Source organism: Coregonus clupeaformis, chromosome 16, assembly GCF_020615455.1.
Source record: "Coregonus clupeaformis isolate EN_2021a chromosome 16, ASM2061545v1, whole genome shotgun sequence".
NCBI classification, from domain to species: Eukaryota; Metazoa; Chordata; class Actinopteri; order Salmoniformes; family Salmonidae; genus Coregonus; species Coregonus clupeaformis.
The window spans coordinates 9,230,175-9,291,122 of record NC_059207.1 but is presented as its reverse complement, the minus strand read 5'-3'; the positions used below and the strand labels follow the sequence as shown (position 1 = coordinate 9,291,122).

The 60,948-nt window shown below is 45.0% G+C and overlaps 1 protein-coding gene across 1 annotated transcript; it reads left to right on the top strand.

Moving 5' to 3' along the window:
• The first annotated feature begins 1,272 nt into the window (after window positions 1-1,272).
• LOC121584358 (protein HIRA) lies at window positions 1,273-43,486 on the top strand. The gene is made up of 25 exons (XM_041900190.1): window positions 1,273-1,509; window positions 2,059-2,121; window positions 2,344-2,454; window positions 2,742-2,832; window positions 3,126-3,220; window positions 3,352-3,447; window positions 3,527-3,687; window positions 4,289-4,456; window positions 6,014-6,127; window positions 6,992-7,062; window positions 7,393-7,498; window positions 7,913-8,122; window positions 11,396-11,481; window positions 17,439-17,597; window positions 17,715-17,897; window positions 18,641-18,899; window positions 23,715-23,816; window positions 23,972-24,120; window positions 26,568-26,729; window positions 34,824-34,882; window positions 35,114-35,219; window positions 39,643-39,765; window positions 40,829-40,992; window positions 41,694-41,782; window positions 42,570-43,486. The coding sequence occupies exons 1-25, from the start codon at window positions 1,473-1,475 to the stop codon at window positions 42,684-42,686; spliced, it is 3,081 nt and encodes a 1,026-aa protein (XP_041756124.1). The 5' UTR covers window positions 1,273-1,472; the 3' UTR covers window positions 42,687-43,486.
• The last annotated feature ends 17,462 nt before the right edge of the window (window positions 43,487-60,948 follow it).

The following is a 60,948-nucleotide window of genomic DNA, read 5'->3' as shown; positions in this document are numbered from 1 at the left end:
GTTAGACTGTAAACTCTCCTTCCAGACTCACATTAAGAATCTCCAATCCAAAGTTAAATCTAGAATCGGCTTCCTATTTCGCAACAAAGCCTCCTTCACTCATGCTGCCAAACATGCCCTCGTAAAACTGACTCTCCTACCGATCCTTGACTTCGGCGATGTCATTTACAAAATAGCCTCCAACACTCTACTCAGCAAATTGGATGTAGTCTATCACAGTGCCATCAGTTTTGTCTCCAAAGCCCCATACACTACCCACCACTGTGACCTGTACGCTCTTGTTGGCTGGTCCTCACTACATGTTCGTCGTCAAACCCACTGGCTCCAGGCCATCTATAAATCACTGCTAGGCAAATCCCCGCCTTATCTTAGCTCATTGGTCACCATAGCAGCACCCACCCGTAGTCTGCGCTCCAGCAGGTATATCTCACTGGTCATTCCCAAAGCCAACACCTCCTTTGGCCGCCTTTCCTTCCAGTTCTCTGCTGCCAATGACTGGAACGAATTGCAAAAATCTCTGAAGCTGGAGACTCTTATCTCCCTCACTAACTTTAAGCATCAGTTGTCAGAGCACCTTACCGATCACTGCACCTGTACACAGCCCATCTGAAATTAGCCCACCCAACTACCTCATCCCTATATTGTTATTTATTTTGCTCTTTTGCACCCCAGTATCTCTATTTGCACATAATCTCTTGCACATCTAGCGTTCCAGTGTTAATACTAATTGTAATTATTTTGCACTATAGCCTATTTATTGTCTTACCTCCATAACTTGCTACATATGCACACACTGTATATATATTTTCTGTTGTATTTTTGACTTTATGTTTTTTACCCCATATGTAACTCTGTGTTGTTGTTTTTATCGCACTACTATGCTTTATCTTGGCCAGGTCGCAGTTGTTCATGAGAACTTCTTCTCAACTGGCTTACCTGGTTAAATAAAGGTGAAATAAATAAAATAAAAATAAAAATATAGTCCCCACCTCACATTTACATCAGCACGAATAATCGTTTTTTTCTTTGTAAGACAATATGTAATGAATTTACAGTAATTTGCATTGGGGGCATTTATTTGACCTTGGAACATGTTTTAAAACCCAAATATGAACAAATATGAATCATTGTTAATGCTTAGATAAATCATTTTTCATACATCATGAATAAATACAGGTTAATTACACTTTTCTACTATTACGTGGGGGACTTTTATTTAGAAAATGTCCGTGACCCGGAAGTACTTTTTTAGTGTTGCTGATGAGACGCTGATCTGTTTCTGCTTGAAGATTGGGGAGTATGCGAGATGTGCAAGAGGGTAGCAAGAGAAATGGAGTTGAATTAAAGTAACGGACGGACTTTGACACAAAGGGAGGGGTACTTCAGATCCAAGGATATCTAACTAAACGCAAGAGACGGGGAGAAACCACGATTAGTTCAAAATATTTAAATTCAAAGCCAACGCACTTGAAATGAAGCTATTAAAACCAAGTTGGGTCAGTCACAATGGTAAGCATTTGAATCGCGGTTGTGCTGGAATGAATAATAATAGTTGACCGAATCTTGACCCAAGCCAAGTTGCGCTTCTGTTGTTGTTTGGGGGGGTTAGCTAGCTGACGTTACACATTCCTGCAAAGCACAATGCTCTCTTGAATGAGCCATGCGCTAAGATGCTAACAATAGCTAGGTAGTCATATGCTTTTATTTGTTAAGGTTAGCTAGTAAGCATATTCCACAAAGCAGTAAGTAGATGGCAGTTGTTGCAAAACACCCCGCTGCAGAATTCATTTTAGACCGTGTCTACAGCTGGGGTGTATTTATTACCCCGATTCTGTTGCAAAACGTTTCGTCTGTTGCAAAACGTTTCGTCTGTTGCAAAACGTTTCGTCTGTTGCAAAACGTTTCGTAACAGGAACAGTTTACTCCAGACGCTCTTCAATGTGCAACAGAATCTGCATAATGATTACCCCCCTGGTGTTCTGAATCTGGCATTTTAGCTAGCTACAGCATTTTGGTGACATGCTTGTTAATACAATTTAAATCACGTCTGCTTCTCAGGGAAACCAATATTTTCTGTTGACATCCATCCTGATGGAACAAAGTTTGCCACGGGTGGTCAGGGTAAGGTCCTTCATTACTAAGCATGATAGCGATAACGGTATAACTGTTAGGGTTACATTAAAACAATACACCTCACTAAACAGTACAAGCATAAAGTACAGTTTGAGCATTTTCTCAAGCATACAATAATAATCATTCCACTATGCAGTATATATATTTTATACACTTTAAATGAGATCAGTTGAATGGTACTGAGTTCTGTTTGGGTGCCATGTGTTGCAGGAGAGGACTCTGGGAAGGTTGTCATATGGAACATGGCCCCAGTGCTCAGAGAGGAGGATGAGAAGAAGGAGAACATCCCCAAGATGCTTTGCCAGATGGACAATCACTTAGGTGCTTATTTTCTCGCTGATGTTTGGTGTCTGCTGCTCAGATCTGACTGACATTAGAGAGACGAACCATATGCCTGCGTGTTTTGAATCTGACAAAAAAAAATCTGCATACAAGAGGTGCTGTGGGGTGAAGTTTCCCATCTCCCAATCCTAACCTTAACCCATTAGTGGGGGGAATGCAAAAACTGTCTCAAGATCAGTGTCTAGGGGCAAATTCACTCTACACCAGAAGCGGTGGATCACTTCTGTGTGAACTAAAACAGGTGTTGTGTTGATTTTATTTTTTAGCCTGTGTGAACTGTGTTCGCTGGTCAAACAACGGGCTTTACCTGGCCTCCGGAGGAGATGACAAGCTGGTCATGGTGTGGAAGAGAGCTGCGTACGTAACACACACACTCCCCCCCCCCCTAAACACATGCTGTGTTTGGTTGACATTTTCCTGTAATATTGTGCCATTGCAAATCACCATGTAAGTCACACGTGTCAAACTCATTCCCCGGAGGTCTGAGTGTCTGCAGGGTTTCACTCCTCCCTTGTACTTGTTTAATGAATTAAGGCACTAATTAGTAAGGAATTGAAAGGAAAAACCAGCAGTCACTAGGCCCTCCATGGAATGAGTTTGACACCCCTGATGTAAGTGATCTTTGATTTTCTCTGTGTTCACTTGAACAGCTTCATTGGACCGAGTACTGTATTTGGGTCGAGCAGTAAATTGGCCAACGTGGAGCAATGGCGCTGTGTGACTATACTGAGAAACCACACAGGGGGTAAGTTGCCTGCTCTATGTAAAGATGGTTAATTTGGTAAGATTTTTCTCATGCCTGGTCACAGCTCAGATAATGCTCTACATTACATTGACAGTCGTTTGCCTGTGGGCACGTCCCGTCTGTGTTTTCAGATGTCATGGATGTGGCGTGGTCCCCTCACGACGTGTGGTTAGCCTCCTGCAGTGTGGACAACACCATTGTGATCTGGAATGCCCGCAAATTCCCAGGTGCGAGCCGAACGAGAACCACCATTTAAAAAAAAAAATTTGTGAGGTATTTCTCACACGGCCTTCCTCTTCCCTCCAGAGATAGTGGCGTCGCTGAAGGGCCACACAGGCCTGGTGAAGGGGCTGACGTGGGACCCTGTAGGGAAGTACATCGCCTCCCAGGCTGACGACCACAGCCTGAAGGTGTGGAGGACCATGGACTGGCAGCAGGAGACCAACATCACCAAGCCCTTCAACGAGGTGAGCTCCACTCCGCCAAGCTGACAACCTTCCACACAACACAGTTGGGGTGTATTCATCAGTGCAAACCGTAGCAAAACACTTTTTGCAACGGTAAACGTTTTGCAACCAAAAACGAGATGTGCACACAGGCACACGACTGTCAACATAACGGTTGCTGTTAATAATGGCTGATCCCTGGCCGTGACTCCACTTTCCGAGGTTGTCTTGGGGGGCGTGTGATATGGAAAAAAAACACATGTCCAATTCATTTACATTTACAATTCACACATGTATAGTATAATATATATATATATATATATATATATATATATGTGTGTGTGTGTGTGTGTGTGTGTGTGTGTGTAATACACACTATACATGTGTGAAATTGGACAAATGAAAGCACCCATATTATTATTATAAAAAATACTATTAGACATATTCAGGTACGTCTCTTCCCGTTTCGGCCTGTTTGCTTCTATTTAGTTCCTAGTGAGTTCACCCCAGCTGTCACTCCCTGGGGCCTCCCTTTTGTCTCAGGATTGATGTTTGTAATTTCTGTTGCCCCACTCATTGACCACTAACGCCCTGTTCTCTGTTCCTCTGTGTTGTTGACCAGTGCGGGGGGACCACCCACGTGCTGCGCCTCAGCTGGTCTCCCGACGGACAGTACCTGGTGTCGGCCCACGCTATGAACAACTCGGGGCCAACCGCTCAGATCATTGAGAGGGACGGCTGGAAGACCAACATGGACTTTGTGGGCCACCGCAAGGCTGTCACTGTTGTGGTGAGGGCCAGTGATCAATCAATCAAATGTAATTTATAAGGTCCTTTTTACATTAGCACTTGTCACAAAGTGCTTTACAGATACCCAGCTTAAAACCTACCTTAAAACCCCAAACAGCAAGCAATGCAGAGCAGAAGCACAGTGGCTAGGAAAAACTCCCTAGAAGTAAGGAACCTAGGAAGAAACCTGTAGAGGAACCAGGCTCAAAGGAGTGGCCATAGGCAGGAACCCAGGAAGAAACCTAGAGAGGAACCAGGCTCAGAGGAGTGGCCAGAGGCAGTAACCTAGGAAGAAACCTAGAGAGGAACCAGGCTCAGAGGAGTGGCCAGAGGCACTAACCTAGGAAGAAACCTAGAGAGGAACCAGGCTCAGAGGAGTGGCCAGAGGCAGGAACCCAGGAAGAAACCTAGAGAGGAACCAGGCTCAGAGGAGTAGCCAGAGGCAGTAACCCAGGAAGAAACCTAGAGAGGAACCAGGCTCAGAGGAGTGGTCAGAGGCAGGAACCCAGGAAGAAACCTAGAGAGGAACCAGGCTCAGAGGAGTGGCCAGAGGCAGGAACCCAGGAAGAAACCTAGAGAGGAACCAGGCTCAGAGGAGTGGTCAGAGGCAGGAACCCAGGAAGAAACCTAGAGAGGAACCAGGCTCAGAGGAGTGGCCAGAGGCAGTAACCTAGGAAGAAACCTAGAGAGGAACCAGGCTCAGAGGAGTGGTCAGAGGCAGTAACCCAGGAAGAAACCTAGAGAGGAACCAGGCTCAGAGGAGTGGCCAGAGACAGTAACCTATGAAGAAACCTAGAGAGGAACCAGGCTCAGAGGAGTGGCCAGAGGCAGTAACCCAGGAAGAAACCTAGGGAGGAACCAGGCTCAGAGGAGTGGCCAATCCTGTTCTGTGGACTCTGAATGACATTAATGGATTCTTTTTTATTTTGGACTCCACCTGGAATCCATTTACATTTACATTTAAGTCATTTAGCAGACGCTCTTATCCAGAGCGACTTACAGTTAGTGAATACATATTTTTTTATACTGGCCCCCCGTGGGAATCAAACCCACAACCCTGGCGTTGCAAACGCCATGCTCTATCAACTGAGCTACATCCCTGCCGGCCATTCCCTCCCCTACCCTGGACGACGCTGGGCCAATTGTGCGCCGCCCATGAGTCTCCCGGTCGCGGCCGGCTGCGACAGAGCCTGGATTCGAACCAGGCCTTAGAAGATATGATTGATTTTGTATTTTTGTACATTGCCCTGAGAACTAGTCAGCTTACATGTTAGGCTTTCTGGTAAACACTCTTATTCTTGTAAGGGTGATAGTGGATGCACATTGAATAGGAATCTGAGTAATACAACTCCTGCTTCATGTGCAAAACACTTTCCAAAGCATGTTGTCACAGCAACATGCGATTATTAAACAAGTTTGGAGGGTGATCGTTCCACAAGCATGCAGACACTGACATACGTTTAGAGGGTAGAATTGGGATGGCATTTCAGCTCTAGAATCCCTCAGTCTCCCAATCACCTCACTCTGCTAATCTCTCTCTCTCACTCACCTTCTGCAGAAATTCAACCCCAAAATATTCAAAAAGAAACAGAGGAATGGGAGTTCTCCCAAACCCAGCTGTCCCTACTGCTGCTGTGCTGTGGGAAGCAAAGACCGCTCCCTCTCCGTTTGGGTAAGTACCGTCTGTCTGTGTCATAGACATTAAAACCAGTAGATAGTGATAGCGCTGACGTCATCCACGTATTCCTGTGGAAAACTCCCGATGGCGCATGGAGCCGGAAGTATTTGAATTTGAAGGGGTCCATATTGCTGAATGGGGCTGAATAGCACCAACAAATAAGGATCATGGTTGCCATAACTAGCAAAGGATCATGGTCGATGTAGTCATTTTCATCCTGCCTGAGAGAGTCAACCGGGATCCTCCTCGTAACCTGCCGGCCCGTGATTGGTCTGTGTCAGTACGTGGTCCTGTGCGATGACAAATGTAGTAGTCTGAATGGATCGCTATTTAATTAAATATCTTGATACGTAGCGAACTTTAAAATAATTCACAGTGGGGATCGAACTTGATCATAATCAATTAATTTTAGAGGCCAAAACGAGCGTCAATTTTTTTTCCTGTTTGGCCGTTCTTGCGATCATAATTTACGTAGGCTTTCTAGGGCAGACCAGACAGCTAGGTTGCTACGCAGTAGCCGACCAGCAGCGCTTGTGACTTCACGCTCCTGACCGGACACTGGGGGCTGGTCTGTGTACAGGATCTTTGTTTATCCTCTATACCTCATTCAAACTGACATATCCCCTAGCAAAAATCGTTTTTTCCTGTTTTTTGTTGTCTTGATTGTTTAATTGCATCCAATCTGTTCACACATTTTAGACAGATAATGAGACACACCCTCTATCAATGTGTCTTGACAGCTGTATGTGTACATATGGAGGTCTCTGTAGAATCCCCAACAACATATTTGACAGATCTATAATAAACTGTACCAACTCAGTCTTGTGTGTGTTTGTGGGCGTACCTCTCCGTTTCCAGCTGACGTCTCTGAAGCGCCCTCTAGTGGTCATCCACGACCTGTTTGATAAATCCATCATGGACATCTCATGGTGAGAGCCACCTCCTCCCACCACCTTCCCCCCTCACTGAATTAATCTACTTTGACATATAATACATGTTTTTAGAGACCGATAGTTTCTTAGCCTGGGTTCCAGTCTGTTTCTTAGCCTGGGCGCCAGTATGTTTCTAAGCCTGGGCTCCAGTCTGTTTCTGCTCGCGTGCCAACTCCTTGTGGAATTGTCAAGCCAATGGAGTAGGCAAGAGCCAAACAGAACTGGGACCAGGCTAGCAGTTTGATATTAGTTTTCTCAAAAGTGTATAGAGATACGGGTGCTGTTAGTTACAGTGTGCGGTGGCGTTTTGCTCCCTGCTCCGCTTAGGACCTTGAATGGGCTGGGTATCTTGGTGTGCTCCATGGACGGCACAGTGGCGTACCTCAACTTCTCTCAGGACGAGCTCGGGGACCCCCTCAACGAGGATGAGAAGGTCAGCCAACTGCTCATGTCCTTTGACGTGACCCCACCAGTGTTGGAGTCAATTCCACAACTTCAATTCCAATTCAATTCCCTCTCTCTGTACATTCTCTGTAAATATAAAGTTTCCCCCAAAAAAACTTTGCAGCGAAGGTAGCGCTTTAGTTTCCCCCATAAGCTTTGCAGCGAAGGTGGCATTTATATTTCTCACAACAACCCAGAACACTTGTAGAACAACCAAGTGCTTAGTTTAGCAAATTTCAGTTCACATATATATTTTCTCTCCCTGCTGTGGCACTGGGGCCGTCAAGTGTCACTTTAGCTTTCAAGAGACTCCCTCCAGGTCCAGAAGGTGTTTGTCTAGTGGACTAGGAGAGGCTCTTCTAGCTAGCTAACACTTATCCATCCGTCTCCCTCCTCCATCCAGAATGCCATCCACCAGAACATCTATGGTAAGAGCCTGGCCATCACCACGGAGGCCCAGCTCTCCACCACCATCATTGAGAACCCGGAGATGCTCAAATACCAGCAGGAGAGACAGCGTGCGGAGCAGGCCAACCACAGGATGGCCCACGAGGCCCAGGCCCACAAGCTCACCAGCGTGGTCAACGGAGAGTCCCTGGAGGACATCCGCAAGGTAGGACGGGCCAGCTAGTTTACCCTAGGTACAGATCTAGGGTCCGTTTTCCCTCTCAATTCCATTTCAATTCCAGACAATTCAAGAAGTACACTGAAATTCCAATTATTTTCAATGCTTTTAATGAGGGACATTTGGAATTGGAATTTGGTTTACATTTCGGAATTGACTGAAATTGAAATGGAATTGACCCCAACCCTGATAAGTTCAGATCTAGGATCAGCTTACCCTCCCCCAATCCTAACATTACCCATTAGTGGAGAATCTGCTAAATGGACCCAAGATCAGCATCTAGGGGCAACTTCACCCTACTCCGCACGGCAACAATGCACCCCAGCCAGGAAGCCCTACCTCAGAGCAAGACCAGTACAGCACTACAGTCTGATTAACACTATAAAGCCTAACCCAGCCAAGTCTGATCAACACTATAAAGCCTAACCCAGCTAAGACTGATTAACACTATAAAGCCTAACCCAGCTAAGACTGATTAACACTATAAAGCCTAACCCAGCTAAGACTGATTAACACTATAAAGCCTAACCCAGCTAAGACTGATTAACACTATAAAGCCTAACCCAGCCAAGTCTGATCAACACTATAAAGCCTAACCCAGCCAAGTCTGATTAACACTATAAAGCCTAACCCAGCTAAGACTGATTAACACTATAAAGCCTAACCCAGCTAAGACTGATTAACACTATAAAGCCTAACCCAGCCAAGTCTGATTAACACTATAAAGCCTAACCCAGCCAAGTCTGATTAACACTATAAAGCCTAACCCAGCCAAGTCTGATTAACACTATAAAGCCTAACCCAGCTAAGTCTGATTAACACTATAAAGCCTAACCCAGCCAAGTCTGATTAACACTATAAAGCCTAACCCAGCCAAGTCTGATTAACACTATAAAGCCTAACCCAGCTAAGACTGATTAACACTATAAAGCCTAACCCAGCCATGTCTGATTAACACTATAAAGCCTAACCCAGCTAAGACTGATTAACACTATAACGCCTAACCCAGCCAAGTCTGATTAACACTATAAAGCCCTAACCCAGCTAAGACTGATTAACACTAAAGCCTAACCCAGCTAAGACTGATTAACACTATAAAGCCTAACCCAGCCATGTCTGATTAACACTATAAAGCCTAACCCAGCTAAGACTGATTAACACTATAAAGCCTAACCCAGCCATGTCTGATTAACACTATAAAGCCTAACCCAGCTAAGACTGATTAACACTATAACGCCTAACCCAGCCAAGTCTGATTAACACTATAAAGCCTAACCCAGCTAAGACTGATTAACACTAAAGCCTAACCCAGCTAAGACTGATTAACACTATAAAGCCTAACCCAGCCAAGTCTGATTAACACTATAAAGCCTAACCCAGCTAAGTCTGATTAACACTATAAAGCCTAACCCAGCCAAGTCTGATTAACACTATAAAGCCTAACCCAGCCAAGTCTGATTAACACTATAAAGCCTAACCCAGCTAAGACTGATTAACACTATAAAGCCTAACCCAGCCATGTCTGATTAACACTATAAAGCCTAACCCAGCCAAGTCTGATTAACACTATAACGCCTAACCCAGCCAAGTCTGATTAACACTATAAAGCCTAACCCAGCTAAGACTGATTAACACTATAAAGCCTAACCCAGCCAAGTCTGATTAACACTATAAAGCCTAACCCAGCTAAGACTGATTAACACTATAAAGCCTAACCCAGCTAAGACTGATTAACACTATAAAGCCTAACCCAGCTAAGACTGATTAACACTATAAAGCCTAACCCAGCCAAGTCTGATTAACACTATAAAGCCTAACCCAGCCAAGTCTGATCAACACTATAAAGCCTAAACCAGCCAAGTCTGATTAACACTATAAAGCCTAACCCAGCTAAGACTGATTAACACTATAAAGCCTAACCCAGCTAAGACTGATTAACACTATAAAGCCTAACCCAGCCAAGTCTGATTAACACTATAAAGCCTAACCCAGCCAAGTCTGATCAACACTATAAAGCCTAACCCAGCCAAGTCTGATTAACACTATAAAGCCTAACCCAGCCAAGTCTGATTAACACTATAAAGCCTAACCCAGCCAAGTCTGATTAACACTATAAAGCCTAACCCAGCCAAGTCTGATTAACACTATAAAGCCTAACCCAGCCAAGTCTGATTAACACTATAAAGCCTAACCCAGCTAAGTCTGATTAACACTATAAAGCCTAACCCAGCCAAGCAGAACCAAGCTGTACAGGGCTGGCCGGGTTATGCATCTAACGTAGTTGCTGGAATGGAAAAATAATGTGAAAATAAAATATCCAAGCCAGAACAGTATGGTTCCGGTCAGTCATCTAATGTGAGTCAGGAACACATGCCCAGCCCAGTACATCTGTCATTCAGTCCTCCATGTTGCAGGTGTTCGGTTCTCTCCACTGTTTGATTTACGATGACATTATTGTATTTAGTAATTTCCCTACATTTTGACATTGGCTTCATTGAGGGGATGTAATGAAATGATGGGCATATAGGAAATCAATGAACATATTGATGTAAACCAGAACACCAATGCATAACATTGACCCACAGCTCCCTGTATGGTTGTGTCGAGGGTTGCACATTTCCGTCAACTTTCTCAAAATTCCCCGGTTTTACAGAAATCCTGGTTGAAAGATTCCTGGAATTACGAGGGAATGAGGAGGAAATCCTCTATTCAAAATGTCAGGAAAACCAGGGACTTTTGCAACCCTAGTTCTGTCTTTATTTTGTTTTGCCACCTTTGTCCTTGCATAGTCTCGACAGACCTTCTCTCCCTAAAAGGCAGATATCAGGGCCCGTATTCGTTAAAGGGATATTCCAGCGATTTGACAAATTTGGATATTTTAGTTTCCTTACTTTGAAAGCTGTCTATGGACAAGGATTAGCAACATTTGCATTTCGGGATCAATTTCCCATGTAAGTCAATCTCTCCCGCTTAGCATGTATCAAATGTCATGCTGAACTGTCCCTTTAAACATCTCAGATGTTTATATAATCTGTCCATATAATCGTATTCATTGCGATCTAAAAGGCTAAACTGATCCTAAATCAGCACTCCTACATTTTGTCTGAAGGAACCTTAAAATCTGAATGAAAACGGTTCTCATTGTTAACAAGACAAATGGACGTTGAGATGAGTTGGTATTATGTTGTCATGTATTCTGTGGCCTTGCACATGTCTTAGTGGTCTCTGTCGTTACCTTGGATATTTATTTTCTTCTCTTAGAACCTGTTGAAGAAACAGGTTGAGACAAGGACTGCAGACGGCAGGAGAAGGATCACTCCTCTCTGCATCGCCCAGCTCGACACAGGGTAACACACACCTTTCCATTTATTCTAGTCCAGCCATTACAAATGGGCCCTTCCGCCGATTTTCTTCCCCCACCAGCTGTCAAACAGAGCAGTTACACTGTAGAACTCCATTTGGAAGACCGCTTCATTCTATTTTTGGTTGTTTTGGTTTTAATATATGTTTATTTGGGGATTCATTTTTTCTCCAATGTTAAAAACATGCGAATACATTGTCAAGCCAAATCACATACAATTTCATACATTTGTTACGTTCACCAGCTAGAAAACCAAATGTCGCTCGAACAGAAGGGGGAACTAACAGAAGGGGGAACTAACAAAGACCAAACAAAACAGGTGGGGTTTTAGGAGGAGTTCTGAAAGACACTCATGGGGGTGTCCACTGAAACCTAAAAAACACCCACCACGAGCGCCCACTAAATGTGCCCAAGAAGAGGCAAACAAAAGAAAAACCCACACCAAAAAGGTGGAGGAAAACAAAATCAGACCAAGGAATGTTTTTCTAGAAATCAAATGGGGAGAGCCAACTAAAAGGTGTTTACCCTCCGCATCTTTTGAGATAACTGGAGTGCTGGGCCAGCCACTCTTAAATAGCACCTTGGCCAGCACAGGTGAAACACCTTCCCACTAACGAGATGGAAACCAGCACAGGTGTAACCCATACTGACTAACGAGGTTACACCAATCGTCGCGCTAACGAGCTATACCTTTCCCTTTAAGACAACAAATATATCCTATATTTTTGTTAGACAACAGAAAACAATGTTAATTTCACAACGTAATCAACTTAAATGTGTCGCTACTTATAATGCGTCGCATCCTCCAATATAAACTGGCTGTCAACAATTAAATACAAGACAAAAACAGCCACATTTGTTTGTATAATTTTTTTAAACTGTTTGCTAACATTCACAAGTTTTGAGAAACGGGTCAAATAAAACTCATCCACCTGGAACGTGCGCAACCAAAACATTATGGCAAAACAAATTGTGAGCAACAACTGGCTAAACGCAAAACACAACTTATTGACTGCCCACCTTTTGAGAGACAATCACTAACCAAGTTGTCCTTACCACGGACATGTCTGATTTCAAGGGGAAACTCCTGCAATATCTGTAGTAACTTTCCTCTCGTGATTTTCCTCAGTGGAATTTGTTTGATTGGGGCAGAGTCCCCAACGTCAATGTCATGCTCTAGTACATTTGTCTGTTGGCACATCTGAGAATAAAACCTGATATTCTAAAAGCAGTGCATCAATGTCGCCTTTTTCCTCAGGTGACAAGTGTGCCAAAAAGGCATCAAGGTTTTCTAGAATCTCTGAGTTACTCAACCGTCCTACCGTCACAGGGTGTATTGGACTTTCCTCATACTCTTGAGGAAGACTAGAGTCAATGGTGACAGCAGTGGCTACATGCAGAACATCACTACCAGTTTCCACTGACTTCTCCGCCCGATCGTAATGGGTGAAGTATGGTTTCAACATGTTGACGTGACACAGCCGTTTTAGTTTTCCTGCGCTCAAATCAAATCAAATCAAATTTAATTGGTCACATGCACCGAATACAACAGGTACAGACATTACAGTGAAATGCTTACTTACAGCCCTTAACCAACAGTGCATTTATTTTTAACAAAAAAAGTAAAAATAAAACAACAACAAAAAAAGTGTTGAGAAAATAAAGTAACAGTAGGGAGGCTATATATACAGGGGGGTACCCTTGCAGAGTCAATGTGCGGGGGCACCGGCTAGTTGAGGTAGTTGAGGTAATATGTACATGTGGGTAGAGTTAAAGTGACTATGCATAAATGATTAACAGAGTAGCAGCAGCGTAAAAAGGATGGGGTGGGGGGGCAGTGCAAATAGTCCGGGTAGCCATGATTAGCTGTTCAGGAGTCTTATGGCTTGGGGGTAGAAGCTGTTGAGAAGTCTTTTGGACCTAGACTTGGCACTCCGGTACCGCTTGCCGTGCGGTAGCAGAGAGAACAGTCTATGACTAGGGTGGCTGGAGTCTTTGACAATTTTGAGGGCCTTCCTCTGACACCGCCTTGGATAGAGGTCCTGGATGGCAGGAAGCTTGGCCCCAGTGATGTACTGGGCCGTACCTACTATCCTCTGTAGTGCCTTGCGGTCGGAGGCCAAGCAGTTGCCATACCAGGCGGTGATGCAACCAGTCAGGATGCTCTCGATGGTGCAGCTGTATAATTTTTTGAGGATCTGAGGACCCATGCCAAATATTTTCAGTCTCCTGAGGGGGAATAGGCTTTGTCGTGCCCTCTTCACGACTGTCTTGGTGTGTTTGGACCATGATAGTTCGTTGTTGATGTGGACACCAAGGAACTTGAAGCTCTCAACCTGTTCCACTACAGCCCCGTCGATGAGAATGGGGGGGGCGTGCTCAGTCCTCTTTTTTTTCCTGTAGTCCACAATCATCTCCTTTGTCTTGGTCACGTTGAAGGAGAGGTTGTTGTCCTGGCACCACACGGCCAGGTCTCTGACCTCCTCCCTATAGGCTGTCTCATCGTTGTCTGTGATCAGGCCTACCACTGTTGTGTCGTCGGCAAACTTAATGATGGTGTTGGAGTCGTGCCTGGCCATGCAGTCATGGGTGAACAGAGAGTACAGGAGGGGACTGAGCACGCACCCCTGAGGGGCCCCCGTGTTGAGGATCAGTGTGGCAGATGTGTTGTTACCTACCCTTACCACCTGGGGGCGGCCCGTCAGGAAGTCCAGGATCCATTTGCAGAGGGAGGTGTTTAGTCCCAGGATCCTTAGCTTAGTGATGAGCTTAGAGGGCACTATGGTGTTGAATGATGAGCTGTAGTCAATGAATAGCATTCTCACATAGGTGTTCCTCTTGTCCAGGTGGGAAAGGGCAGTGTGGAGTGCAATAGAGATTGTATCATCTGTGGATCTGTTGGGGTGGTATGCAAATTGGAGTGGGTCTAGGGTTTCTGGGATAATGCTGTTGATGTGAGCCATGACCAGCCTTTCAAAGCACTTCATGGCTACAGACGTCAGTGCTACGGGTCGGTAGTCATTTAGGCAAGTTATCTTAGAGTCCTTGGGCACGGGGACTATGGTGGTCTGCTTGAAACATGTTGGTATTACAGACTCAGTCAGGGACATGTTGAAAATGTCAGTGAAGACACTTGCCAGTTGGTCAGCACATGCTCGGAGTACACGTCCTGGTAATCCGTCTGGCCCTGCGGCCTTGTGAATGTTGACCTGCTTAAAAGTCTTACTCACATTGGCTACGGAGAGCGTGATCACATAGTCATCCGGAACAGCTGGTGCTCTCATGCATGCTTCAGTGTTGCTTGCCTCGAAGCGAGCATAGAAGTGGTTTAGCTCGTCTGGTAGGCTTGTGTCACTGGGCAGCTCACGGCTGTGCTTCCCTTTGTAGTCTGTAATAGTTTTCAAGCCCTGCCACATCCGACGAGCGTCAGAGCCAGTGTAGTACGATTCAATCTTAGTCCTGTATTGACTCTTTGCCTGTTTGATGGTTCGTCGGAGGTCATAGCAGGATTTCTTATAAGCGTCCGGGTTAGAGTCCCGTTCCTTGAAAGCGGCAGCTCTACCCTTTAGCTCAGTGCGGATGTTTCCTGTAATCCATGGCTTCTGGTTGGGGTATGTACGCACGGTCACTGTGGGGACAACATCATCGATGCACTTATTGATGAAGCCAGTGACTGATGTGGTGTACTCCTCAATGCTGTCTGAAGAATCCCGGAACATGTTCCAGTCTGTGCTAGCAAAACAGTCCTGTAGCTTAGCATCTGCGTCATCTGACCACTTTTTTATTAACCGAGTCACTGGTGCTTCCTGCTTTAGTTTTTGCTTATAAGCAGGAATCAGGAGGATAGAGTTATGGTCAGATTTGCCAAATGGAGGGCGAGGGAGAGCTTTGTATGCGTCTCTGTGTGTGGAGTAAAGGTGGTCTAGAGTTTTTTTTCCCTCTGGTTGTACATTTAACATGCTGGTAGAAATTAGGGAGAACCGGTGTGGCGATGATGTAATCCAGTTTACAAATTTGTTTTCACTATAAGCTAAGGGCCTAAAAAGCGACCTTGTAAGTGTGTGCAAAGCTGTCATGAAGGCCAAGGGTGGCTACTTTGAAGAATCTCAAATATAAAATATATTTTGATTTGTTTAACACTTTTTTTGGTTACTACATGATTCCATATGTGTTATTTCATCGTTTTGATGTCTTCACTATTATTTTACAATGTAGAAAATAGTAAAAATTAAGAAAAACACTTGACTGAGTAGGTGTCCAAACTTTTGACCGGTACTGTACATCCACCTCCTTTTCGTTGAAAGGTGGAACAAGTCAGTTGTTCCGACCAAGATCAAACGCTGTTGAGGGTGGCCTCCTGTAGCTCAGTTGGTAGAGCATGGCGCTTGCAACGCCAGGGTTGTGGGTTCGATTCCCACAGGGGGCCAGTATGAAAAATGTATACACTCACTAACTTTAAGTTGCTCTGGATAAGAGCGTCTGCTAAATGATTAAAATGTAAATAAATAAAAAATGAGGGTGTAGGATGGTCTGACTACAGAAAGTATTCAGACCCCTTGACTTTTTCCACATTTTGTTATGTTACAGCCTTATTCTAAAATGGATTAAATAGTTTCCCCCCTCATCAATCTATACACAATACCCCATAACGACAAAGCAAAAACAGGTTTTTAGACATTTTTGCTAATTTATAAAAAAAAAAAAAACGGAAATAATACATTTACATAAGTATTCAGACCCTTTACTCATTACTTTGTTGAAGCACCTTTGGCAGCGATTACAGCCTTGAGTCTTCTTGTGTATGACGCTAAAAGCTTGGCACACCTGTATTCTCCCATTCTTCTCTGCAGATCCTCTCAAGCTCTGTCAGGTTGGATGGGGAGCGTTGCTGCCGGTCTCTCCAGCAATGTTCGATCAGTTTTAAGTCCGGGCTCTGGCTGGGCCACACAAGGACATTCAGAGACTTGTCCCAAAGCCACTCCTGCGTTGTCTTGGCTGTGTGCTTAGGGTCGTTGTCCTCCCCACATCATGATTATGCCACCACCATGCTTCACCGTAGGAGTGGCTTCGGGACAAGATTGCCAGGTTTCCTCCAGATGTGACATTATGTGACGCTTTGCATTCAGGCCAAAGAGTTCAATCTTAGTTTCATCAGACCAGATAATCTTGTTTCTCATGGTCTGATAGTCTTTAGGTGCCTTTTGGCAAACTCCAAGTGGGCTGTCATGTGCCTTTTACTGAGGAGTGGCTTCCATCTGGCCACTCTACCATAAAGGCCTGATTGGTGGAGTGCTGCAGAGATGGTTGTCCTTCTGCAAGGTTCTCCCATCTCCACAGAGGAACTCTAGAGCTCTGTCAGAGTGACCATCGGGTTCTTGGTCACCTCCCTGACCAAGGCCCTTCTCCCCCGATTGCTCAGTTTGGACTGGCGGCTAGCTCTAGGAAGAGTCTTGGTGGTTCCAAACTTCTTCCATTTAAGAATGATGGAGGCCACTGTGTTCTTGGCAATAGGCCACTAGGTTTGCCTCCGAAAAGACAAACTAAAAGAAAAACCCAGAACAACTTAAGATAGGGAGTAAAAAAAAACGGGAAACATAACAAATCAGGCTTCTTTCAAACTTAAAAGGTTGAGCTCAAAATCGCACCTCAGCTGACGTGAAGTGTAGCTCTCCTAACCATCTCTCATGTTCAACTGGAGCACTGGGCCACTCCTAAATATCCCCTGGGCTAACACTGGTGAAACACCTTCCGACTAACGAGATGGACAAGCCAGCACGGGTGTAACACATACTGACTAGCAAGGTGACACCAATCGGTGCTCCCTCGAAATAGAAATAACCTGTAACACAATTTACAAAAAAATTGTCAATATATTACATTAACACAGGGATATTCTTATTTCAGTTGGTTTGAGCTCTCACTGTTTCTGTTTTGAATTCTCAGGGATTTCTCCCCGGCCCTCTTCAACAGCGTACCCATCCTCCCTGGGTCTTCCAGCCAGCTCACCTCCCAGCTTTCCTCGGACTCCAACACGGCCACCTCCAATTTGGACCCCCTGTCCACCCCACTGGGGGGCAAGGCCCCAGATGACGCCAAGGACGGGTCAGTTGTCTTATCTGTCTCCTCTCCATCTCTCTTTCTCTCCTGCTCTGCTTCCACCCCTCCTTACCGGACCATTCGTTTATTATTTCGCTCTCCCTCTCCTTCCATTCCTGACAGTGTTTCCGGTGCCATGGCCCAGGCCTCGTCTCTTAACACCACAGCCATGAAGTCCAACCTGCTCCTAACCTCCTCCACCAAGATGGAGCCAATGAAAGCCCTTGACTCCAGGTTCACAGAGAGGTCAAAGGTCATGCCCGGGGTCACCATCTCCTCCATGGCGGGACTCACCCCGCTAGACAGGTAAGGGAACGGAACCATCAAGCTTCTCCAAAAGTATTTTATGATCAGTAGACTGTGGCTGATTTGAGGCAGACAATGCTGGAATGTTTTTATCGTATTTGTTATTGGTCAATTCCACATCTGAGATTCTTGTTATCTGAACATGGAAAAAATAAAACACTATCAGCAGTTTAGGACGTACACATGTTCATATGAACACAACAAAAACAACAGGTTGAATGCTAGCCTTGTTTTTAACGGAGCAATCCACCTTTGAGTGACACGTCTGCTTGGAACAGATGTCAAGTGATGACCAGTTTTTTTATTTTTTATTCACTGAACTAGATGGTTCACTTTTTGTTTGACTTGGTGGTTGTCTCTCATAGAAATATAATTACTAGAAAGGGTGTCTTTATTCAAGTCAATGAGGCCATAATGGATGGACCAGTGAACAGGAAGTGCAGCTGGAAGTGTCCCCATTAACCAGGAAGTAGGGCAGGAAGTGTCCCCATTAACCTGGAAATAGGGTAGGAAGTACGGCAGGAAGTGTCCCCATTAACCTGGAAATAGGGTAGGAAGTACATTATTCAAATTGGGCTTAACAGTCAACTCAACTGCCATTACAAAAATTGTAATGAAAATTCCATATTACCAAGCATTGTTTCCCCTAGGATCATATATGGGAAACACTGCTAAGGCGGTTTGGGCATGGGTTAATGGAACAAATGGTAAGTATTTCTGTGGGTGTTGTCCTCCTGTTGTAGAGTGAAAGACAGCAGCACTTTAAAGGATCTCAAGGACGAGACGAGCAGCGACAGCGAGGACAAGATGGCTGTGGTGAAGTCCCTCTCCTTCACCAAGAGGAAAGCCCTCGACGTGGACGGAGGGGACAACCACGTGGAGAAGAGGAAAACCCTCGACATGGACGGAGGGGACAACCAGGTGGAGAAGAGGAAAAAGGGACGGCCCAGGAAAATGGACACGAAAATGATGACGTCCGTGTCCCACCAACCCTTACAGCAGGTAATGCCAGTGGATTTCGCGTAATCTCATGACTTCACACATCATTTCTGATAGAAGATTCTATCAGAATATTCAAGATATCCTTGTCTTTGAATGTAATGGTTTTGATTGGATATGGGATCAACAAACTGATTGGCTGATTGGATATGGGATCAACAAACTGATTGGCTGTGTCTGAAATGACACCCTTATTCCTATAGTCAAGGAATATTCAACCTGGGATCCCCTAAAGGTCCGCTGAGGTACTGCAGGGGGTCCATGAAAATATATTATTCAGTTGGAAGTCGGAAGTTTACATACACTTAGGTTGGAGTCATTAAAACTTGTTTTTCAACCACTCTACACAAATATCTTGTTAACAAACTATAGTTTTGGCAAGTCGGTTAGGACATCTACTTTGTGCACGACACACGTAATTTTTCCAACAATTGTTTACAGACAGATTATTTAATTTATAATTCATTGTATCCCAATACCAGTGGGTCGAAGTTTACATACACTAAGTTGACTGTGCCTTTAAACAGCTTGGAAAATTCCAGAAAATTACGTCATGGCTTTAGAAGCTTCTGATAGGCTAATTGACATAATTTGAGTCAATTGGAGGTGTACCTGTGGATGTATTTCAAGGCCTACCTTCAAACTCAGTGCCTCTTTGCTTAACATCAAGGGAAAATCCAAAGAAATCAGCCAAGACTTCAGAAAAAAAATTGTAGACCTCCACAAGTCTGGTTCATCCTTGGGAGCAATTTCCAAACGCCTGAAGGTACCACGTTCATCTGTACAAACAATAGTACGCAAGTATAAACACCATGGGACCACGCAGCTGTCATACCGCTCAGGAATAAGACGCGTTCTGTCTCCTAGAGATGAACGTACTTTGGGGGCGAAAAGTGCAAATCAATCCCAGAACAACAGCAAAGGACCTTGTGAAGATTCTGGAGGAAACAGGTACAAATGTATCTATATCCACAGTAAAAGGAGTCCTATATCGACATAACCTGAAAGGCCGCTCAGCAATGAAGAAGCCACTGCTCCAAAACCGCCATAAAAAAGACAGACTACGGTTTGCAACTGCACATGGGGACAAAGATCGTACTTTTTTGAGAAATGTCCTCTGGTCTGATTGAACAACAATTGAACTGTTTGGCCATAATGACCATCCTTATGTTTGGAGGAAAAAGGGGGTGGCTTGCAAGCCGAAGAACACCATCCCAACCGTGAAGCACTGGGGTGGCAGCATCATGCTGTGGGGGTGCTTTGCTGCAGGAGGGACTGGTGCACTTCACAAAATAGATGGCATCATGAGGAAGGAAAATTATGTGCATATATTGAGCAACATCTCAAGACATCAGTCAGGAAGTTAAATCTTGGTCGCAAATGGGTCTTCCAAATGGACAATGACACCAAGCATACTACCAAAGTTGTGGCAAAATGGCTTAAGGACAGCAAAGTCAAGGTATTGGAGTGGCCATCACAAAGCTCTGACCTCAATCCTATAGAAAATGTGTGGGCAAAACTGAAAAAGCGTGTGTGAGCAAGGAGGCCTACAAACCTGACTCAGTTACACCAGCTCTGTCAGGAGGAATGGGCCAAAATTCACCCAACTTATTGTGGGAAGCTTGTGGAAGGCTATCCGAAACGTTTGACCCAAGTTAAACAATTTAAAGGCAATGCTACCAAATACTAATTGAGTGTATGTAAACTTCTGACCCACTGGGAATGTGATGAAAGAAATAAAAGCTCAAAAAGATAATTCTCTCTACTATTATTCTGACATTTTACATTCTTAAAATAAAGTGGTGATCCTAACTGACCTAAAACAGGGAATTCTTACTAGGATTAAATGTCAGGAATTGTGAAAAATTGAGTTTAAATGTATTTGGCTAAGTTGTATGTAAACTTCCGACTTCAACTGTATATATATATGTATTTCAATGTAGCAATGAATATCTCTAGCAACAACAGAATGGTTTCGAAGTCAGACCAATTCTTCAACCAACAGGATTTTAGCTAGCTTGATAAGCTTGCTAACATTGCTAATAATAAAGTTAGCTAGCTTGCTTAACATTGACAATATGGTTAAACTATCTATATTATCCACATTGATACGTTTGTAATTGTCAATAACAAATATGTTATCATCTTTTGGTTAAAAGGGTGAAAGTTCAGAGGTGAAATGTCGCAACTCGGGTAACAAAAATGTATCCTAGATTCCCATTTGTAATTGGCTTGGATGGTGATTAACCATGTTTCCATCCACAGTTTTGCAAGTAAAGTCATACCGTATAAAAATAAATTACGACAACTATGATGGAAACATGAAGTGTCATTAGAAATGTAGAAATGTCGACAAACAATTTGTTCATTCGTGTCTGTAAAAATGTATTATGCGACAAATTGCGGTGGAAACGTTTTCTTGCGCAATTTTTTATAGAATAACCATGTCGAGGTAAATTTGCAGTCATGCAATGCTATGCTGTGGGGTCCTCCCATTACGACTTGAAAAAGCATGCAGAGTTTATTAGGCTATAAGTTATGATGAACTTCGCAGGGTGGTGAAAGTGCACAGTGATGAGCTTCATTCTCCTTTCCAATAAATAGTGTCTTAATTTAAATGCTGTGACAATGATCGGTGCTTAGCTGCCAATGAACAAATACAAATGATTTCGCTCTTATCCATCTCATCATACACTGAACAAAAATATAAAATGCAACATGTAGGGTGTTGGTCCCATGTTTCATGAGCTGAAATAAGATCCCAGAAATTTTCCATATGCACAAAAAGCTTATTTCTCTCAAATTGTGTGCACAAATTTGTTTACATCCCTGTTAGTGAGCATTTCTCCTTTGCCAAGATAATCCATCCACCTGACAGGTGTGGCATATCAAGAAGCTGATTAGACAGCATGATCATTACACAGGTGCACCTTGTGCTGAGGACAATAAAAAGCCACTCTAAAGTAGTTTTGTCACGCAACACAATGCCACAGATGTCTCATGTTTTGAGGGAGCGTGCAATTTGCACGCTTACTGCAGTAATGTCCACCAGAACTGTTGCCAGAGAAGTGAATGTTAATTTCTCTACCACAAGCCACCTCCAATGTCATTTTAGAGAATTTGGCAGTACGTCCAATCGGCCTCACATCCTCAGACCACGTGTATGTCTTTGTGTGGGAGAGCGGTTTGCTGATGTCAACGTTTGTGAACAGAGTGCCCCGTGGTGGTGGTGGGGTTATGGTATGGGCAGGCATAAGCTACAGGACAACGAACACAATTACATTTCATCGATGGCAATTTGAATGCACAAAAATACCGTGACGAGATCCTGAGGGCCCAGTCATGTGAAATCCATAGATTAGGGCCTAATTTATTTATTTCAATTGACTGATTTCCTCATATGAACTGTAACTCAGTAAAATCAATGAAATTGATGTTGTCCTGAGAGCATGCGCACTAAAACACGTCAAATTAGTGTGTGTTGTTTATGTGCACGACGAAATCACCCCACTGCCTTTTATACACAAGTCAGTTTGATGGAAACCTCTGGTGGGAAAATTTGCATATATTTTGTTTATGCAGATGTTCTAATATTCACATGAATCTGTCAGAAATGTGAAGGAAATCTAGCTATTGAAGTGAAATTTCCCACTCGGAACTCTTAACTTTTGATAACTCCGATAGCATGTGAACGCCCCATTGCACATATTGGAGCTAATTACACTTACATAGTATCTAACAGGCTTTGAGAAAAGGCATTGTTTAGTACTAGTTTAGTACTGCTAGCTGCTGGTAAGCTTTCTTGACTTGGACATACAGTGCCTTCGGAAAGTATTCAGACCCCTTGACTTTTTCCACATTTTGTTAGGTTATAGCCTTATTCTAAAATTAATTAAATTGTTATTTTTTCCTCATCAATCTACACACAAGGTTTTTTAGAAATGTTGGCTGAAATCACATTCATATAAGTATTCAGACCCTTTACTCAGTACTTTGTTGAAGCACCTTTGGCAGCGTTTACAGCCTCGAGTCTTCTTGGGTATGACGCTACAAGCTTGGCACTCACGTATTTGGGGAGTTTCTCCCATTCTTCTCTGCAGATCCTCTCAAGTTCTGTCAGGTTGGATAGGGAGTGTTGCTGCACAGCTATTTTCAGGACCTTCAATGCTGCAGAAATGTTTTGGTACCCTTTTCCAGATCTGTGCCTCGACACAATGGTGTCTCGGAGCTCTACGGACAATTCCTTCGACCTCATGGCTTGGTTTTTGCTCTGACATGCACTGTCAACTGTGGGACCTTGTATAGACAGGTGTGTGCCTTTCCAAATCATGTCCAATTACCACAGGTGGACTCCAATCAAGTTGTAGAAACATCTCAAGGATGATAAATGGAAACAGGATGCACCTGAGCTCAATTTCGTGTCTCATAGAAAAGGGTCTGAAAACTTATGTAAATAAGGTATTTCAGTTTTTAGTTTTTTATAAATTTGCCAAAAAATCTAAAAACCTGTTTTCGCTTTGTCATTATGGGGTATTATGTGCAGATTACTGAGGATTTTTATTTATGTAATCAATTTTAGAATAAGGCTGTAACATAACAAAATGTGGGAGAAGTCAAGGGTTCTGAATACTTTCCGAATGCAACACATGGCCTCTTTGTTTAACCAGCTAAACTGCTGCTATTAGCTCAAATGTGTTTGGAGTTACCTTTCTATCAAATAGGCTATGTCAGAGCTTACACTTCCTCTTCCTGTTATAATGTGGGGACTTTTGACCATTTTATTAATTTTTTTATCTTTCCCCTACTGTACACTTGCAGGCTACCCCTTCATCAGAGAAGGAGCCTTGTTACGCCACTGCTGTCCCTGTGGCTGTCCTCAAACTGCCCACTCCCACACCGCAGAAAGCATTTACTCTTCAGGTATATTATTATTATTATTATTATTATTATTATTTTTATATTATATCACTCTTCAGGTAAGGCTAAACAACTCTCATGGTCATAGACAGAGTCATGATGAGTACAATGGATGCTAGTCGGATGTGCTCTCTTTCCCCCATATTGTGTGTGTGTAGGTCAGTTTGGAGCCCCCGGTGTACCTGGAGGTGGAGAATGAGGTCTCTGTGGTGTCCGGAGCCAAACTCAGCCAGCTGCGCTGTTCCATGGAGGGCAGGGAGTGGGACACGCTGCTGCCTAGCCGAGTCATCACTGCAGCGGGCAGCAGGTAAGCATGAAGGGGGAGGGGGGATCTACATGTCTAGTCCAGGAGTGTTGATGGGAGTTATCTATTGTCTTAACACTTTACACTTAACCCTTTACACATGTATAGCATGTTACTGTCCAGCCACTGAGCTCTGACGTCATGTATAGCATGTTACTGTACAGCCACTGACCTCTGATGTCATGTATAGCGTGTTACTGTACAGCCACTGAGCTCTGACGTCATGTATAGCGTGTTACTGTCCAGCCACTGAGCTCTGACGTCATGTATAGCATGTTACTGTACAGCCACTGAGCTCTGACGTCATGTATAGCATGTTACTGTACAGCCACTGAGCTCTGACGTCATGTATAGCGTGTTACTGTACAGCCGCTGAGCTCTGACGTCATGTATAGCGTGTTACTGTACAGCCACTGAGCTCTGACGTCATGTATAGCATGTTACTGTACAGCTGCTGAGCTCTGACGTCATGTATAGCGTGTTACTGTACAGCCACTGAGCTCTGACGTCATGTATAGCGTGTTACTGTACAGCCGCTGAGCTCTGACGTCATGTATAGCATGTTACTGTACAGCCACTGAGCTCTGACCTCATGTATAGCATGTTACTGTACAGCCACTGAGCTCTGACGTCATGTATAGCATGTTACTGTCCAGCCACTGAGCTCTGACGTCATTTACATTTTAGTCATTTAGAAGACTCTCTTATCCAGAGCGACTTACAGTTAGTGAGTGCATACATTTTTTCATACTGGCCCCCCGTGGGAAACGAACCCACAACCCTGGCGTTGCAAGCGCCATGCTCTACCAACTGAGCTTTGATTTAGCCGCTTATCAGTGGCCAAATCTGCCATTTTCAACCAGTTTGCTGGTACGAGTGGAAAGGGTTAAAGCTGGAATCCGTAGCGATGAAACTGCCACATCCGTTTGTGACATTACAACAACAAAGACGTTACTTCAAACAAACACTTGTACATCATTGTACGCGCGATTGAACAGTAGAGTGTATAGCTCCTCTTCTCTGTTTAACCCGAAGTCCGTGCGGAAATCTATACTGATCAAAAAAATAAACGCAAACATTTCAACGATTTTACTGAGTTACACTTCATATAAGGAAATCGGCCAATTTAAATAAATTCATTAGGCCCTAATCTATGGATGTCACATGACTGGGCAGTGGCACAGTCTCTTATGGCACAGTCTCTCTTTCCCTCAAAACTTGAGACATCTGTGGCATTGTGTTTAGTGGCCTTTTATTGTCCCCAGCACAAAGTGCGCCTGTGTAATGATCATGCTGTTAAATCAGCTTCTTGATATACCACACCTGTTCAGTATAATTAGCATCATAAAAAAAAATTCCCATTAAAAAATCTGTCAATTTAAGCTCGAGATATGTTTTTTTTTTTGCATTGGGTGCGTCTCAATCCACCGCATCCGCTGATGTTGCACTTCCTCATCTGCGGTGAAAAGGGACCGAGCTAGAGCGGTGTTTGTCAGACCATGAGACATCCCAAAAATCGGTCTTCTCACAAAATCATCTGTAGCATCCGAACGGTTCGACCTAAAAACTATTGGGACCCCTCTGTGGAATTGATGAGACTCTCACGGTGGTGTTCCCCCACAATAGTCTTGGGACTCATCCGAAGTCGGTACAGCCCATCTGCCAACTTCTGTCTGTAGCGTCCGAACAGTTTGGGCTATACACTAATATGACCCCTCTGTGGAAAGGTGAGACTCTCACAAACACACGTTTTGCTCTAGGACGCCCACAGGCCTCTACCAGTTGAAAAATGTATGGAAGTGTATATATAGAGACTGTTTAGTACCAAAAATAAGGGGTTAAATGCATGTAAAAAATAAATAACAAATGTTTTCTGATCTCTCAGATATAGGACCTACACTTCAGAACAAACTTCCTCTAGATCTTTTGTTGTTCCATGTAGTGAATCCGTTAATCAATGCGTTTGTACGGGCTAATAGCAGTAAGGCTAAATACACATTTCTATCAAATCATTTTAAATTATTTTTTGTTATCCTTCAAGGGGTCTTAAAATGCCAAATTAAATAGCAACATGATCCTTGGTATGACCTTCTTAAAACAATTCCATACAGCTTAGTAGAACCCCGTCCCCGGCTTAGACTGGGCGTAGACTGTTTAAACCTAAAACAAATGTTTCCTGATCTCTCAGATATAGGAGAGACACTTCAGAACAAACTTCCTTTAGACTGTAAAGGGTTAATATAGTTAACAATATGTTTGGGGATGCCAGCGCTGCTGCTTCCGCTAATGCGGATCTCAGCTTTAACGTCTTTGTCCTTGACTGTGCTGTTTAGCGGGTGCAAGGATTTAGCTTCCATTCCAACTGTCGTAATGAACAAATGTTAACGCTTTATTTCCACAGTAGTCAATAAGGTGTCTGTCTGTCTGTCTCTCCTCCTTCCCTCCCCCAGTGACGTGGTGGCAGTGGCGTGCGCCGACCGCATGTTGTCCGTGTTTTCGGCGTGCGGCCGCCGCCTACTACCCTCCATCCTGCTGTCAGCGCCCATGTCCGCCCTGCATTGCTCAGGCTTCTACGTCATGGCCTTGACCGCCTGCGCCACCCTGTCCGTCTGGTGAGAGAGAGCCCCGTGTCAGGACACACACACACACACCCACACACCCTGTATTGACATGACAAACCCTGTTGAGATGCACCGTCTAGGCTGCTGCTCCGGTGAGAAGTTTCCCTTAGTTACAGATCTAGGATCAGCTTCCCCCAATCCTGACCTTAACCATTAGTGGGGGGGAAATGCAAAACTGATCCAAGATCAGTGTCTAGGGGGCAATTTCACCCTACACCCAGTGTGCACCAGAGGATGTGAGCGGAGTGGAGCTGGAGTGGAGCGAGGAGCGGATTTTAAAAGTGTTAGCACGACGGCCATTTCGCTCCGGTACCAACTCAGCCACGAGCTCTGGTCATGCTCTGCCCAGCATTTTTCATTTCCTTCATCACTGTGCTTTTAATTAGACCTATTCTGTTGTATTTATTTAGCCTACACCACCACTAATGTGCAGAGATGTTAAAATGAGTCGACCAAGAAATAGGTTGCAGCCTGTGTAATATGATGGCAAGACAACCAATGGGCCCATGCAGCAGCAACGGAGAAGTTTTAGGTTCAATATAGGCTGTTAAAAAAAAAAAAAAGAGGAGTGCTAAAGTTGTCAATCAACTGTAAGATGTGAGCGTAACAGAGCCACAGTTACAATTAAAGCATCGGATCATCAATAGATTAGAGAAAAAGCTTCTTTTTTTTAACACAGTGGCGGCAGGTAGATTAGTGGTTAAGAGCGTTGTGCCAGTAACCGAAAGGTCGCTGGTTCTAGTCCCCGAGCCGACTAGGTGAAAAATCTGTCTGTGCCCTTGAGCAAGGCCCTTAACCCTAATTGGTCCTGTAAGTCGCTCTGGATAAGAGCGTCTGCTAAATGACTAAAATGTACAAATGTACAAAGCCTATCACCTAGGTAGGTCCACTGTGAGGGATGACTGGGATTTCCGACTGCTCAACTCCACTCACATACTCTGGGGTGGGATCCCTCCTGACTTGTCACACCTTGTATTTTAGACTAGAGACAACCCCTAGCTCCTTGACACTTTTGATTTGATAGGTGCAAACATTATACATTTTTGGTCGTTTAGCAGACGCTCTTATCCAGAGCGACTTACAGGAGCAGTTAGGGTTAAGTGCCTTGCTCAAGGGCACATCGACATATTTGTCACCTAGTCGGCTCGGGGATTCAAACCAGCGACCTTTCGGTTACTGGCTCAACGCTCTTAACTGCGAGGCTACCTACCGCCCCAATATGGTGATATCGCCGACTTGTTCTCTGATAGGCTAGGAAGAATGTATGACAGATTGCTTACACCTATCAAATCCTGTCAGATCTCCTCAAGTGTCTAGGGCTTCAGTGACTAGGGCTTCAGAGGCTAGGGCTTCAGAGACTAGGGCTTCAGAGGCTAGGGCTTCAGAGGCTAGGGCTTCAGAGGCTAGGGCTTCAGAGACTAGGGCTTCAGAGACTAGGGCTTCAGAGACTAGGGCTTCAGAGGCTAGGGCTTCAGAGGCTAGGGCTTCAGAGACTAGGGCTTCAGAGACTAGGGCTTCAGAGACTAGGGCTTCAGAGACTAGGGCTTCAGAGGCTAGGGCTTCAGAGGCTAGGGCTTCAGAGACTAGGGCTTCAGAGACTAGGGCTTCAGAGACTAGGGCTTCAGAGACTAGGGCTTCAGAGGCTAGGGCTTCAGAGGCTAGGGCTTCAGAGGCTAGGGCTTCAGAGGTTAGGGCTTCAGAGGCTAGGGCTTCAGAGACTAGGGCTTCATATTCAAACAAATTTCACACATATATTATTTAGTATATGTAAAGACAAGATTAAATCAAGAATGGTGTGATGAGTGACAATATTAGCCTATCACTTGTGAATGCTATATTATCACGTGTAAATGATGCCCAGCATAAGAAACAATGCCTTTTTTTTGCGACTTTTCGAATCATAGTCGGACACCTCATGTAGCCTAGCCCATAGGCCTATATGTTTTGATAAGGTTTGTATCACAACTAAAGTGGCCAAATAACTTCTTAAAATTAAGCACATTAATCCGCTTTACAAGGGGTGTAGAGCCTAACTGGCATACATAAGCAACGTGTGAGTTTCAAGTTTGGGGAAGATAATTTTCACAATAAAAATGCACCTTAATAATAAAAGCATTACATGCATAATCGCATTTGCGGTCACTTTTGATAATGGTGTTTTCCCGCTAATGGAACATTCGCGCTTATAGCCTACTGCCATGTGCGCATTGCTGCGCTTATAATGTGAAGAAATAGCCTAATAGTTTATCAACATTTTAATCTGTTGCATCAGCCACATTGCGTAAAAAAGGTTTTTTGATGCTAGTGGTTGTATTAGTTTGGGCTCTATTGTATCCCCAACTGTCCCAGACTGTTTGTAATATGTATTTCTCGCACAGAATAGAATAGGTCAACTTTTGTACTATGGGGGAAAGTAGATTGACATAGGCTAGTGCTTTTGCTGTTCGTTAGGCCTACTCATCTTGTTGGCTGACGAAAAGTAAATGTGGACAGTTCTTCCAATATCTTCAATATGCACCTCGGAATTGGATAAGGACGTGCGCAGTTGCGTCCCCAATGTGTCTGTCTTCACTTGTAGCCTGTGAAAAAGACCTGATCACTTAACGGAGAGCCATGTGAGTGAGAGGTGGTTCGGAGTGTGCAGCACTCAGGGAGAAGGGCACAACGGCCACTGGCAGCAAAAGGCATGGATTATTTGTGCATTACGGCCACAAAGGGGATGCCGCCGTGAAAATCGAGGCATTATCAAGTGCTTGTCAAATTGTGAATGCGAGACTGATGAAGTGTGTAGAGTCTGCGCAAAAAACAAAGCAGAGCTCGTGCCTTTTCAAGCAACTTTTTTCAAATCATCATTAGAGTCTTACAATGTATTTAAAAATGAAAACATATAGCCCATCGTTTGCAGAACTAAAGTTACATTAATAACTCTAAATTAACCATATAGGAGTACCTATTTCTTTGTTAACCGCTCAACACAGAATAGCCGCATGTGCGCACTCCCTCAAATCATTTGTAGAAAATATCCTTTCTATTTTATTGCTTAAAGTTATTGAGGGAGATAAGAGTCTCCAGCTTCAGAGATTTTTGCAATTCGTTCCAGTCATTGGCAGCAGAGAACTGGAAGGAATGGCGGCCAAAGGAGGTGTTGGCTTTGGGAATGACCAGAGAGATATACCTGCTGGAGCGCAGACTACGGGTGGGTGCTGCTATGGTGACCAATGAGCTAAGATAAGGCGGGGATTTGCCTAGCAGTGATTTATAGATGGCCTGGAGCCAGTGGGTTTGACGACGAACATGTAGTGAGGACCAGCCAACAAGAGCGTACAGGTCACAGTGGTGGGTAGTGTATGGGGCTTTGGAGACAAAACTGATGGCACTGTGATAGACTACATCCAATTTGCTGAGTAGAGTGTTGGAGGCTATTTTGTAAATGACATCGCCGAAGTCAAGGATCGGTAGGATAGTCAGTTTTACGAGGGCATGTTTGGCAGCATGAGTGAAGGAGGCTTTGTTGCGAAATAGGAAGCCGATTCTAGATTTAATTTTGGATTGGAGATTATTTATGTGAGTCTGGAAGTTGAGTTTACAGTCTAACCAGACACCTAGATATTTGTAGTTGTCCACATACTCTAGGTCAGACCCGTCGAGAGTGGTGATTCTAGTCGGGTGGGCGGGTGCTAGCAGCGTTCGATTGAAAAGCATGCATTTAGTTTTACTAGTGTTTAAGAGCAGTTGAAGGCTACTGAAGGATTGTTGTATGGCATTGAAGCTCGTTTGGAGGTTTGTTAACACAGTGTCCAATGAAGGGCCAGATGTATACAAAATGGTGTCGTCTGCGTAGAGGTGGATCTGAGAGTCACCAGCAGCAAGAGCGACATCATTGATATACACGGAGAAAAGTGTCGGCCCAAGAATTGAACCCTGTGGCACCCCCATAGAGACTGCCATAGGTCCAGACAACAGGCCCTCCGATTTGACACACTGAACTCTATCTGAGAAGTAGTTGGTGAACCAGGCGAGGCAGTCATTTGAGAAACCAAGGCTATTTAGTCTGCCAATAAGAATGCGGTGGTTGACAGAGTCGAAAGCCTTGGCCAGGTCGATGAAGACGGCTGCACAGTACTGTCTATTATCAATCGCGGTTATAATATCGTTTAGGACCTTGAGCGTGGCTGAAGTGCACCCGTGACCAGCTCGGAAACCGGATTGCATAGCGGAGAAGGTACGGTGGTATTCGAAATGGTCGATGATCTGTTTTGTTAACTTGGCTTTCGAATACTTTCGAAAGGCAGGGCAGGATGGATATAGGTCTGTAGCAGTTTGGATCTAGAGTGTCACCCCCTTTGAAGAGGGGGATGACCGCGGCAGCTTTCCAATCTCTGGGGATCTCAGACGTTATGAAAGAGAGGTTGAACAGACTAGTAATAGGGGTTGCGACAATTTCGGCGGCTAGTTTTAGAAAGAAAGGGTCCAGATTGTCTAGCCCAGCTGATTTGTAGGGGTCCAGATTTTGCAGCGCTTTCAAAACATCAGCTGTCTGAATTTGTGTGAAGGAGAAGCGGGGGGGCATGGGCAAGTTGCAGCAGAGGGTGCAGAGTTGGTGGCCGGGTTAGTGGTAGCCAGATGGAAAGCATGGCCAGCTGTAGCAAAATGCTTGTTGAAATTCTCGATTATTGTAGATTTATCGGTGGTGATAGTGTTTCCTAGCCTCAGTGCAGTGGGCAGCTGGGAGGAAGTGCTCTTATTCTCCATGGACTTTACAGTGTCCCAAAACTTTTTGGAGTTAGTGCTACAGGATGCAAATTTCTTTTTGAAAAAGTTAGCCTTTGCTTTCCTGACTGCTTGTGTATATTGGTTCCTAACTTCCCTGAAAAGTTGCATATCGCGGGGGCTATTTGATGCTAATGCTGTACGCCACAGGATGTTTTTGTGCTGGTCAAGGGCAGTCAAGTCTGAGGAGAACTAGGGGCTATATCGGTTCTTAGTTCTGTATTTTTTGAATGGGGCATGTTTATTTAAGATTGAGAGGAAATTACTTTTAAGGAACAACCAGGCATCCTCTACTGACGGAATGAGATCTATATCCATCCAGGATACCTGGGCCAGGTCAATTAGGAAGGCCTCCTCGCTAAAGTGTTTTAGGGAGCGTTTGACAGTGATGAGGGGTGGTCGTTTGACCGCGGACCCGTTACGGACGCAGGCAATAAGGCAGTGATCGCTGAGATCCTGGTTGAAGACAGCTGAGGTGTATTTAGAGGGTATGTTAGTCAGGATGATATCTATGAGGGTACCCATGTTTACGGATTTAGGGTTGTACCTGGTAGGTTCGTTGATAATTTGCGTGAGGTTGAGGGCATCTAGCTTGGATTGTAGGATGGCTGGGGTATTAAGCATATCCCAATTTAGGTCACCAAGCAGTACAAACTCTGAGGATAAATGGGGGCAATCAATTCACATATGGTGTCCAGGGCACAGCTGGGGGGCTGAGGGGGGTCTGTAGCAAGCGGCAACAGTGAGAGACTTATTTCTGGAAAGGTGGATTTTTAGAAGTAGAAGCTCAAACTGTTTGGGCACAGACCTGGATAGTATGATGGAGCTCTGCAGGCTATCTCTACAGTAGATTGCAACTCCACCCCCTTTGGCAGTTCTATCTAGACGGAAAATGTTATAGTTGGGGATGGAAATTTCAGAATTTTTGGTGGCCTTCCTGAGCCAGGATTCAGACACTGCTAGAACATCAGGGTTGGCAGAGTGTGCTAACGCAGTGAATAACTCAAACTTAGGAAGTAGACTTCTGATATTTATGTGCAAGAAACCAAGACTTTTGCGATTACAGAAGTCATCAAATGATAGCGCCTGGGGAGTAGGAGTGATACTGAGGGCTGCAGGGCCTGGGTTAGCCTCTACATCACCAGAGGAACAGAGGAGGACTAGAATAAGGATACGGCTAAAGGCTTTAAGAACTGGTCTTCTAGTGCGTTGGGTACATAGAATAAAGGGGGCAGATTTCCGGGTGTTATAGAAAAGATTCAGGGCATTATGTACAGACAAGGATATGGAAGGATATGAGTAAAGTGGAGGTAAACCTAAGCGTTGGGTAACAATGAAAGAGATAGTATCTCTAGAGGCATCAATTGAGTCGGTCTCTGAGTGTATGGGGGAGGGACAAAGGAGCTATCTAAGGCAGGTTTAGCTAGGCTGGGGGGTCTACAGTGATATAGTACAATTAGAAATAACCGAAACAACAATAAACTAACCATGTTTGGGCTGAGGCTAAACATAAACAGGATGTAGTACCGTAAAAAGGAACAGTCCAGCAGATATCAGCTGTATAGCTGAGTTATCATAAGGTCCGGTGGTGAAGCACTTGTGAGTAAGAGGCCACGGATAGCGTGTGCTAGCGGGCCAGGGCTAGCAGATGGATGGAATCTTCGTGGTTAACGTCGTAACCACATCAGACGATTTCGTCGGCAGACCAGTCGTGTAGGATCGGCGGGGCTTCGTGTCAACACTAGGTGGTCCCGTCCGGTTGACAGAGAGGTAGATAGCCGGGAGATGGGCCTAGCTCAGGATGATTAGCCAGACCACAGCGTCCGTTTTGTTGTAGCCAGCTGGTAGCGATGAATCCGGAGTTAAAGGTCCAGTGATTCCGGCGGAAAAACTGATATGATCTGGGTCGATAACGCGCTGTGCAGACTGGCCGAATATCCGGTGATCAATGTCCAATGATTAAAATTAATCCCGCGGGAAAAAAATCCAATGTTTTGGGTGAAACACCGCTAGCTGTGGCTAATAGCAAGTAGCTAGTTCAGTAGCTAGTTCAGTTTAGTGAGTAAGAGGCCACGGATAGCGTGTGCTAGCGGGCCATGTGTGCACCAGAGGATGTGAGCGGAGTGGAGCTGGAGTGGAGCGAGGAGCGGATTTTAAAAATGTTAGCACGACGGCCATTTCGCTCTGGTACCAACTCAGCCACGAGCTCTGGTCATGCTCTGCCCAGCATTTTTCATTTCCTTCATCACTGTGCTTTTAATTAGACCTATTCTGTTGTATTTATTTAGCCTACACCACCACTAATGTGCAGAGATGTTAAAATGAGTCGACCAAGAAATAGGTTACAGCCTGTGTAATATGATGGCAAGACAACCAATGAGCCCATGCAGCAGCAACGGAGAAGTTTTAGGTTCTATATAGGCTGTTAAAAAAAAAAAAAAAGAGGAGTGCTAAAGTTGTCAATCAACTGTAAGATGTGAGCGTAACAGAGCCACAGTTACAATTAAAGCATCGGATCATCAATAGATTAGAGAAAAAGCTTCTTTTTTTTTAACACAGTGGCGGCAGGTAGATTAGTGGTTAAGAGCGTTGTGCCAGTAACCGAAAGGTCGCTGGTTCTAATCCCCGAGCCGACTAGGTGAAAAATCTGTCTGTGCCCTTGAGCAAGGCCCTTAACCCTAATTGGTCCTGTAAGTCGCTCTGGATAAGAGCGTCTGCTAAATGACTAAAATGTACAAATGTACAAAGCCTATCACCTAGGTAGGTCCACTGTGAGGGATGACTGGGATTTCCGACTGCTCAACTCCACTCACATACTCTGGGGTGGGATCCCTCCTGACTTGCCACACCTTGTATTTTAGACTAGAGACAACCCCTAGCTCCTTGACACTTTTGATTTGATAGGTGCAAACATTATACATTTTTGGTCGTTTAGCAGACGCTCTTATCCAGAGCGACTTACAGGAGCAGTTAGGGTTAAGTGCCTTGCTCAAGGGCACATCGACATATTTGTCACCTAGTCGGCTCGGGGATTCAAACCAGCGACCTTTCGGTTACTGGCTCAACGCTCTTTAACTGCTAGGCTACCTACCGCCCCAATATGGTGATATCGCCGACTTGCTCTCTGATAGGCTAGGAAGAATGTATGACAGATTGCTTACACCTATCAAATCCTGTCAGATCTCCTCAAGTGTCTAGGGCTTCAGAGACTAGGGCTTCAGAGACTAGGGCTTCAGAGACTAGGGCTTCAGAGGTTAGGGACAGGACCATACATTGAGACGTGTTCTTTCTTCTCCATCTTGTTCTTCTCTACAGGGATGTCCAAAAACAGAGTGCTGTGGTGAAGAATGAATCTTTACAGACCATTTTATCAGGTGAGAGGAGGTTTTCTCTGTTGAGGATAGCTATTTGTTTGGATTTAAGTCTATGGGCTGGTTTCCCAGACACAGATTAATCCTAGTTCTGGACTAAAAAGCATGGTCAATGGAGAATCTTTTTAGTCCAGGATTAGACTTGAAACTGCCCTTAAAAGCTTAGTTTCTCCTCCCTGTATTCATCCTCTCCTGTTTCTCCTCCCTGTATTCATCCTCTCCTGTTTCTCCTAGGCACAGAATGCACTGTGTCCCAGTCCTTACTGACACAGCAGGGGGTCCCAGTCATTGGCCTCTCCAATGGGAAGTCTTACTGCTTCAACTCCTCCTTGGAGACATGGTAAGGCCCACACACACACTTTAGAGAAATCATGAAAGTCGCACATTCAATGTACCCCCCCCAAATTATCGAATGGATTGATTGAACCAATGTTTCGGTACGATGTTGACCCCGTAGAACGCTGAAGAAGGCATATTGTGCCTAAATGTCTGGTCAATCAATCCATGACATCATTAGAAGTATATACTATAGAGTGGTGTTAGTCAGCACCTTGCCAACTGTTCTACAACAGGACACTCTGTACCAGTTAAACACTGAAAAATCACCAGGAAATCAGCTCAAAGTGATTGTAATGTAGGAACTCTGTTCCCCAGTAAATAGAGTAAATAAATAGAGACATATCTGTAATCAACAGAGATGATTTACAGTGCATTCAGAAAGTATTCAGACCCCTTGACTTTTTCCACTTTTTGTTACGTTACAGACTTATTCTAAAATTGATTAAATTGTTTCCCCCCCCCTCAATCTACACACAATACCCCATAATGACAAAGCAAAAACAGGTTTTTAGAGATTTTTGCAAATGTATTAAAAATAAAAAACTGTCACATTTACATAAGTACTCAGCCCCTTTACTCAGTACTTTGTTGAAGCACCTTTGGCAGCGATTACAGCCTTGAGTCTTCTTGGGTATGACGCTACAAGCTTGGCACACCTGTATTTGGGGAGTTTCTCCCATTCTTCTCTGCAGGTCCTCTCAAGCTCTGTCAGGTTGGATGGGGAGTGTCGCTGCACAGCTATATTCAGGTCTCTCCAGAGATTTTCGATCGGGTTCAAGTCCGGGCTCTGGCTGGGCCACTCAAGGACATTCAGAGACTTGTCCCGAAGCCACTCCTGTGTTGTGTTTAGGGTCGTTGTCCTGTTGGAAGGTGAACCGTCGCGCCAGTCTGAGGTCCTGAGCGCTCTGGAGCAGGTTTTCCTCAAGGATCTCTCTGTACTTTGCACCGTTCATCTTTCCCTTGATCCTGACTAGTCTCCCAGTCCCTGCCGCTGAAAAACATCCCTACAGCATGATGCAGCCACCACTAGGGCTGTTGCGGTGACCGTATTACCGCCACACCGGCGGTCATGAGTCATGAAGGCAGTCAAATTCCACGTGACCGTATAGTTACGGTAACTAGGCTTCTCCAAGCTCTGATGCTGCTGATGGTTATTAGTAGCCTACCCAACTTGCTAACTGCCTGGTACTCAGCTCTCTATTGTCCCTCTAATCACTCTGACATCAAAGCAAATGTAATCGAAAAATCTAATCAAACACTTCATGAGAGCCCATGAGCTCATGTTGCGCAACATTTCTATAGGCTGTGCAATTGCGTGAGAAAACTGAGTGATGGCCTCTATTAAAAAGAGGAGGATCCCATCAGCTTTCAATAGGCTAGGCCTACTATATTTATTTCTCAACTTTCCTAATATTATGCAAATTGCTTCTCTGTACAACAGGAGTATAGCCTACCTGGTTGGCATGAAAGTTAACCACAGGAAAAGCGTCCTCCATTCGCTATTTAAGTGCATAAATGACATGTATTTTTTCCCGCTGCCCCTGTTTCGAGTCAGGTGCATGATAATGGGCCATTCTAAATCAAAACAAATTTCACACATATATTATTTAGTATATGTAAAGACAAGATTAGATCAAGAATAGTGTGATGAGTGACAATATTAGCCTATCACTTGTGAATGCTATATTATCACGTGTAAATGATGCCCAGCATAAGAAACAATGCCATTTTTTTGCGACTTTTCGAATCATAGTCGGACACCTCATGTAGCCTAGCCCATAGGCCTATATGTTTTGATAAGGTTTGTATCACAACTAAAGTGGCCAAATAACTTCTTAAAATTAAGCACATTAGTCCGCTTTACAAGGGGTGTAGAGCCTAACTGGCATACATAAGCAACGTGTGAGTTTCAAGTTTGGGGAAGATAATTTTCACAATAAAAATGCACCTTAATAATAAAAGCATTACATGCATAATCGCATTTGCGGTCACTTTTGATAATGGTGTTTTCCCGCTAATGGAACATTCGCGCTTATAGCCTACTGCCATGTGCGCATTGCTGCGCTTATAATGTGAAGAAATAGCCTAATAGTTTATCAACATTTTAATCTGTTGCATCAGCCACATTGCGTAAAAAAGGTTTTTTGATGCTAGTGGTTGTATTAGTTTGGGATCTATTTTATCCCCAACTGTCCCAGACTGTTTGTAATATTTATTTCTCACACAGAATAGAATAGGTCAACTTTTGTACTATGGGGGATAGTAGATTGACATAGGCTAGTGCTTTTGCTGTTCGTTAGGCCTACTCATCTTGTTGGCTGACGAAAAGTAAATGTGGACAGTTCTTCCAATATCTTCAATATGCATCTCGGAATTGGATAAGGACGTGCGCAGTTGCGTCCCCAATGTGTCTGTCTTCACTTGTAGCCTGTGAAAAAGACCTGATCACTTAACGGAGAGCCATGTGAGTGAGAGGTGATTCGGAGTGTGCAGCACTCAGGGAGAAGGGCACAACGGCCACTGGCAGCAAAAGGCATGGATTATTTGTGCATTACGGCCACAAAGGGGATGCCGCCGTGAAATTCGAGGCATTATCAAGTGCTTGTCAAATTGTGAATGCGAGACTGATGAAGTGTGTAGAGTCTGCGCAAAAAACAAAGCAGAGCTCGTGCCTTTTCAAGCAACTATTTTCAAATCATCATTAGAGTCTTACAATGTATTTAAAAATGAAAACATATAGCCCATCGTTTGCAGAACTAAAGTTACATTAATAACTCTAAATTAACCATATAGGAGTACCTATTTCTTTGTTAACCGCTCAACACAGAATAGCCGCATGTGCGCACTCCCTCAAATCATTTGTAGAAAATATCCTTTCTATTTTATTCAGCTTTGTTCAAATTGTATTCTTCACACTATAAAATAATGCCAGGGAATTCTAAGCAAATCTTGTCTGCTAAATGAACTAGTGTAGCCCACAGCCATCTGGCATAGCCAGATGAGGACCTAACATATGGACAACTCACTATGTTATTCTGTTCTTCTGAAATGTTCATATCATGCTTCTTTAGACCTGTCTAAAATAAATAATGGATTTATTGTGAAGGTGTAGGCTATATTACATAGATTTATTAGACTTTTTCAAATATAGATGTTCCAAAGGTCTGCATCAGTGGCTTGTAGGCTATGTGTGGAAGCCAGGAGATGCTAAATGTGTTTATGTCAATTACCATTAGACCGACAGTTATTTGCTTGACTATCACCGGCTGATGAAATTTCGTGACCGCCACAGCCCTAGCCACTACCATGCTTCACCGTAGGGATGGTTCCAGGTTTCCTCCAGACGTGCCACTACCATGCTTCACCGTAGGGATGGTGCCAGGTTTCCTCCAGACGTGCCACTACCATGCTTGACCGTAGGGATGGTGCCAGGTTTCCTCCAGACGTGCCACTACCATGCTTCACCGTAGGGATGGTGCCAGGTTTCCTCCAGACGTGCCACTACCATGCTTCACCGTAGGGATGGTTCCAGGTTTCCTCCAGACGTGCCACTACCATGCTTCACCGTAGGGATGGTGCCAGGTTTCCTCCAGACGTGCCACTACCATGCTTGACCGTAGGGATGGTGCCAGGTTTCCTCCAGACGTGCCACTACCATGCTTGACCGTAGGGATGGTGCCAGGTTTCCTCCAGACGTGCCACTACCATGCTTCATCGTAGGGATGGTGCCAGGTTTCCTCCAGACGTGCCACTACCATGCTTCACCGTAGGGATGGTACCAGGTTTCCTCCAGACGTGCCACTACCATGCTTCACCGTAGGGATGGTGCCAGGTTTCCTCCAGACGTGCCACTACCATGCTTCACCGTAGGGATGGTGCCAGGTTTCCTCCAGACGTGTCGCTTGGCATTCAGGCCAAAGAGTTCAATCTTGGTTTCATCAGACCAGAGAATCTTGTTTCTCATGGTCTGAGAGTCTTTAAGTGCCTTTTGGCAAACTCCAAAACCTGTTTTCGCTTTGTCATTATGGGGTATTGTGTGTAGATTGAGGATTTTATTTTATTTAATCCATTTTAGAATAAGGCTGTAACGTAACAAAATGTGGAAAAAAGGAAGGGATCTGAATACTTTCAGAATGCACTGTATTGTAGTTTAATATTATATCTGTTTGGGTTCTTGCGATCAATTTGCGGTGTACAAATTATTTATAGTTATGTTCCGGCCCCCCGACTATCCGCTCAAGAATAAATCATCCCGAGGCTGAATGTAGCTGGGGACCTTTATGCAGTCAGCAAGCATACAAGTAGTGTTGAATTATTAAACCTGCGTGATCGGGTGTGTATACCATCGACAGACATCTAGGTGTACAAACAAAAACAGTGTCATGTCCACTAATCCTCTCTTGTTGTGTGTGTGTGTTTGTCAGGAACCTGATAGCGGATAAGCAGGACTCCTTGGTGCAGTGTGCTGACTTCAAGAACTGCATCTCCTCCCAGGATGCCCCTGTTTCCCAGGGACCCCTGGCTCTCATGCAGGGACGCAACCTCAAGTGAGTCTGACTGTTACGCTTCGGGAGGAAGTTTCCCCTAAGTACAGATCTAGAATCAACTTATCCTCCCCTCAATCCTAACCTTATCCATTAGTGGGGAAAATTGACCCAAGATCAGAGTCTAAGGAAACGTCACCCTACACAGACTGTTACACACTCACCACATTTACACATTATTGGGCCAGGGCTCAAGGTCTCAGCAGGGTCGTGTTCCAGAAACGGGTACTAAAACGGGGAGGTACTATCCAAACTCGTCCAGTAAGAAAGGCTTGTTTTCCTATTCTGTCTCAAAATGTTTTCAAACATTTTCACATGGTGTGTCATATTGACAATAATGTCTATCTGCAGACTGCAGTTACTGCAGGAACGTCTCACACCGTTATCATCGCCTCGCTACATGCTGCGCCCACTGAGGCGGCTTCCTCGTGACAGTATGGGAGGAGAAATGTGGGAAGATGTCTTCGGCTTCCGGACATTTAAAACAGACATTAAATACCACTAGTTAAGGAGTGATGTTTATTTCGATGGGCGAGCGAGAAATGACCTGTAACATTTATCATGTCAATTAGCGAGCGTTACTGTATGGAGGTGTTGTGCCGACCTGCTTCCCACTGGGCAGCTGTATCACGGTGTCTCCGGCGGTACTTAACATGGCCAAATGTTTTCCTCCAAGGTTTAGCAGCCTTCAAGACAAATGTATAATATTGGTCAACATTTGGAAGTTACGGGATACAGTCTACTCAGTGGAGAGAGCTTGCACGGCAAGTTGGTGTTTCACAACACCGGTACACCGTGTCCTTCACCCCCCGCCTGCCGAGCACCGCTCTCCCGCAGTTCTGTTAATGTTACGGAGAGGGAAGTAGCTAGCTAGTGTAGTCAAGGTGAAAGCTAATGCACAGACACAGTGGTTGCTTGGTTCTGGTGATTTTTCACCCGAAAATGTTCAAGTAGGCTATGGCATTAACATTGTATCCCAGAATTATATAAACTACATTAATCCTGAACACTTTGCTAACTGTTTTCCTATTTTTCTATGTTTAATGCGGTTGTTTCCCTCTCCCAGTGCGGGTCGCCTGGCCTCCAGACTTTCGTCCACCCCCCACCACCTGCAGCATGGCATGACCCTGGCCTTCCTGGAGAACCAGCTGGCGTCGGCCCTCACCCTGCGCTCCAGCACAGAGTACCACTACTGGCTGCTCATCTATGCACGCTTCCTGGTCACTGAGGGTGAGCCAGACTGTGTCCTAAATGGCAACCTATGGACTTCTACTTATGACCAGGGCCCAAAGGGGAAGTGGATGGAATGCAAGTGACCAGGGCCCATAGGGGAAGTGGATGGAATGCAAGTGACCAGGGCCCATAGGGGAAGTGGATGGAATGCAAGTGACCAGGGCCCATAGGGGAAGTGGATGGAATGCAAGTGACCAGGGCCCATAGGGGAAGTGGATGGAATGCAAGTGACCAGGGCCCATAGGGGAAGTGGATGGAATGCAAGTGACCAGGGCCCCATAGGGGAAGTGGATGGAATGCAAGTGACCAGGGCCCATAGGGGAAGTGGATGGAATGCAAGTGACCAGGGCCCATAGGGGAAGTGGATGGAATGCAAGTGACCAGGGCCCAAAGGGGAAGTGGATGGAATGCAAGTGAATGGGGCATGTGTGTCAAAATGAACTGAAATCAACTCCATATTTGGTCATGTGATTTGGCATGTACCCGTGTCCCATTCACTTCCATTGATTGTTAGCTTGTGGTGGCCCAAGTAAGCTAAAGTTTGTAGTAGCTGAAAACTGAACCATGGATTATAGTTTCTCCTGGTCCATATGCTAATTTCAGGATGAGGAACCATCTAAGTGGTAAATTCCTGAACTTTCCTTTTAATTGACATTTTCTTGCTGCCTACCTAACCTTTTGTGTGTTCTGTCCGGCAGGCTCCGATTATCGACTACGGGAGCTCTGTAAAGACTTACTGGGACCAGTGCACAAGTCTGCCGGCAGTGCCTGGGAGCCTACAACCCTGGTAGGTACCTACAAGGCAGCATTTGTACCTACAAGGCAGCATTTGTACCTACAAGGCAGCATTTGTACCTACAAGGCAGCATGGTACCTACAAGGCAGCATGGTACCTACAAGGCAGCATGGTACCTACAAGGCAGCATGGTACCTACAAGGCAGCATTTGTACCTACAAGGCAGCATGGTACCTACAAGGCAGCATGGTACCTACAAGGCAGCATGGCTAGGACCGAATGAATCTTGTCCGCAGGCTCAATTGCTACAGCATTTAGACTGCGTTTACACAGACTGCCCAATTCTTTTTTTTTTTTTTTTCACATTTGTCTTTTGACCAATCAGGTCAGCTCTTTTGCCAATAATTGGACAAAAGAACAGAATTGGGCTTCCTGTGTAAACACAAGCATAGAGCCTGGGAATACCGAGCCTGGGAATACCGAGCAACAGAATTGGACTTAAAAGGGGTGCGGCTAAAAGGCGAGACAGAGCCCCCTTCAGCTCTGTCTATTCTTCCTGTGAGTACTCTGACATTATTTAATGAGAGTACTCGAACAGTGAAATCATTTCAAATGCCCATCCCGAATCCCAAACAAAATAGCAATGATGATTGAGGAGAGAGCAGTGATTATGGGATTGGGTCAATCCCAGAGAGGGTCCCAAACAGCATTGGCTACAGGAGCACTACTTGTGATGGGAGGTCGCGGCTCCAGTAATGTTCCAGTAATGTGGTCCAAACAGAAGGAAACGATCATGTGGTGTGACTTGGCCTCTGACCCCCTGTCTGCCTCTCCCCAGGGCCTGCGGAAGAGGGACCTGTTGAGAGAGCTGCTGCCCGTCATAGGACAGAACCTGCGTTTCCAGAGGCTCTTCACAGAGTACCAGGACCAGCTGGAGCTGCTCGGCAACAAATAGCACTTCTCAAACTAACTCGCTTACTAACCCACTATCCTATCCAGCCCAGCTCCACCCTGGCTGCTGACAGACATTCCCTCCTCCAGCTCTGGCTCTATCCAGCCCTCCCTACGCTCTGCTCCGTCTTCACCTCTCTCCACCTGAAGGAAGCACTCACTGTCCCTGGGTGGAGAACCACTGGCACCCGGGTTGTAGAACGCTGAAAACAGCACTGAATAATGACATGAACTGATTATGCATTGTCTCTGTCAAAAAAATTCCATGAATAATTGATCGATTAATTATGTTGTTGATGACGACAATGATGATAAATATGTTGAACTGTTATGGCGAAGGAACTCGGAGCCCCGCTGGAACTGTCAGGAGGATTCTCCTTCTGGGAAGACGGAGGAAAGCGTAGAGCTGGTTTTGGATGAGTCACTAGAAGCACAACAGTCCCGTCCCCCTAAACCTCCCCGACTGACTATGGGTCTCACCAGCCCTGTCCTGTCCTCTCCTGCCCTGGGGTGCAACTATACAGGGTCATTTGGGGTCACAAGCTTAAGGCTAAATGTAATGTAAAAAGAAAAGCCACAGTAGGATAGGGGAGAGATGTTCTACCATGAATCACCCTCTTCTGAGCTTAACCCCTCTTCTCTCCTATCCTCTTTACAGAATGTGTACAGACTCTTTTCTGTTAGTCATTTTTAAATGTTTGTACAAGGCAACTTCTTTTCCATTTTCTAAAAAAAATGAGGAGAAAAAAAGCATACAAAACAGGCAACACTTGTGTTTGAAACGAAATAAAACTATCAACAAATGCTTTTTGGTGAATCTTCTTGTCCATGGTTGTTTTGCCTTACGCCTGTCAGGAGCCTTAGGCCTGTCTGGAGAAAGTAATGCTGATCTATTCAGGATGACATGTTTATTTTTTATTTTTAAGCTAGCTAGCTAGCATCCTCACTCTGGTCAGTAGATATGTGCCAATAAACTCTCCTCTCCTAAAGTGTGCACTTGATCACTTCCCTTCATGGATTAGGAAGGAAATGACTGGTATAAGGAATATGGTGGAAACTCCTCCTAGCCTGTCCTTCATCAATCCAATGATTTTAGATTTGTGGGAGGTAGTGAACGAGTGCACACTTCAGGGTGCAGGAAATATTATTAGGGAAAAAAAACTAGGAGTTCGCTGTTGTTCAATAGGTGACCACAGGGGGTTAGTAGAGATCCACACTGCGTGGTACAGAGCATTGTAGTAGAGATCCACACTGCGCGGTTCAGAGCATTATAGTAGAGATCCACACTGCGCGGTTCAGAGCATTATAGTAGAGATCCACACTGCGCGGTTCAGAGCATTATAGTAGAGATCCACACTGCGCGGTTCAGAGCATTGCCAGGGACCTCAAAGGGAAGGTCTCCATGACAAGGTCAGTCAGCACCTGTCAATATGTTCAGTGTGTGGACAGCATGCAGTTTGTGACTGGCATTCTGTAAATAATTCATGCCATTCACCCAAACATGCCCAAAATAGCAGTCTCCAGAAATTAGCCAAATACCGCTTCCCCCAAGGAATATCAATGACACACAGGTTTTGTCCCAAATTACACCCTATTCCCTGCATAGTGCACTACTTTTGACCACAGCCCTATGGGGTAGTGCACTATATAGGGAATATGATGCAATTTGGGACAGAACAACATACAGACAGAGCAACATACAGACAGAGCAATCAAACAGCAGCAACAGAGAGAATGCTAATATCTAATGCTGATTAAATGCAGGCAAAAGGGTTTCCCATCCATGCTGAAGGGTTAGTGGTGATTGTAAAATGTTTTGCAATGGAAATTAGCGTTTCTTATTGGGCAAGTTCAGGTTAGTCCCTTTCCGTTACGGCCCGTTTGCTTCGGTTTGGTTCCTAGTCAATACATCCCTTAGTATTTTATCCTTTGTTGACAGTGTCTCTTCCTTTAATGCCTTCCTCTTTTGCAGAGGGTCACAACAGGAACAGCTGGCTCAAAATAAACAGTAAACACGTTCCTTCCTTCCCAGCACCGCAGGACTAACACCTGAGAATCATCCACCCAGTAGATTAAGGGCCTTAGACCTACACACACAGCTAGTCTACTTTCTGACTTCTGAATCCTATTCACTTGAATGATTGAATCAGAAGTTTTAGAAAGACGGCCTCAGGTATCCAGATGAAGCCTCTTTCTCCCACTAACAGTCCCCTCCACTGAGGACAGACACCTCAATATTTTACCGTCTGAATAGTTCCCTCCACACAGTGGGTTTCACCTCCTTATGTACCGGGGCTGTTTAGACAAGTGTGTTCCAAATGGCACCCTATTTCCATTGTAGTGCACTACTTTAGACCAGGGCCCATAGGGGTTTGGTCAAAAGTAGTGCACTATAAAGGTAATAGGGTGCCATATAAAGGTAATAGGGTGCCATTTGGAACATAGTCCTCACTGAGATGTTCTTTCAGCACTGATGGGCAAACACAGGACCATTAACTGTGTCTGTCCATAGACACACATTTTAGAGAGAGAGGTGCGAATGGCAGTTTGATAAGAGGCCGCGGAGAACTCTTCAAAGTACTGTAAGGACCGGAGAAAATGGAACGGAGTAGTACCTCTGCCAGGGTCCCATATGGAACGTCCCAAGGCTTTTTGTAGAGCAGAACATTCACACACCTGAGATCTCTCCCCGAGCTACTTTCACACATTTTTTTTTTCATGCAGAAAGTTTTTTTATCTGTCATGTGTTTTTCAAACTGAGGTTGTTGAAGTCCTTGATGGACTTAAGTCAAGGGGGGGGGGAGTTGTGGTGCATAGCCTACGGATGTGGACTCGAGATGTTAAGAATCAATGGGGTGAAATCAGTAGAATTATGGCAGCTACGCTGAGGGAGCAAAGTGTCTTAGTTTTCCTGACTGGAGATATATTAAACAAACAAAGTGTTGTTCAAATATATAAAGTATCTTGGCATTTCTCATTATTGGAACGAGATACTTGCTATACCCCACTGGCCCGCTGGTAGATCCAATAGAACTGACCCCCCTCTCCGTTTTAGTATGCAGGGGCGGATACCGCAGGTTCTAGATTACTGGGGAATCATTTTGACTGCTTTTCCCCATGTTGAGTGTGAGCTATCACACTGCTTGCTATCTTCAACTGCCTCAGGCACAGCGAGTTTACTTCGTACCCCATGTACTCTCAGTAATTTTACTTTAATAACCAGCCCTGCTTCCTCTTCCTAAAGAAACAGTTTGTTCAGGGCTGACTGGGGGGCCATTGACCCTCAATCGGGCAACAAATCACGTTGAGTGATAAATATGACGTTAGGTGGCCTACACACACACACACACACACACACACACACACTGAGTCAAAGGGGGATATTAAAACTGTTGGCATTATGTAATGTAAACGCAATGCATTTGCATTTCATAGTAAATAAATTGTATGCGGTTTGATGTCAGGGAGCCTTACTTTATCTGGCTGCTTAATGACTCCTGAGTTACAGAACACGTGTTCTGAGATGCATAGAAATACACACACACACACACACACACACACACACACACACACACACACACACACACACACACACACACCCTACTGTCTCCCTCTCTCACAAACACTCCAACACCGTACACAGAGAGTGAGCCAAACACTCTGTCATCCTTCCCCTTACACTTCCTGTAGATTGACGGGGAACAGAATTTAAACTTATGTGGTTGGTTTTGATAGGTCACCCCCAAGCATCACTATAAAATGTCAGAGCAAAGCAGAGAAAGTGAGGAGTCAGAAGGGGTCCAATGGTTCAGCCCTATACTGGTTCATTTATTGTCTGACTTGGCCTCCCTGGGGAGATCTACCGTCAAACTAAATAACAAACTGAAAGATTATAATGACGTTTGGAAACCATTCCTATCTTACATTGCCCCTAAGCAACCCCAGACAACATTTAATATTACATCTACATTTTAGTCATTTAGCAGACGCTCTTATCCAGAGCGACTTACAGTTAGTGAGTGCATACATTTTTTCATACTGGCACCTAATTAACAGCCCTATGTTAACCGGCTTATGTACTGTATTTTACAGTCCTGTCTTCTCCAGTCCTGTCTTGTCCTGTCTTGTCCTGTCCAGTCCTGTCTTGTACTTTCTTGTCCAGTCCTGTCCAGTCCAATCCTGTCTTGACCTGTCCTGTATTTTCCAGTCGAGTCCTGTCTTGTCATGTCTTGTATTTTCCAGTCCAGTCCTGTCTTGTCCTGTCTTGTATTTTCCAGTCCAGTCCTGTCTTGTCCTATCTTGTATTTTCCAGTCCAGTCCTGTGTTGTCCGCTACAGTATTATTTTGTCTTGTTGTGTTTTGACTCCTTCAATTGTTTTCTCCCTTTCTATTTTTGCCATTTTCAGTTCTTTGCTTTTTGGTTGTAGTTTTACCAGTAGAACTGGTGCAGTTACTAAGGTCACCAGTAATGCCACTGCAGTTACCAAGGTCACCAGTAATGCCAGTGCAGTTACCAAGGTCACCTGTAATGCCAGTGCAGTTACCAAGGTCACCTGTAATGCCACTGCAGTTACCAAGGTCACCTGTAATGCCACTGCAGTTACCAAGGTCACCTGTAATGCCAGTGCAGTTACCAAGGTCACCAGTAACACCAGTGCAGTTACCAAGGTCACCAGTAACACCAGTGCAGTTACCAAGGTCACCAGTAACACCAGTGCAGTTACCAAGGTCACCAGTAACACCAGTGCAGTTACCAAGGTCACCAGTAACGCCAGTGCAGTTACTAAGGTCACCAGTTAACGCCACTGCACTTACCAAGGTCACCAGTAACGCCAGTGCAGTTACCAAGGTCACCTGTAATGCCAGTGCAGTTACCAAGGTCACCAGTAACACCCGTGCAGTTACCAAGGTCACCAGTAACACCAGTGCAGTTACCAAGGTTACCAGTAATGCCAGTGCAGTTACCAAGGTCACCAGTTAACGCCACTGCACTTACCAAGGTCACCAGTAACGCCAGTGCAGTTACCAAGGTCACCAGTTAACGCCACTGCACTTACCAAGGTCACCAGTAACGCCACTGCAGTTACCAAGGTCACCAGTAATGCCAGTGCAGTTACCAAGGTCACCAGTAACGCCAGTGCAGTTACCAAGGTCACCAGTAACGCCAGTGCAGTTACCAAGGTCACCAGTAACACCAGTGCAGTTACCAAGGTCACCAGTACCGCCAGTGCAGTTACCAAGGTCACCAGTAACACCAGTGCAGTTAGCAAGGTCACCAGTAACACCAGTGCAGTTAGCAAGGTCACCAGCTGGCATTGCCACTTCTACAAGAACAACCTCCTATGTTTATCCTGGATGCAGAATTTGTCAAACAACATGGCGCCAGTAAACAGTCGCTTCGGTGAACATTCCAAAACCCACACCAAACAGAAAGAAAACACGGATGTGTTTGAGCAAGATTATCACCACACCGGAACAAGCGGAGGCACATTGGGTGTTTGACCTGTAGCATCACAGACTAACAACGCCTTCAATCCATTCAAAATACTCCCACAATGCAACAACATGACACCTTGAGAGCGCTTGCCAGTTGTGTTGAGTATGCACAAAGAAGGGGAGAAAACTTTTTTTTAAATGGAGGAGGTATTCTAGTATCTTCACTTTGACCTTTGAAAATGTCTTCTCCTTATTGTGCTACTACCTACTGTATGGCCCTGGTCCCCTGGGCCCGTATTGAAAAAGAGTCTCAGAGGAGGAGTACTGATCTACATACAATAGGTTGTAGCGCAATAAGGAGCAGACATTGTTTAATGTTCAAAGTGTAGATACTAGAATACTTCCTCCATTTAAAAAGTTTTCTCAAAACACTGATAGGTTCAACAGCCTTAGGAAAGGATAGCGTGGCTCGTACCCCTGCACTCTCATTTCATACTTTAATAACCAGTTTAGCCTTTTAGATCATGAATAAGAGTGATACAGGCCCTGATGTCCATTGGCTCGTCCTGTTGTGAGTCAAACTGTGTCCTGGTTTTGTCTTGGCTTCAGCCAGGGTATTGTGGGAGAAGGCAACATGATGACAGGACAGCCAGGGTATTGAGGGAGAAGGCAACATGATGACAGGAAAGCCAGGGTATTGAGGGAGAAGGCAACATGATGACAGGACAGCCAGGGTATTGAGGGAGAAGGCAACATGATGACAGGACAGCCAGGGTATTGAGGGAGAAGGCAACATGATGACAGGGCAGCCAGGGTATTGAGGGAGTAGGCAACATGATGACAGGGCAGCCAGGGTATTGAGGGGAGTAGGCAACATGATGACAGGACAGCCAGGGTATTGAGGGAGTAGGCAACATGATGACAGGACAGCCAGGGTATTGAGGGAGAAGGCAACATGATGACAGGGCAGCCAGGGTATTGAGGGAGTAGGCAACATGATGACAGGACAGCCAGGGTATTGAGGGAGTAGGCAACATGATGACAGGGCAGCCAGGGTATTGAGGGAGTAGGCAACATGATGACAGGACAGCCAGGGTATTGAGGGAGTAGGCAACATGATGACAGGACAGCCAGGGTATTGAGGGAGAAGGCAACATGATGACAGGGCAGCCAGGGTATTGAGGGAGTAGGCAACATGATGACAGGACAGCCAGGGTATTGAGGGAGAAGGCAACATGATGACAGGACAGCCAGGGTATTGAGGGAGTAGGCAACATGATGCCAGGGAGACCAGGGTATTGAGGGAGTAGGCAACATGATGACAGGACAGCCAGGGTATGGAGGGAGTAGGCAACATGATGACAGGGCAGCCAGGGTATTGAGGGAGTAGGCAACATGATGACAGGACAGCCAGGGTATTGAGGGAGTAGGCAACATGATGACAGGACAGCAACCACTCATAACATAATCCGCCTCATGAAGAATCAGATCTTTACTCAGTAAACCTCTTCTTTATCCCCTCTTCTCTTCTTTCACTCTCTCTACCTCTTTTCTGTCCTCCTACCCCTTCCTTCCTTCACTGTGAACTTTAGGCTTGCCCAAAACCAGCACAATCTTCTTCTACACGCTGCACTTGTTGTATGTGGGTCTATAGCAACAGTATGGTGTCTTCAATGCCTGGAAGATTGCAAAGTACACTGAAGCACATTTTTCCCATAATGCCTGTGACACAAGGCGATGAATCAGGGTTAAAACTCTGGCCTACTGGATGTCAGTCAAGCCACAGTTCTGAAATGGGCTGTTATATACATGCCGTTCTTTTCACAGCTCGCTAGGCTAGTGGGAAGCAATGACATCCCTCTCAAGGTTGATGCCTGTGAAGGCCCCTGTATTGTCACCGGCTGTGTAAATTCACCCAGGGACAACACTTATGGTAAGATAGATGACAGACACTGTCCCCTCACCTGCCAGAGACGATGTTATCGCCCACCAAGCGTGTCCTCTGGCTCTCTGATTGAACAACATTACAAAGGAATACATCAAAATGGGATTATTTCATTTCAAACGATTAAGAGTGCAGTGTGGATTTTGTTGTTGAGATAGAATTTACCCAATACCCTTTTCAACTACAAATTATTTGGAGAGATATTTGTTTGTTGTACATCTTGTATTCGAGAGATCTGAATGGCCCTTGTTGGCTCAGTACCTCAATTTGAATCCGACTGCCAAGGCTAAACAGTTCTATCTTCTGTTTACTTTTCATTGTGATGTAGATTTGGCGACACAGACACTAAAATCCCTTTTCTAGAACTCAACAGAACCGAGCAGTACACCAAAGCCCTAGTTCTGGCAGTGGGTGGAGGCTGGGTACAGCAGGCAGATTAGTGGTTAAGAGCGTTGTGCCAGTAACCGAAAGGTCGCTGGTTCTAATCCCCGAGCCGACCAGGTGAATAATCTGTCGATGTGCCCTTGAGCAAGGCACTTAACTCTAATTGCTCCTGTAAGTCGCTCTGGATAAGAGCGTCTGCTAAATGACTAAAATGTAAATGATACAGGGAGTGTGGGCGGGGGTGGGTATGCACAGTCCCTACAGACTTGTGGGTATAAATACAGAATGGCACGCGCCACGGCGAGCGCGTCTGTTAGCCTGTCTGTCAGAATCAAGCCAAATCTCCCATCCTTGCGTGTGACAATCTGTTGCCATCAGTTCACCAGCTCAGTTTATTTCTGGATATGGCAACATCAACATGCTGGCCTCAGTTCAGCAGGCTCCTGTCATTCACATGTTCACAGGTTCAGAGTCCCCCCTGCCTCCTCCCTCCTGCACTCTTAGAATTTGTTTTGCCAATCTAGAACCTAAAAGGGTTCTTTGGCTGTCCCCATAGGAGAACCTTTTGAACAACCCTTGTTGGTTCAAGGTAGAACCCTTTTATTTCTGAGCTGAGCACCTGACAGCCGCTCCATTAATCAGAGCTCCTCTTTTTCATAACCCTAATCTGAAAAGTATTTATTTTATCTGCCTTGATTATAAATGTAGAGGTTTAGAATAACTAGATATGTTTTTAATGTCACATACACCTGATGGGTGCAGTGAAATGTGTTGTTTTACAGGGTCAGACACAGTAGTATGATAGGTGCAGTGAAATGTGTTGTTTTACAGGGTCAGACACAGTAGTATGATAGGTGCAGTGAAATGTGTTGTTTTACAGGGTCAGACATAATAGTATGATAGGTGCAGTGAAATGTGTTGTTTTACAGGGTCAGCCATAGTAGTACGGCGCCCCTGGAGCAAATTAGGGTTAAGTGCCTTGCTCAAGGGCACATCGACAGATTTTTCACCTTGACAGCTCGGGTATTCAAACCAGCAGCGGTTACTGGCCCAACGCTCTAACCGCTAGGCTACAAATGAAATGTATTATTATTATTTATTAATATTCTGTCTTGCTGAACAGGCAGAGTGCCTGGCAGGGGAGAACGTCCTCAAGCAATTAAAGATAATAATTTGTCCACGTACTGTGCAATGTCCATGTGAGAAGCCAATTGGTATAGATACAGGAAATGACACATACTCACCAAAATACATTTTATGAGTTGCCAAAAATGTGTCGGAAACATTTTTTCTTGATGGGTCACACCCCCTGCTGACACTCATCTCTTCCTCCATGTACTAGCAGCAAGTGAGGGGCTGTGTCTAAAATGGTGCCCTATTCCCTATGTAGTGCACTACTTTTGACGAGGGCTCACGTCAAAAGTAGTGCACTATATAGGGAAAAGGGCAGTTTCTGACGCAGCCAGAGAATGGACTCTGAAAATACAAGGTGTTGCATTAAGAGTACTCATTTGATTATAACATGAAGGCTTTATTATTGACTGCCTTGCAAAAAATGACTTTAGGCTTTCTTCGCTATTAGAACAGGATGTTACAGATCACAGTTACACTAGGTAAAAAGCGTATAGCTTTTGTTAGTTGTTTATTTACCTGATCACATGCAGAATCTTGAGGAGATTGTCAAGAGCCAACTTTTTTGCCATGCTTTTCGGCCCTTGCATAAGGCCTACTTAGGCGAGCTAACAAGTCATTTGGAGTCGATCTCTTTTAAAATTGTATTTATCCTTTATATAACCAGAGAAGTCACATTGAGATTTACATCTCTTTTTCAAATGAGCCCTGGACAAAAGAGCAGAATACAGACAGTTACACATGAGACACAACACAACACTACATCAAATATAACAATGAATGGAAATTAAAACAGTGGAAAGTGCATCTAATCACATATGCAATATTCATAACGACCAGTCATTCCCCAGGTTCCATTATGACTGCCAAATCCCCTTTTATCCCATTTGCATTCAAGAAATATTTAGAAATCATTCACATTCTTGTGTGGGCTGGAATCAGAACTGGAAGCCTCCAGTTCAGAACTGGAGGCTTTCTGAAGCGATCCCAAATTGATGGAAAGACAGGGATATGTTATTGTGCAGGAAAACGGAAGCAATGTAAATATGATTTATTTATATGAACTCTAAGCCAAATAAATACATATGAAATCTAAACAAGTATTGTTTTACAGAGAAAGAAATGGATACAGTTACCGGCATCTATTGACTTCCTGTCTCTTTTCTTCTCTAGTTAATAACAGTGCCGTTTCTAGGCACACACAACATAAGCGGACGGGGTATCCAAACGCAATCACACTTAATTATATGCAGCGCCGGGTTTGCAGGGACTTGCTGATGAGCCATCAACACTGGCAGCCCACAACAAACAAACAGCATCAGTCTGACAAAGTCTGCAGCCTGCCATAGGAGAATTCAGCTCCCAGACACCGTGGCGCCCTGTCTGTAATCAACATGCAGGATCCTTTGGATACGTCCCAAAATGGCACCCTATTCCCTACATAGTGCACTACTTTTGACCAGAGCCCTATGGGGTACTGTATAGGGTATATGGTGCCATTTGGGATGCAGTCCTCCTGTCTCATGGGAGGGAATGGGCAGATAATTGCCATGATGGCAGTTGACTAAATAGATACAGCTATGGGATAACACAGTAGCACCCGATTCACTCAACCGGAGCTTTAGAATGAGAAAAGATTCCAAGATTCTGCGAACTGACCATCTTGCGGTATACTTTACCTGCTCACCTCAACGAATCCCAGCGGTTCAGGAGTCACCTGAACTAACATTGCCTTTTAATGCCTTTAAGCTTGTACTAGCAGGCACGTTCAGCATTCATTCAATGCAGTCTCACTAGGCCTTTTAGCAGATGTTGAGACTAATTGCTCCATTAGCTTCTGGATGTGCAGGGTGAATAATCAAGCTTTGATCTTGCCTCCCACCTGTTGTACACCGCTCCCTATGGGGCTGTTTCATCCATATATTTCCCTCCCTCCGTTTGAGGACGAAAATTAGCTTTTGCTTTCGTATATCTCTGTACGGTTGGGGGGGGATAGCTGATCTGAAACCAGTGCTTAGAGACGTTTCTACTGTCCTCCACTTCTTCCCCTCTCATTTCTTCAGTAATGAGTGTAGACACCATATACTGTGCAAGGTAAAGGAGCTTTCATTCAAATAGCCCCCCTGATCGAGCCACAGGGAGAGGTGTTAATGAATTTCACTCTCCACTTTGCAATCCCTAATTGATCAGGGATGAGGATAAAGGGATGATGGGTAAATGGGTCCCATCGTCTGTCCACTAACTTCATCTACTGAGCTCCAATCCAACACAGATGCCACTGTCTCGCCATAGTTTTATTGTTAGGTGCCAATATTTATTCTTCTTCTTCTTCTTACATTTTTACATTTTCATCATTTAGCAGACGCTCTTATCCAGAGCGACTTACAAACTTCTTCTTCTTCTTCTTCTTCTTCTTCTTCTTCTTCTTCTTCTTCTTCTTCTTCTTCTTCTTCTTCTTCTTCTTCTGTGTCATCATGGGCAATGTGTGATCACCAGTGGCTCATGTGCAATACTGCTCGTTCTGTTGAATAAATAATTAGTGGGCCAATAGCCTTTTTTTCCACCTCATGGATAAAACAACAGGAGGTGCTTGGCCTGGTGGTGATTTGTGTCAGGGAAAGAGGGGTGGGCAGGCCAGGAGTCAGCAGCTGTAGTGCTGTGTGGTTCTTTATCAGTGTGGGTCAGGCTTCTGTGACTCTGTGGAGGATCCTGGGCTGCTCCTGTTCCTCCCTGCTGGCCCTTTTCTTTTGACCCTGCCGGTCCTTGGCTGTGACAGGAAATGGATCACTCTCTTCACCCAGGCCTCTTTTGACAGCAGGGTCACACTAGGAGAGGGAGATAACTGAGGGTAGCCTTGGTATCAACACCAACCACTTCTAAGACCACTCCTAACTGATTTTCATTACTTTTTTGTAAATCTAGAACTAAGGTACCAAGGTGCTGGGAATCTAGAACTAAGGTACCAAGGTGCTGGGAATCTAGAACTAAGGTACCAAGGTGCTGGGAATCTAGAACTAAGGTACCAAGGTGCTGGGAATCTAGAACTAAGGTACCAAGGTGCTGGGAATCTAGAACTAAGGTACCAAGGTGCTGGGAATCGAGAACTAAGGTACCAAGGTGCTGGGAATCTAGAACTAAGGTACCAAGGTGCTGGGAATCTAGAACTAAGGTACCAAGGTGCTGGGAATCTAGAACTAAGGTACCAAGGTGCTGGGAATCTAGAACTAAGGTACCAAGGTGCTGGGAATCTAGAACTAAGGTACCAAGGTGCTGGGAATCTAGAACTAAGGTACCAAGGTGCTGGGAATCGAGAACTAAGGTACCAAGGTGCTGGGAATCTAGAACTAAGGTACCAAGGTGCTGGGAATCTAGAACTAAGGTACCAAGGTGCTGGGAATCTAGAACTAAGGTACCAAGGTGCTGGGATTCAACAGACCTCTCTATTCTTTCCCTATTATACAACTGAAATGGCTTTGGTATTCTGATGGAGCTATGCAGTGCCAATTTTCCTAAAGATTACCGCATGATGTCAACTTTTACATTTGACCAAATTCTGTCTGTCAGACGATGAAGAGCAGGGCTCAACCTGTGAAGAAAAAACTGTTGGTTCCCCAGGTCCCAGGGGAGATTGGGTTTACACAATACTATATAGCATGCAAGAGCTGCAGCTGGTTTACTTTTACCATAGTTTGACCGGCAAAACCCAAATAAAGAAGCACAGGCAACATAATTAAATTGACTTTGCTGTCAACACATGAAAGTGAATGGTACAACAGGTGGGTCCCTATGTGGCATTTCTTCTTTAAGGCTGACAGGAATGATAAGCCTGATGTTCTGAGCCCAGGTGATCAAAGTCTTGTTTATTCCAGGAACTAAGCTGCAGAGAAGGAGCGCTCTTCTGTCATCGCTCCCAAAGTAAAAAAATAAATAAAGGAATAATTGTATTCAGTGCAGGATTTCAATTGCCTTTGTCAGAATGTGCGTTGTGTGGGGAACAGTGTGATAATTGCACATCCAGTAGTCCTGACAATGAGTCCCAACTCAAGCCAGTGCTGATAAGACCAGAAAGGCTATGTACTAATATGAGACCAAACTCAAGCCAGAGCTGACAAGACCAGTAAGGCTATTTACTAATATGAGACCAAGCTCAAGCCAGTGCAGACAAGACCAGTAAAGCTGTGTACTAATATGCATACTGTACAATGCACATGTCATCATGTACGAGGCTCGCTAGCCATTATCAAGCAGGTCATCATGTACGAGGCTCGCAAGCCGTTGTCTGGCAGGTCATCATGTACGAGGTTCGCTAGCCGTTATCAAGCAGGTCATCATGTACGAGGCTCGCTAGCCGTTGTCTGGCAGGTCATCATGTACGAGGCTCGCTAGATGCTATCAAGCAGGTCATCATGTACGAGGCTCGCTATCCGTTGTCTGGCAGGTCATGTTGTACGAGGCTCGCTAGCCGTTATCAAGCAGGTCATCATGTACGTTGCTAGCTAGCCGTTATCAAAAAGAACATCATGTACGAGGCTACTATCCGTTATCAAGCAGGTCATCATGTATGAGGCTCGCTAGCCATTGTCTGGCAGGACATCATGTACGAGGCTCGCTAGCCGTTATCAAGCAGGTCATCATCTACGAGGCTCGCCAGCCGTTATCAAGCAGAACATCTTGTTCGAGGCTCGCTAGCTGTTATCAAGCAGGTCATCATCTACGAGGTTCGTTAGTCGTTATCAAAAAGGTCATTATGTACGAGGCTCGCTAGCCGTTATCAAGCAGGTCATCATGTATGAGGCTCGCTAGCCTTATCAAGCAGGTCATCATGTACAAGGCTCGCTAGCCGTTATCAAGCAGGTCATCATGTACAAGGCTCGCTAGCCGTTATCAAGCAGGTCTTCATGTCCGAGGCTCGCTAGCCGTTAAAAAGCAGGTCATCATGTACGAGGCTCGCTAGCCATTATCAAGCAGGTCATCATGTACGAGGCTCGCTAGCTGTTATCAAAAAGGTCATTATGTACGAGACTCGCTAGCCATTATCAAGCAGGTCATCATGTACAAGGCTCGCTAGCCGTTATCAAGCAGGTCTTCATGTCCGAGGCTCACTTGCCGTTAAAAAGCAAGTCATCATGTACGAGGCTCGCTAGCCGTTATCAAGCAGGTCATCATGTACGAGGCTCGCTAGCCTTAATCAAGCAGGTCATCACATACGAAGCTCGCTAGCCGTTATCAAGCAGGTCATCATGTATGAGGCTCGCTAGCCTTATCAAGCAGGTCATCATGTACAAGGCTCGCTAGCCGTTATCAAGCAGGTCTTCATGTACGAGGCTCGCTAGCCTTAATCAAGCAGGTCATCACATACGATGCTCGCTAGCCGTTATCAAGCAGGTCATCATGTATGAGGCTCGCTAGCCTTATCAAGCAGGTCATCATGTACAAGGCTCGCTAGCCGTTATCAAGCAAGTCTTCATGTCCGAGGCTCGCTAGCCGTTAAAAAGCAGGTCATCATGTACGAGGCTTACTAGCCGTTATCAAGCAGGTCATCATGTACGAGGCTCCCTAGCTGTTATCACGCAGTTCATCATGTACGAGGCTCGCTAGCCATTGTCTGGCTGGTCATCATGTACGAGGCTCGCTAGCCATTATCAAGCAGGTCATCATGTACGACCTCGCTAGCCGTTATCAAGCAGGTCATCATGTACGAGACTCACTTGCCGTTATCAAGCAAGTCATCATATACGAGGCTCGCTAGCCGTTATCAAGCAGGTCATCATTTACGAGGCTCGCTAGGCATTGTCTGGCAGGTCATCATGTACGAGACTCGCTAGCCGTTATCAAGCAGGTAATCATGTATGAGGTTTGCTAGCCGTATTTAAGCAGGTCATCATCTACGAGGCTCGCTAGCCGTTATCAAAAAGGTCAATATTTATGAGGCTCGGTAGCCATTATCAAGCAGGTCTTCATATACGATGCTCGCTAGCCGTTATCAATCAGGTCATCGTGTTCAAGGCTCGCTAACCGTTATCAAGCATGTCAACATGTACGAGGCTCAATAGCCATTATCAAGCAGGTCTTCATATACGAGCCTTGCTAGCCGTTATCAAGCAGGTCATCATGTACGAGGCTCTCAAGCCGTTGTCTGGCAGGTCATCATGTACGAGGCTCGTTAGCCGTTATCAAGCAGGTCATCATGTACGAGGCTTGTTAGCCGTTATAGAGCAGGTCATCATTTCCGAGGCTCGCTAGCTGTTATCATGCAGGTCATCATGGACTAGGCTCGCTAGGCGTTATCAAGCAGGTAATCATGTACGAGGTTTGCTAGCCATATTTAAGCAGGTCATCATGTTCGAGGTTCGTTAGCCGTTATCAATTAGGTCATCATGTACAAGGCTCGCTAGCCGTTATCAAGCAGGTCATCACGTACGAGACTCACTATCTGTTATCAAGCACGTCATCATGTATGAGGCTCGCTAGCCATTATCACGCAGGTCATCATGTACGAGGCTTGTTAGCCGTTAAAAAGCAGGTCATCATGTACAAGGCTCACTAGCTGTTATCAAGCAGGTCATCATTTACGAGGCTCACTAGCCGTTATCAAGCAGGTCTTCATATACGAGGCCCGCTAGCCTTTATCAAGCAGGTCATCATTTTCGAGCCTCAATAGCCGTTATCAAGCAGGTCATCATTTACGAGGCTCGCTGGCCGTTATCAAGCAGATCATTTGTACTAGGCTCGCTAGCTGTTATCAAGCAGGTCATCATGTACTAGCCTCGCTAGCCGTTATCAAGCAGGTCATCATGTACGAGACTCACTTGACGTTATCAAGCAAGTCATCATATACGAGGCTCGCTAGCCGTTATCAAGCAGGTCATCATGTACGAGACTCACTTGACGTTATCAAGCAAGTCATCATATACGAGGCTCGCTAGCCGTTATCAAGCAGGTCATCATTTACGAGGCTCGCTAGGCGTTGTCTGGCAGGTCATCATGTACGAGACTCACCAGCCGTTATCAAGCAGGTCATCATGTACGAGGCTCGCTGGCCGTTATCAAGCAGATCATTTGTACGAGGCTCGCTAGCCTTTATCAAGCAGGTCATCATTTACGAGGCTCACTAGCCATAATCAAGCAGGTCTTCATATACGAGGCTCGCTAGCCTTTATCAAGCAGGTCATCATTTACAAGCCTCGCTAGCCGTTATCAAGCAGGTCATCATGTACGAGGCTCGCTGGCCGTTATCAAGCAGATCATTTGTACAAGGCTCACTAGCCGTTATCAAGCAGGTCTTCATATATACGAGGCTCGCTAGCCTTTATCAAGCAGGTCATCATTTACGAGCCTCGCTAGCCGTTATCAAGCAGGTCATCATGTACGAGGCTCGCTGGCCGTTATCAAGCAGGTCTTCATATACGATGCTCGCTAGCCGTTATCAATCAGGTCATCGTGTTCAAGGCTCGCTAACCGTTATCAAGCATGACAACATGTACGAGGCTCAATAGCCATTATCAAGCAGGTCTTCATATACGAACCTTGCTAGCCGTTATCAAGCAGGTCATCATGTACGAGGCTCGCAAGCCGTTGTCTGGCAGGTCATCATGTACGAGGCTTGCTAGCCGTTATCAAGCAGGTCATCATGTACGAGGCTCCCAAGCTGTTATCACATAGGTCATCATGTACGTGGCTCGCTAGCCGTTATCAAGCAGGTCATCATTTCCGAGGCTCGCTAGCTGTTATCTTGCAGGTCATCATGTACTAGGCTCGCTAGGCGTTATCAAGCAGGTAATCATGTATGAGGTTTGCTAGCCGTATTTAAGCATGTCATTATGTACGAGGCTCACTAGCCGTTATCAAGCAGGTCATCATTTACGAGGCTCACTAGCCGTTATCAAGCAGGTCATCATTTACGAGCCTCGCTAGCCGTTATCAAGCAGGTCATTTGTACTAGGCTCGCTTGCTGTTATCAAGCAAGTCATCATGTACGAGACTCGCTAGCCGTTATCAAGCAGGCCATCATGTACGAGGCTCGCTAGCCATTATAAAGCAGGTCATAATGTGCGAGGCTCACTAGCTGTTATCAAGCAGGTTATCATGTACGAGGCTTGCTAGCCGTTATCAAGCAGGTCATTATGTACGAGGCTCCCTAGCTTTTATCACGCAGGTCATCATGTACGTGGCTCGCTAGCCGTTATCAAGCAGGTCATCATTTCCGAGGCTCACTAGCTGTTATCATGCAGGTCATCATGTACTAGGCTCGCTAGGCGTTATCAAGCAGGTAATCATGTATGAGGTTTGCTAGCCGTATTTAAGCAGGTCATCATGTACGAGGTTCATTAGCCGTTATCAATTAAGTCATCAAGTATGAGGCTCGCTAGCCGTTATCAAGCAGGTCATCATGTATGAGGCTCGCTAGCCGTTATCAAGCAGGTCATCATGTCCGAGGCTCGTTAGCCGTTATCAAGCAGGTCATCATGTATGATGCTCGCTAGCCGTTATCACGCAGGTCATCATGTACGAGGCTTGTTAGCCGTTTAAAAGCAGGTCATCATTTACGAGCATCGCTAGCCGTTATCAAGCAGGTTGTCATGTACGAGGCTTGCTAGCCGTTATCAAGCAGGTCATCATGTACGAGCTTCCCTAGCTGTTATCACGCAGGTCATCATGTACATGGCTCGCTAGCCGTTATCAAGCAGGTCATCATTTCCGAGGCTCGCTAGCTGTTATCATGCAGGTCATCATGTACTAGGCTCGCTAGGCGTTATCAAGCAGGTAATCATGTATGAGGTTTGCTAGCCGTATTTAAGCAGGTCATCATGTACGAGGTTCGTTAGCCGTTATCAATTAGGTCATCATGTATGAGGCTCTCTAGCCGTTATCAAGCAGGTCATCATGTACGAGGCTCTCTAGCCATTATCAAGCACGTCATCATGTATGAGGCTCGCTAGCCGTTATCAAGCAGGTCATCATGTCCGAGGCTCGTTAGCCGTTATCAAGCAGGTCATCATGTATGATGCTCGCTAGCCGTTATCACGCAGGTCATCATGTATGAGGCTTGTTAGCCGTTAAAAAGCAGGTCATCATGTACGATGCTCACTAGCCGTTATCAAGCAGGTCTTCATATACGAGGCTCGCTAGCCTTTATCAAGCAGGTCATCATTGACGAGCCTCGCTAGCCGTTATAAAGCAGGTCATCATGTACGAGGCTCGCTGGCCGTTATCAAGCAGATCATTTGTACGAGGCTCACTAGCCGTTATCAAGCAGGTCTTCATATATACGAGGCTCGCTAGCCTTTATCAAGCAGGTCATCATTTACGAGCCTTGCTAGCCGTTATCAAGCAGGTCATCATGTACGAGGCTCGCTGGCCGTTATCAAGC

Excerpts from the sequence above, each read along its gene's own strand:
- LOC121584358 (XM_041900190.1), top strand. The coding sequence starts at position 1,473 with ATGAAGCTATTAAAACCAAGTTGGGTCAGTCACAATG. Across the intron at positions 11,482-17,438 it reads ATCGCCCAGCTCGACACAGG|GGATTTCTCCCCGGCCCTCT; the intron begins GTAACACACACC and ends TTGAATTCTCAG. Across the intron at positions 24,121-26,567 it reads ATCACTGCAGCGGGCAGCAG|TGACGTGGTGGCAGTGGCGT; the intron begins GTAAGCATGAAG and ends TCCCTCCCCCAG.